Genomic DNA, 52,340 nt, shown 5'->3' with positions numbered 1-52,340 from the left:
TCCCCTCTACGTGATGGTTTCTGAGACAGGTGAAGGAACCCAAAATATGTACATGACAAAAAGTGTAAGAAGGGTGAGTATTTCACACTTTAAAAGCCTCTTCTCATTCTGTGAATATATAAACTAGCAGGACATGTGTCAAGTGAATCACAAAACATGCATTACAGCTCAGAGATCAGAGGGGTAAATCTCAGAGAAAGGTCATGATATAGAATCGTATATACATTGTAGCACACATCTACTAGTCCAAGGCCACTAATTCCAGTATTAAAGACTATGAAAGACTATCTCTAGTGCACAACAGGAGCAGCTGAGATCTCTGTGAGTCAAGGAAGTTGAACACATTCTTTGAGCCAAGGCAATGTTGAAGGATGCCATGTCAGAAGCAGGCGGAAATTCTGATACAGTTCACAGGTCCACAGCCACATGAGCAAAGACCACTGGTCTGGCTGGCCTGTACTCCTGCAGAACAGGTGACCCTCTCAGTGCCCCTTTATGCTGTCATTTTAGTACATCTAAAATTGCGCGCGCACACACACACACACACACACACACACACACACACACACACACACACACACACCCACACACGACATTCAGCGAGAATGCAACAAGGCAACAGTTTCCAGTGTGTCAATGGGGATCGGAAGCCTCTTGAGGACTTTTTGCGGTCTACAAGTGCCTTCTTCTCAACACCTGAGTTTAACTTTGGAAAGGAACACCAAGTTAACATATGACCCCTTAAGTTTCTTGGGGACAACGTCCCCATTTCTGATCACTTTCCTTTTAGATGTGCAAGCAAAGGAGTTTGGGGGGTGTAGTTCCTACAGGAAAGAGGTCAGAAGGAGGCTTCATGCCATCAAAGTGCAGTTTTCTGGCAGTCCTGGGCTCTCACAAGGAGGGAGGATATGTACAGAGAGCCAGCAACAGTTCTCAACAGGAGGTCCACCACCACGTGTGCACTGAGCAGAGTGGAACTTTTCACGCTCTTCAGCCATTGCCATGAAGGCCTTCGGAGCTCTTCCTCACTGTAGGACGCCGTCTGACGCAGCTCAAGCAGCACTCACTGCTGTTCTGTAGCACAGGAAAAATGGAGACATGAATAACGCTCACGCTCTGCCTTGAAATGGGCCTTACGCCACATCGGAGTTATGAGCATGTTAACTATTATTCCAGGTGAGGAAATGGCTAATTTCTGATTCTGTTCAACTAGCACAGGAAATAACAATGCCAATCATTAAAGAACAAGAAATATTTGATAACTTTAGTTTATAAGAATTTAAAGGAAGGGGGGGTATTAGTAGAAAAATACAGAAGTTTTCCAGTAAAGAGAAGTGAACTTGAAACTAATTGTACTGAAACATGGCTGTCCTTCCTCTCCAGGGAACTTTTATTTTCACACAACACTGTGGCTGGAATGAAACTCGACACGCAATGTGGTGCTGGAGAGCCAGACACTGCAGCGACAGCAGCACCATCACCATGTGGCGGGTGCAGAGGGTGAAGCGCCTGACCTGTCACACTCCCTGCTTGCTGCCAGGCCCACTGGGAGCTGCTGCACCTCTGATGTGTTGCCTGTCACACAAGACACACACAGGAGTGAATTTGCAGGTTAAAATGGAACGATCAGCATGGTAGTGCGAGGACAGGAACCCTAACACAGCATGCGTTAATCGCAGCATTTCCATACAGCATGATGGGGCCACTTCACACTTAAACCTCCCATATTCCTGCAAGACAGGAAGGAAATCAAAGAAAGAGTGCACACTCTCATGCTGTGGGTTTGGATGTAAACTGTGACCACTTACAAGTCCTTTTGCTCCATTTCTCCTCTGTAAAGAAAACTACGAACATTTCAGCAACATGTTCCCAGGTAATTGTGTAAATAGTGAATGACAATCTGATAATTATTTTATTTTACATAAATCGTTTACCCATTATGCCGTTACAGCTCAGCAATGCCATATGGCATCAGTGTTTTTAACATCAAATTTCTCACAGTCTGTTAAAAAAAAAGAAAAAAGGAATGCGCCACACATGCCATCAACAGCTGTTAATATCAACAGCCGTCATTGGTTTAAAATGCAGGAGTTTCTCTCAGTAGTCACACTGATACCATATAACATCAGTAGGATTAAGTGGTAAAAAGATTTTCTTTGGTCCAACATCTTGCTGAATGGAAAGCCTTTCAGAAGTAATGCAGATCATCATTTAGATTAATTTTCTTAAAACACTTGATTTTCTTAAAAACCATTTAATGGTTTAAAATGCCATTCATAAAATTAATGACAGAGAAACACTGAAATGTCCTGAAAAAGTGTTTTGAGAAAAATTTAAAAACAGTTTGGAACTGCTCTGTGCACAAGACCATTTTAATAAATTATTTAATAAACCAATGAAGGACATTTGGAATAGATGGGACATGAATTCAAATCCAACCAGAGTCTAAAGAATGGTTAACTTGGTGTTCCTTTAAAGCAGTCATTCTCAGAAATTGTTCTCTCACCTGGGATGAAATAAATGTTCAGGCACCATTCCTCGTTGGGGCACCATCAAGCCCTGGAAGTGGCCCGCAGCCTGGCCGGGTGCGTACATGGTCATGCGGTTTTGGCTGGGGGGGAAGGAGAGGTGCTGGGGTCGCTGCAGGGCCTCCATCAGGTGTGGGTGGGGATGCTGAGGGGCGAAATGTCCACTGGGGTGCTGAGGTCTGGTGTATGGCCCCCCGGGCATGATGTGGGGTGGTGGGGCTCCACCCTGCTGCATGCTGGGATGCATGGCTCTCGGGTCGTAGGGGAAGTGGTGCAGGGACTGGGCGGAGGTGCGACGACGGTTTGCCGCATTGTGACTGTCCAGATCCAGGAGCTCTTTAGGGCTTTCGGGACGGTCCGAGCCATCCTCTATCCGAGCAAGTTTAGCAGGGCTGCAATTGTCCCGACTCTCGGCAGAGCTGCCCTGTGGTCCATCAGGGAGAGGACTTGGTGACATCAGACTGCTACCGGAGCCCTCTGAGCCCAGAGGAGACATGGTGTTCTCCCTCTGCCGACCATTGATACCAACACCCGCTATGGGTGGGTAGGAGTTGGGCATTGTGGGGTGGCGAAGAGGGTACTGAGGTCTGGGCCACTCTCCAGGTGGAAATCCAGGCCTAACGTTCATCTGTTGCTGTGTATAGTATTGCTGCTGATGTTGGTAAGGACCCTGCATGCTGGGATGGACTTGGTGGTGCTGGGGACCCACCCGGTACTGATAGGTACCACCTTGCTGGTGATATGGAGGGTAAGGAGAAGGATTCTGATGTGGGCTCATAGCCCGAGGTGGCGGGTAAGGCAAGGGGCCCGAGGGTGGCGGCGGTCTGCCCATGTATTGGCCGTAATGCGGAGGTGCTGGAGCACCCATGCTGTACTGAGCCATGGTGCTGTTCTCCAGACCACGAGTGTGGCTGGGCAGAGTCTGTCCATGGGGCGGCGCCATCTCTAGCCTGCCTGGCTGCGTCTGAGAGTCCGGGCTGAAAGGTTGCTCTTTGTAGTGACCGTTGGAATTGGTAGGAGCAATGTTGGCATCTGGGTTGCTGCCCCCAGGTTCCCGAGTAGGTTCACTGGGCCTTTGGTCTCCTCGGTCAGCGGTGGACGGCTGGGCAAGTGGCTGGGACACAGGGTGACTTGGGGGCAGAGAGGTGAGGGTGGCTGGCTGCTGAGCTCCAGGCTGGGCGTCCTGAGACACAGTCTGTGGCATGCCATGGACAGGCCCTGCCTGTGAACCTCGGACTGGTCCATTAGGGGGCATCTGTTGAGGGGTGTTGGGGGGCATGTGTGTGGGTCCATTGTGAGAGTATATATCCTGGTGAACTTGCTGAGGGGGACTTTGTAACACTCGATGAGGAATATTTTGGTGCAAGTGTGAAAGGCTATGTTGGGAGAACTGTGGAAGGGCGGTTGGAGGCATTTGCTTAGAAGGATGACAGGGCATTTCATCTGGGGCTTTCTGAGGAACCTCTACTGAACCATTATAGGAAGAGAGCAGAGAGGGATCCTCAGATTTCTGCAACTGGGACTCTGATTGTGGAGCATTCTGGCAGGTTGGCTGGGGACTGCTGTTGGGCACAGAGAGAATTACTTGTCCATGGTCGTCTCCCTTCAGTTGTGACCGGTCTTTTTTTGGTGTAGAGAGCACACCTGGAGACAGTTCTGCTAAGGTGTTGCTTGGAGGAGGAGGTGGAGATCTCCCCCATTCGGTGGCACTGGGACTCTGCTGGACCCCATTGGGCGGTTCAGAGTGGTCAGAAGGGCCAACGTGAGGTGGACCGCTGGCCACCTCATTTGGAAGTTTAGCAGCCAATTCAAGGTCTGAACCTATAAAATAAACAGAGATGAAACACTGTTGGAAAATGTTGTACAGTTTACGGCATATTTTTTTGTCTTGCTAAGAAGGGATCTTTAGCAAAAAGTGCAATGTTGCTCTAACATTTCTAACGAAAAATAATTGATATGGACCACTTTCATTCACATGCTAGCAGGCTAGCAACATTAGCACTGCTGGAGAAGACTTTCCTACCTTTGGGTGCTCTGTCTGCAGCTTGGCTTGCTGCAACATCTCCTCCAGGCCTGGAGAGCTGACTCTCAGGTGCGGTTGGAGGAGGCTTGTAGGGTTCGACGCTGCGTCGGGACGACGAGGCCGACAGCTGCTGCAGGGCAATCATCTCCGGGCTGTCCATCATGGAGCCCACATGCGGCCTGGAGTCTTGAGGGGTCATGGGAGAACGGTGCCCCATGGGCCCCGGCGAGCTGACCGCAGACATCCGGTAAGGGCCATTAGCATTAGGGTGATACGCAGGGTTATGCGGGGGTTGCATCACACCGTGACCATAGGGGTGCTGATTGGCCATAGGCTGCTCCTGCATCATAGCGCCTCCAGACTGCTGCTGTCCCTGATGGTGCGTGTTGGGCCAAGCATTGTAGGGAGCTGGTGGCGGGCCATAGGGGGTGTAGGAGTTGTGCATGGGGACACCCGGCCTGGGGTAGTTGTTCCCCATGGGGTGCATGGGTTGTCCGTCAGGGTGCTGGCGAGGAGGGTACATGTTGCCTTCGGATGGAGGGGTACACAGGCCTCCAGACTGTAAGGCCATCGGTCTTGGGCCCAATGACGGACCATGAGTAGGTCCGATGTAAGAATGTTGCTGATGTTGTGGTTGAAGGTGCCGAGTTTCAGGACCTATTCGGTATTGTGGACCAAGATGAGGACCATTTACAGGTGGACCCTGCAAGTGATAAAGAGGGAATACAACTATTAAATGATACAGAAACAAGAACAAGGAACCATCAACATAGCATGGGAAGCTCTGTGTACTTCATCTTAAGGACAGAGCAGCTTAACAAAGCAAAATGCACCTGACAGATGCAAGTATTGTGATGAATTCACACTTGGACTACTACTTCTCAAGATTATATTTGGGCTTACTATTTCTTCAAAAGACTTCAGATATGCACTGGGCTGCAGACTTTCCATAAAGTGTTTCCATAAAACTCCTAAGAAAGATCATACCTGCATGTTGTAATGAGGCATAGGCTGAGGGCCATGTTCTCCTGGGCCACCAGGCATGAGAGTTCTCTGGCCTGGGTATGGATATCGATGGTCCATCATCATACGCTGACCATACATGCCTGGTGTTGGAAGACCAGGAGGCCGTTGGAGCTGTTTTATATTAACAACAAAATAAAGTTTATTTCTTTTAAACTCTGATATAGAGATGGATGACATGTACCTTCTGTATTTGATTATTATACAGTATGTAAATCAATAATCATCTACATTTTACTCTAGACATTTTCTCCCCCAGCTAATTTTCACTTCGTTACAGATTGATGATCTTCAGGATCATCTTAAGTGCCTATCCTACTCATCTGTTCATACTGATTACTTACACATCTTCATGTACAAAACTCGGAAATGTTCCCTAAAACAATCTCCTCTATTGCATGACCAGCTTTTATATCCATGTCCACTTTGCTTACATGAGTGATGAGTGACCTCTGTCTGAAACAGCCTGTTTCTTAGGAAACCTTTGGTACTTCACTACAATTTTTAAATCTCACACACAGACACACACACACACACACGACTGGACATTTGAATTGGGTCTTGCCTGTTGAGCAGAGTGGTACATAGCAGCACGTGGGTCATTCCCGGGTCGACACTGGACGTTCTGGGTATGTAATGACCCGTGGAATGCTTGGGGCGGAGGAGCATGCTTGGGCCCATTTTCTTTAGGAGAGCTGCCTCCCTTACTGGGTACTTTGCGTTTTTGCACCTGCTCGGTGGCACGGATCAGGCTCTCGGGCCCAGCGTGCCGGACAATCTTGCTCTTCTTCTTCTCCTTACGGTCGCGGTCGTCTTTGGCGCTCACGTGAAACTCCTCGTCCGTGTCCCCGTCCTCGGAGGGGAAGTGTTTGAGCAGAGCCCTGCTGAAACAGCGCTCCAGGGACTCTGCCATTATTGTGTACTCTGGAGAAACAGCAAAACACACAGACATGACTCATCCATTTAACTTGTCAATGTGAGACAGAACACACACAAAAACAGGCATGCCCCACACACACACACACACACACACACACACACACACACACACACACACACACACACACACACACACACACACACACACACACACACACACACACACACACACACACACACACACACACACACACACACACACACACACACACACACACACACACACACACACACACACACACACCCCTGCTATCAAGAGCTGGTCAGTGGGCCAGGTCACAGAGCCACAGTTGACCCCTGACCCTGCAGTCCCCACCAATGGGGGGAGACCATTTTGACAGATGGATGGCTCCACAGAGGGGGGGCAGAGGGAAGGAATGTCTGTGTAGCACTGCAGGACCTAGCACACTAGAGGACAGCTCAATCACTCTGCATTAATCACTGTCAGCGCCTGAACACACACACTCACACACACACACACACAAACCCCCCCCAGCACCACCACATTTACCACTGTCTTCTCCATTGTACTCCAGGCAGTTTTCAAACATGAGCTTCACATCAGCTACAAACTCATCCTTGGCAACATATTCTCCTTCATTTAGTTTTCTTTCAATGGTGGACAGATCCATTGGAGTCTACAAGAAGAGGTACATGAATTATCAAGGAGAAATTATAGCATAGTATATTTTTCCTAAAACTATGAACATTCAAAAGAGCCATCTCCAATTCATGAAGGTCAACAGTACAGACATGGACGTTTAACAAATTCACAGCTGATGTGTAAATTTACAGACGTTTACATGCTTGAAGTGGAGACGCTGAGGAGACGTTTGAGATGAGCGGAGATAAGCAGGAGCTCACCTGAATGATGTCAAGATAGTTTGGGGCATAGGATTCATCCACAGGCTCCATGAAGGGCCAGGCGTCTTTATGAGCCTTCAACGCCTCCAGCACTGAGACAGGGAAGAGAGGGAGGGAGAGAAAGAGCGGGAGACAGAGGGGAGGTGGGTGGGAATTAGAGAGAGATGGGGGGTAGTAAGGGGAAGAGTGGGGGTAGTTCAGCTTTACAGCAGAGAAACCACTGCAGGTGATGAAGGAGGAAACGTTCCCTGTGCTGACGCCACTGGGCGGCCACAGACACCCACCTTTGTACAGAGCTGCATAATCGTCGTCAATTTCATAACTAAAACAGAAAAGAGAAGTGAAAGTGAGTAGAGAGGAATAACAGCGCCACTTAAGAGAAAAAAACTAGTACACATCTCTTATGTGGAAGAAGTGTGGGCTAGATGTCATGTGCAAGTGTTATTTAATGCAGAATGAATGCATGAATTGAAAACAACATCTAAGGTAATCACATGGTAACATTAGAGATTAACATATGAAGTGTATTCATGTCTCCATTTGTATGGGATTTAGTCACAAAAGCATGTCCCAGGCCATGGCTTAGGCCACACAATGTCAGCATTCCCAACTAGCATTGTGCTAAGAACTGAGCCAGTATAAATGATTGGGAAGGCATTCCAACAAATCCCAGCTGCTGTACCCCCACCACACACACACACACACACACACACACACACACACACACACACACACACCACACACACACACACACACACACACGGCAGCATTTGAAACGTGTGGAGCTGTGATGGCGGGTGTTGATTTCGAGTGAAAGGTGGAGCGGGGGTGGGTGGTGTGTTGGAGCACAGCTCTTACAGCTCCTTGGTGTGGCGTGTGCGGCGGACGGGGGAGTGCGGCTCCAGGTGGAGCAGCTCGGCCGGAAGCTCCTTGCCCTGCGAGAGCAGCCAGGCCCTCTCCTCTCGCTGTTTCCTCCTCCGTGCGCGCTCTGGATGGAGACACACACGCGCGGCCCAGTGAGCACATCCACAAGCCCCTCACACACACACACACACACGCGCACGCGCGCGCGCTCATAATCCCTCCGGCAAGCACGCGCAGGCGGGCGCACGCACTCTCGCACGCACGTACGTCCACGCCAATCCTCAAACAAACAAAAACCCACACGAGTCTCCAAAGCACCTGTTATTTCGCTCGCTCCGCTCTTGCCAAGTGATTAAGAACCAGGGCTCGCGAGAGAAGAGTCAAATGAGTGATTCAATGAGCAGCTTTAGAAGGCAAACCTGATCAAAAGGCTCGGGTGACAAAGGGCTGAGGTGCTTTTCTGTGCTCCTCTGAAAGGCCGTGGCAGGCACGCCCTGCTGGGCGCATTAAAGAGGTTTGGGGAAGGATCGGTCAGAGAGCTCCACAGGACCCAGCCGTCATCCATTATATATTAACGAGGAGAGCGGCCCGTCGGCACAGCACCAATCAGGAGTTCATTAAGCCTCTGACAGACGATAGCAGAGCGGAGCTCGGGGAGTTTTGGGTGTCGGGCGAGGTCGGGGATTTTCCCGCCCGGCTGTACTCTTCGTGAGACCGAGCTAGCCGTGTGCTAGAGGCAGGCGCGTCAACGCCCCTTTGCAGATGGGAGCGCACATGCAGGTGATCCGGGGTGATATCCCAGCATTCCTGGCGTGCGGGGCGGATGCAGGGGTGTTACGTACCCTCGGCCGCTTTGGCCCTCTCCAGCTCCTCACGCTCACGCTCCTCCCGGAGCAGCTGCTCCTCTTCACGTCGCTGCTCAGCAAGGAGAACCTGCCTGTCCAGGTCCTCCTCTCTCTGCTTCAGATCCACCTCATAAACGGCCTTCAGGTTCTCCTGGGACACAAACGACAGACCACACACGTCTCAAGACTTATCTTCTCACAAGACTTAATTAAATACAAAATGCATAGTAACGAGCAGGCATTAGGAGTAGGTGGTTTTGAATAGTTACTTCCTGGTCTTTACTGATGCATTTCTCAGACAGGCGCTGGGAGTTCCATACTGGAGGGTTTGACTGCTTCTTCTGCTGCTCTCGCTCCTGCAGAGAAATATTCCTGTCAGGACATTCATCTCCATCCCTGTCCACTCCACCCCCTCTCTCTCTCCCTCCCCCTCTCTCTCTTTCCCTCCCTCTCCAACTCCCCCTTCTCCCCTCTCCTCTCCCCCTCTCCTTCCCCTTCTCCCCTGCTACCCCTCTCCTCTCCTCCTCTCCTTCCCCTTCTCCCCTGCTACCCCTCTCCTCTCCCCCTCTCCTTCCCCTTCTCCCCTGCTACCCCTCTCCTCTCCCCCTCTCCTTCCCCTTCTCCCCTGCTACCCCTCTCCTCTCCTCCTCTCCTTCCCCTTCTCCCCTGCTACCCCTCTCCTCTCCCCCTCTCCTTCCCCTTCTCCCCTGCTACCCCTCTCCTCTCCTCCTCTCCTTCCCCTTCTCCCCTGCTACCCCTCTCCTCTCCCCCTCTCCTTCCCCTTCTCCCCTGCTACCCCTCTCCTCTCCCCCTCTCCTTCCCCTTCTCCCCTGCTACCCCTCTCCTCTCCCCCTCTCCTTCCCCTTCTCCCCTGCTACCCCTCTCCTCTCCCCCTCCTTCTCCCCTGCTACCCCTCTCCTCTACCCCTCTCCTTCCCCTTCTCCCCTGCTACCCCTCTCCTCTCCCTTCTCCCCTCTCTCTCTCCTTCCCTCCTTCCTTCCTCCCTCCTTCCCACCTTCCCTGCCCCCCTCCCCTTTTCTCCCTTGTGTGTACGTTAAGAGCACTGTCGTGTCAGTGAGGTCACAGGAGTAAAGAAATGTTCTAGCTGATGGGCCCTCTGTTCACCCCAGCAGCAGGTTAATGTACACCAACAAATCCATCACTTTTCTAAATGAAATGCTCTACCCATCACTTAAACAAAGACTTGACTGCTCTCTTTTGAAATTACCTCAGACGTGTGGAGAGTATTTTAAAAAGGCTTAAAAGTTCTCCAATGACAAGCCAGATTTCCTGCATACAGACCCTTATGACTTACAAAACACAGCTGCTCATCCTCAGATTTATTAAAGCAACCACCACATGAAAAATCAAACAAACAAGCAACACAGATCTAGAGCATTTTTGTTTTGGATGCACAATTACTAATGCAGTGCCGTTTATTTTATCCAATGAGCTGCAAGCTTCTTTCATTTGCGATTCAGATCCTCCACTGACTAAAATATGAAGACAAAACTTATTACAAGTGGTAAGTAACCACCCTTTAAGGCCCTGAAGGCTGCCTTGCCTCCCAACTGCTGCTGAGGGCCTGGGTGAAAGAACCGTGCCTAGTCAGTCATGGCGCTCAGAGAGAACACTGCATCCAAGGTCCTGTCTGACACGCACGACGAGGAGCTCAGACACCCCACCCCACCCCACAGATGAGCTCAACCTTCAGCAGACGCTGGGATGGGGAGGGTGGGGGTGTGACGGAGGGGTGTGGGCAGCAAGGCCAGCTGTACCCATGGCAACTGCGGCTCATGGCTGTAGCAACACGGAATGTCATTCAAGCCCCCCCATCGTCATCATCATCATTCTCCTCCTCCTCCTTACAGTCAGTGCATTACCACACAGCTCTTACGGCGGCAGGCCTAGCCGGACCACCTCTAGAGTCGCCACTTAAAGAGGTCAACGACCCCGGCCGCACGCCATCAATCAGCGAGCAGCACTGCACCTCAAGGTGAGAGCCTGCCTCGCGTCACATGCTGGATGGATTAGCGCCGACAGGACTCCCTGCGAGCGGCAGTGCGGGGGCTCCGTGTCAAGGCTGGGAAACGCCGACAGCGCTCCGTCCACCCCGGGTAACTGCGTATATTAGTTCCCCACGCATGGGTACAGACAATAGCCACTCTAGTGCACGATCAACATTTTCACAGCAAGCATGTTCAGGATTTATAATAATGCTTTTCAAGGACCCAAACACTGTGACTAACACATAAATACATGACATTAATATTATCTGTTAAACATGTAAGCCACAAGTTAATGCTAATTCACTTGAATACCAGCTAAAAGTACAAGGCAAAAGGAAATCCTCATAAATGAAGCTTTTTTTCTCTGCATCGTCATTTGCTGTTTGGGAGATGTCTGAAAGCACAATTCCAGTAAGAATCCTAACTGAGCAGCACACAGCCAGTCTACAAGAGCCAGTCTACAACACACTCAACATGCCTGAGCAGCTCAGGGAGCAGTTGCCCCGCCCCTGCACATGAGACCAGGAGACCCTGCGGCCCCTTTCTGGACAAACCAGGCTGGGGCATTGTGAGCGTGTGCAGACCAGTTGCACAGCATGCTCCTGCATCCAGCCAGTAAAATGAAAACTGGTTTTGCACCACGCACTTCTGCATGCACAGAACCTTCATATCTTATCTGATTATAGAAGCTGATCCAGTTTAAGGGTCTACATGTGTGTGTATTTGGTTTTTCTCCAGATGGTGTAAACGTGAGGGACGAGGAGTGGAGTCTGACCCTGTGCTCGATCATGTTGCTGATCTCAGGCAGGAAGTTCTGGGTGATGATGCGGTACAGGTGTCGGTCTTGAGGAGAGCTTTTGTCCTTAATGCTCTCAGCGAGCCTGGCCCACTGCTCCTCAGTGTCACACACCAGAGACCAGGCCCCACGTTCACGCTCTGTCACAACACACACAGTCAGTTCATCATGGCCCTCACATGTTCACACAAACTGTGGGACAGATGGGATATCATAAGAAGTTATCTGATGAGAATTCAGATCATAAAAAAAAAAAAAAAAAAAAAAAGAGGGGGGGGGGTAATGATCAGCTGCATCACAACCAAACATCTGTCGGCAATAATTGCAGATGATAAAAGCGTAAAGGGAATGAATGGGGTAGTATTTAGGATTTACGGTCAGAGTAAGAGGTCAGGAGGGAGAGACGGTAACTCACCTTTACCCAACTGCACAACCTCGTCTACATCTTCCTCCGCATTCATCGCCTCCATCTCACTGGAACAGACCATGGAGTAGATGTTCTGACCTTATACCCTTAACTTGTGCTACAGGACAGAACCACCTTCTCCTCCCTGATTCTTCAGCCACACTAATCAACGCATTGTTCATAATCACAAAACAGCAGATTGAAGTTTCTTGTAGAGAAACTCACTGACTGGTTAATATAGCAGGGCAGTGTTGACATTTTAGCATCAGAACATAAAAATAGCTCACTGGGCTTATATTTATATATGAAAGTGTACTTGAAATAAACCCTTTAACATGGAGAAGAACCAGAGGTCTTACACAAGCATGGTCTCTTCAAGCCTCCTCTTTGGTGGTCTTCCTCTCCGCTTTCTCTCTGGCACTTTCACCGTTTCAGGAGTCTCACTGCTGCAAAACAAATGGAGGACAAAAGGGCGTGTTGTATGAATGTGCAGTGGCGGGAGGTGTGCACCACACCCAGGTTCACATCAGGACGTGGGGAGGCCCGTCCGCACAGCCCCACCTGACCGCCTGCCTTTTCACCGCTTCTTCTTTGTACATCCGAGTACCGTAGAAGTACCAGTAACGGGCGCCGCTTCCATCACGGCCCAGAGGCTCCACTCGCAAGCTGTCTGCGTCCAGCCCCTGAGGAGAACAAGGCGGCGTGTTTAAAAGGAACAGGGCGCATCATTTAAAAGCATCACCACCTTGACACCCACGGCCCACGGTAACAGTATCCCGAGCAACACATTTGTTCTTTGCTTCCACGTTTCATATTTCTGGATTGCAGGCACTCGTTACACTAGTGCTATGCTAGTAAAAGAGAGATAATAAATGGATAAATGCTATTTGGCTATAAAAGCAGCAAGCCATGCAATTTCTTATGGATAACGATGATTTCCCCAATGGTTTCCCCCTAAACAGGATGAGATCACTGCGCCATATTCCTTGAAGAAGTATCTGACATGGTGCCCCTTTAAATCACACGTTTGTTTGCATGAGAGTCCTACCTTGAGCAGGTCAAAAACATCGGCGGCATCCAAGCGGTAGTCGCAGAGTCTGTGGAGAAGCTCCACCTGTGTGCGGGCCGCCAGATCCTCGAAGCATCCCTCTTTCAGGGGGTTGGGCTTCCCCTCCTCCAGCTCCCAGCGGTAGCTGATGATGTCTTCCAAGTAACCACTGTAGGCCTGAGACCTGGCAGGACACAGAAGATAGCTTGGTCTAATTTTACACATGCAGTTACATAATATCCAATTACATAACTAATATCTAAACTAATAACATGTTCCTAAGGTCAAAGACAACTGTCTATTCTTTATATATTTTTGTGTGTGTGTTTTCTTTAGAAGAAGAAGAAAATATATTTATATGTGCTAAATATTTATGAATTTTTATATATATGCTAAATATTTATGATTTTTTATTAATTGTATCACTTGAGAAATAAACAACAATGTATGCATATGGCCGAGGTTCCAGGAAGAAGACAGCAGTCTCGTCTTTGGCTCCATTATCATGTTGCTTTTGACTGGGCAAACAAACATTAGTTCTGGGTCATGTCGCCAGGGCGAGCCCAAAAGTGAGAAGAGCTCTAGTTCCTGCCGAGATGCACAGAAACAAGGGGCCAGGCCCGGGGTGACCCCCACCGCAGCACGGGCGAGAAAGGAGGAGAGAATGGGCTTATCTGGAGAGAGCAGAATGCACTCGCATACAGCTGCAGGCCCCCCACCATCCCCTCTAACACACCATCTCTCCCTCCCTCTCTCCCTCCCTCTCTCCCTCCCTCTCTCTCTCCCTCTCTCTCTCCCTCTCTCTCTCTCTCTCCCCCCCCCCCTCCCTCCCTCTCTCTCTCTCTCCCCCCCCCCCCCCTCCCTCCCCCCTTGCTCTGCCGGGAAGCCGAGCGTGTGGATATAAAGGGCAGCTCTCTGAAAGGCCTGGCCCAGCGGTAGCCCCCAGGACGCCTGCGGCTGTCCGTTCCAGTAGCCCCCCCCCCCCCCCCCCCCCCCCAAGCAGGATCGCTCCCACACGCAGCGCACGCTCACCCCCAATGACTAAGGCTTCTCCCGCTGTACCAACCCTGCCTCTCCTCTGGGGAGCCTCCGTGAGGGGTCGGGCCGTTTCTCCAGGCAATGACTCAGCCGCTACCGAACACACCCATGTCGGGATGTCGGGAAGAGAGGCCACACCCCACCCCCCTCAGACCTCCACCTCCCTCGGGGAGAAGGCCACAGCGAAGCGGTCAGAGCGTTGGAACATCATCAACACGGCTAACAAGTGCGGGGAGTGAGTCATGGCCAGATGGTGGGTGAGACCAACTCACTCTGCAAGCACCGACACATTCTTGAAGTGCAATGATGTGTGCTGTGAAACGGTCTGCGCACCACCAACCCATCTAACGTCTAAGATGGAGGCAGGGACGACGCACGAGGCCAGCACGAAGAGAGCGACTTACGTGATGTCCTTTCGCTGGTAACATCCCTGCAGCAGACAGCACACGAGATCGGAGAGGAAGTCCCGGTCCTGGTTGAGGAGGGCACGCTCCAGTTCCTGGCACACAGAGAGGGCGTCGGGCAGGAAAAGGGTGGTCAGCATGCCAGCTTCACTTTTACAAGCTTACGAGAAAATAATCAACTTTAACAGCGGAGCTGGCCTTTAAGAGCGGCCCAGTGATTTCCTACCAAGTGTTTACACTGAGCAGGGCGGCAAGATCTTGGGTTTGAACAACACTGACTGACATTCAGGATTTTTCACATTTCAAAACGCACATCATCCGTGAAACGTAACCTCCCGTAACACAAGTCGTCGCAAGTGATGGAAAGACTAAGACAGCGAGTGCCAAGAGCATCTGACACTGGGCGATCCAGACAGACATCTGGAAGACATACGGACCTGACTGAGCACGAGCACACTGGGTCTTCACCACACAGGTCCAGAAGCACTCAAACCTTTAATGTTACCGTTGGGTTCTGAAGTGTTAGAACACAGCAGTACGGTTTCACCTAGCCCTATAATGACTCAAATGCTAGAGGCCCCCTGTGAAGATGGACTCATGTGTTTGGGACCTCTCAAGAAGGCACCACTACACAGCACTAACATATAACTACTCACACAAGTATCAGCTTAACTACTGATACAACTCATTTATAAAACTGATACGGGAACAAGAGGTTACAGCTACCTAATGGACATTTGATAGTCATCGATTACACTGTACAAGCAGGGATTTTGATTGCTGCAACAACTAGCTGTTCACACTACACACTGAATACAAATATGTTTTCAGAATCATCCATAATGGTTTTTTGTTCCGGTATGTTCAAATGTCAATATTTACAGTACAGGAAAGTGGTAGGAAGGATCGGCGCCATGTTATCAGCCCACTGCCACTGACCGCATCCCTTCAGGTATGCTGAAGGGTTGAGATGTTGGGGGAAAAAATTTAATGACTAGAATAAATAAATACATGAATGCACCTCAGTCAAACTGCCTCAGTAGAGGGTCAAGTTCAGCACTGAGCTCTTGTGTGCTGCACGCTCAGGCTGTATGAAGCAGCAGATAGCAGGAGAGGGAGGAGGCCAGCAGGGTGTGTGTGTGTGTGTGTGTGTGTGTGTGTGTGTGTGTGTGTGTGTGTGTGTGTGTGTGTGCTCTGAGGAGAAGAGAGGAGCTGAGAGGGCAGATATGTAAATGTGTGTGCACCCCCCTAACCCCAACATGTGACCGTTTCATTGAGTTGCCCCTTCAAGAACAGCATAGCAACAACACAGAGCTTTTAGCAGGACTTTTCTTCTGTCTCAACCCCTCAGCTAACGCCTCGGTCCCTCTGGCAACAGAGAGCACTTTTCAACTCTGGTTTAAACCCCCCCTTCAGCCTCCAGAGCAGAGTGACACTCCAAAATTAACTCAAGGGTGAGGAAGACGGCCCTCGATTCACTGCAAGACTCACTCAACCTAAGGATTGCTGCTGGTCTCTACAGAGAAGCAGAAAGAGCAAGGGGTCATCAGAGGTCGACTCGCACGCCTGCGGAGATCCGCGGAAACCAGTGTCAGCAGGATGAGAGAGAGAGAGAGAGAGAGAGAGAGAGAGAGAGAGAGAGAGAGAGAGAGAGAGAGAGAGAGAGAGAGAGAGAGAGAGAGAGATTGAACAACAGGATGAGACACATGTTAGTGCTTAGGGGCGGGGGATGGGCAACCCACACAGCCCTCATTTCAGGTCCCAACAAAGAAAAAAGTTGATCGCCTAACGCTCAGATCGCTGACTCCATTACACTTCCTGGGAGGATTTTAATGAGTAATTTAAAATCTATTGATCATCCTGTTCAGGTGCTCGGCAGAAGCTAGAACGGAGGTGCCAAAGCCTTTATTGAACAGAGCCGCTAAGGTGGGGTTGAGAGGGAGAGGTGACAGGCCTGGCTGTAACAAGGGCTTGCTAAGGCAGCAGGGCTTGGCGTCCTGGGCTAATGCAGTGGCTCCTTCTGTCAAATCAGATTACAGTTTTTTCTCCCACATGTGGAGACGTTACGGCAGCGCTTGCTCTGAGGACTATTCCCTTATACGCTCCATGTCCACTTCAATGGATCTTGTCAGATCATGTTTGTGTCTCACTCCATTTTTATTCCGAAGTGGGTAAAGCTAATCTTGAATTCAGCTCGCTCCCTCAGACGTTCTACTTCTCCGTATAACTGAACAAAATCACTTTATGAACTGAGGTTATGTCCTGATCTGACCCTGAATAGATTGATTCGCTACAAGTCATTCATGGCAGGCTACGCTGGAGAGCGGTCCTGCCTCTCCCGAGCCTGGAGTGCTGGGCCATCCTGCCCCTTCTGCGAGTCCCTCAGATCCTGTGTCACGCTCGTACAACTTCCTGGTCCCCTGACAGCCAGTGGGCTGGAGAAAGCCCATCTATCAGTACAGGCTGCACTTTGATCACACTTCAAACCTGAGTCGGTCTGGGGGGGATTAGCACCAGCGCTCCACGGCTTTGATGTGCCATTCAGTGCCTCAGATGGCAAAAGAAGGGTAATTAATGTGGTGTGTATGCCCTTTCTTTCCAAACAGTGCAGCCCTGCAGGAGAAATCTCACACTCCACCTATGCTGTGAAAACGTGAAAAAAAGTGACAACATCCGGAGTACTGAACCAGGTGGCTCATTGCGAAGTTCCGGCTACACTTCACGAGGTCGGTCAAGACAGCGGACGTTAGTCACGGAAACCCAACAAATGGTTAAAGGACACGGAGCACGGATCAGAGTGGCGATAAAAGTAATCTCAGGGCTTCAAATGCAGTGTTCTTCGCTAGGCTTAGGCCTAGGGCTTCAAATGCACTTCATGCACACATGGATATGTAACACGGGAACAGGTTTGCTGTGTGATGTCTAAATGCGTGTTCCCAGACGGTATGGCAGTTCTCCTACCTGGTCTCGGGAAGCTTTCAGCTCCACTTTTCTGGCAGACTGGCAAAGGGTGTCCGATGTTCTTGCCAAAACCAAATCTACAGGAGGCTGATATCAATCCATCCACCCCATTAATTTGTCTGCACTTAAATGTGGACACATTTGGGAGCTTTGAACTTCCCTGTTCTTAAATGTCATCACCCCCATTTTTCTGGTCTACTGGCAGCACTTTATCCGGAGAGCCAAACGGCAATTTGACCCGATGTGGGCCAAACCCAGACTCTAGTCTAAGACATCAGTAGTTTCAGACCATATCTGGCACCACGCTGCTCCGGCTGACAGGAAACATGCCACATTAGGAAACAAAACCCAACATTTCCTGGAGCATCACGCACCTAATCTGGTATGGTGCCACCACCAGCACATGAACAGTCTAATGGTTACAGAGAGGCATACAGACAACATGCAGGTGTCAAAGCACAGCACTCACCCACATTATGTATTCAGTGTAAATCTATTACATGGACAGAATGTGGAAGAATTTCTTAAGGAAACTATTTGAAAGTTTATTTGAACCGCAAGTTCGCTGACCTGTTAGCTATGGCAGTACTGTATACCTGCACTACTAGTCTACTACTACTACTACTAAGCACTTCATGCCATCTTAACATAATCCACTATTTCCCAGTAGCCTATCAACTACAGAGTGAAACAAATCTTGCAAACAATTTATCAACACTGAAATACGTTAATTGAATTACATAGTTTACCTAAAGTTTCATTGACCTCTAAAACAATAACAAAAACAATATAACAAACAAAAACAGTCTGCTTCATTATAGCTAGGCATCTAAAAGCATCACCATGACATTTACATCATAGCCTCTTTGCCAATGTGACATTGAAGGCAGTTACCATAGAAAAGTATAGGACACTTTTAACGTACGAGCAGGTGAGTTATTGGAGCAACTCACCTTTCAACTTGTTTGCCAAACTGCATTTCAAAGTTTGGCAAACAAGTAAGTGAACTGGAGTGTTTGGAAAACATTGCAATGATTATGCAATGATGCCTCTACTTTGTTGGTATCATTTATGACTGCAAGTCGAATTTATCAAAGTATCATGTTACTTTAATTTATGTTGACAAATGTAACTTTACAACGTGATCTCAAATTGTCTATGGGCACAAAGACTTATGTGGTTTTTAGTTAAGAACTGAATAAAGGGGTTGTGTGTTCCTTTTGTTGTTGGTTTTTTTTTTATGTGATGCCTTAAACCAGGTATCACCAAATGGCGGATCGCGGTCCGGATCCGGACCCGAACGCCGTCCTGTCCGGACCCAATCACATTCCTGATTAACTGGATACGGACCCAAATGCCAAAAAAAAAATTTTTTACGGGAGACTATATTTTAAACCGGAGAATTTATTTTCAGACGAGTGTTACGTTCACCACCCATTTGAGTGTTACGCCCCCCCCCCCCCCGTACATTTTATACTGTAATGTTGTGCCGGCATAAAAAAGCCTAAATGTGTCTTATGAGAACTTGTGCACTTATGCAGACACCTCTTGGTGAGTTCTACAACATGGTAATTATATGGTCATGATATTGTAAGCATAAGCATGGTCAGCAATAAAATCACACTTTCATATCAACACATCTCATCTCAGTATTGACAGTGACTAAGAGAGAAGAAAACAAAATGGTTAACACCTGGGTCACAAACCAAACTATGTGACTCATTACCAGAAAACTCGACAGAACACAATGCTAAATAACCCAACGTAGCCCAGTGAGTCCCCCAGTATACCAACTTCCAAGCACAGAAGCCAACAAAGCTTTTCTTCTTAGCTTATATCAGTAGTCTCAGGCAAAATCAAGACGTTCCTAGTATCAGTCCCTGATGCACGCCAGCGGCTCACCACAGATGGTGGGGGAGCAGTTAACAGCCGTTGCTACTTAAGGGGAGCAACAGGAAGATGGGGGAGGGGTGTGGACATCTCCACAGTGTGAGGGCTCATCTCCCCTGGCAAAAACTCTCCCTCCCCCTCCCTGCCACAAACAACCTTCACAACCCCAGCTCCACACATTCCCCACATGTCAAACAGACCACGGCAAAACACACCCACCCAAGACTAACACGCTTTCCTTCACACTGGTGTTGGCTGTAACATATTTTGCTCAGCACCAACGTTGGCGCAGTGGTGGAAGGGTTATCAGCAGCGGTGAGACTGACGAGAATTTCATGTTTCCAGAGAGACACCGTTAACTCCATTTTAGGGGGTGTCCTGTACATTTCTGGAAGTGCCTTTCTGAAGAGTCTCCCTCAGGGTTTGGTGTGAAAGCGATGAGAACCATACAGTCGTTAAGCCACTGCATCTGCCTTAACAGCTTAACCTTTTCCTCCAGACCACCGATCAATGTTAGATCAGCATGGCTTGAACATTTGTTGTTGTATTTTTGGCACTGGTTTAAGTTTTGGTAGTACAGCATTAGAATTAGTGCTTACACTGCTTAATTCAGAAGGAAATATAAATAATAGTGTTAGTATGGGCAAAGGGTGAGGAGCACCAGACCTGTGTGTGTCAGTGCGGCTGGACCAGCGGGACAGGGGTGGGTGGTCAGACACTTCCTGGGGTTGAACTCACTGCTCCGGTGACTGAGGTTCATTAGCTCTAGGAGCCAGAGACCCTTCAGCCTACACAGCGAGCAAAACTAGTAAACATACCCACTTCCTCTCTGCTGTGATGAATCATGCATAGCTGTCTGCCTGATGGTGTCCCTACCTAAATCTCTTGGAAGATCAACCACGACACAGACCCTACTGGGCACGTACACACATGCTGAAATAACCCTATAGTAGTCTACGGCTTGAACACAAACCACCAATTTACCAGATATAAAGAACACAAAGGACTACACTTAGACCAATTTGCTAAACATGCCAACCCTAGTTACTTGTTCATTTTATTAAATCTGAAGGTTTAATTGGCCTTTCTAACGTTTTCACATACAAAAGGTTTTATAGTCATGGCTTTTGACTCTAAACACACAAGCTCATTGGAGTGTGACTGCTGCACACTGTGTATTCAAAACATAAAACAGACCACACTTACCCAAGCTGACACTCACTCCATATTCCTCATTTACTGCACCATAGCCTATCATAACACACATTACATGCCAATCTGGACAGTATATCGGTCATCAGTATAGCACAAAAGTTTAAATAAAAGTATACAGTTAAGACTTAGGCTAGTTGATAAGTATCTAATGGCAATTTAAATAAAACGAAATACTGTTTGACATGGCATTTGACTGATTTTACTCCACAAACAAGTCACCAAGTTTTTTTTTTTTTTAGAAATAAAATTATATATATACATTTTATATACTATATATATAATCACACACACACACACTTTTATAAAGCTTCATGAGCAACATTATCCTAAACTATAGAGAGTTGGTTCCTCCTACAAGCTTTCAACTAGACTGAAAAGCCAAAGCCAGGTTTGCAAATGTCACCTACTCAATTTCCAGTGGACACTATAATGGACTGTTTGGATGACTGAAGAATGGGTTGGGGTTGACTGGGCTTCAACACAGTCCAATGGCATAATCATGTAGGTCTTTATTTTTAAAAAGCACATGTACACTTCTTTTGGAATAAAGGAAAACCTCCCATAATAATTGCACATCTTTAGTCCTCTTTATATTCATAAAATATCACAAATATTAAAGTGCTACAGACAACTTCTGCCTAAGTTCAAAACTCACACTCAAACTTCAAAACCATATTGCGGTCTAAGGACATTCAGGACAGACAGAAAGCACACCAAGACATTTTACGGGAGGGCTGTTTGATGGCTTAAATGGTGGTTCACCTTTAAGTGTAGCTGAAAAAAAAGCAGGCTTCCCCAAACACAATGGCTACTGGCAAAGTCATGCAGTACTACACTGACTGAGAAACAACAACTTCAAAAGTATGGGTCAGAAAGGTGGGGTTTGAAAAACAGCAAACCAATTCTTTTTTTTCTTTTCTTTTTTTTATTTAAAGAAGGATGATGAAGGAAGAAAACCAGGCAACTCAAACGTCAGAGGCAGCGTGTCTCTCCACAAGCAACTGTTCCCAAGAGCAGATGAGCGATTCTAGCCAAGTCTTTGTTCTAGTATATTCCGTCAGCCTTTCAAAGCACGGTCACCAAGTGCATCAATACAACTGGCCTATCCACCACACACGCGCACTCATGCACGCGCACACGCACACACAGACACGAGGGAGCCTGAGCGCATGAAGGAGGAGGAGGTGAGAAAAGTGTGGGTGTGTGTGTGTGTGTGTGAGAGAGAGAGAGAGAGAGAGAGAGCGCCTCTGGCACGTACTGCACAGAGCCTGCTCCCCCTGCTCCCCAAAAGACCAAACACCCAGACTCTTAAGAGACCGTGGGCTGACACACTCTGTTCTCCACGCCCCCTCCTCCACGGCCCCCATGGCACTCAGCTGTCCGAGCCCGGCGAGAGCTACCATCCAAGAGAACACGCCGCACACAGAACACACTTAACGGCCCAGCTTTGTCCCAGCATGTCCTTGCAGTGTGTTGCCAGAACCGAACGCCGTACTGCCCCCCCCCCCCCCCCCCCCCCCCCCCCGCAAAGCCTGGAGGACCCGGGATGACGGCAAACCCGGCTGCCCTGTGTCTCGGGTTTCTCTGCAGACAGGCCCGTGCTCAGCGGTGCCCCCGAGAGAGGCAGGCCCACGCTGGGGGTTCGGGAGCAGCCGTGCTCTGGAGACACAGACGGGGAGACGTAGGGAGAGGCAACAATAGAAGCGGCTGAAACAAACGCCGCGGAGGACGTGCCCTGCGTACACACCCCCACAACCGGCTCCTCGTGTGAAACCATCTGATGCATGTACTGCCGCCCTAACCTGTCAATCATGTCTGGGGGAGGGGAGTTGGTTATTACAAATGGAGCTGCTGGATGTTGCTGTTGGAAAGACTGAGGAGTGTGAAGTTAGTATAGTTATGAAAGGGCAGGCGAGAGTAGTTCTGCACTAGGTAATGGTTGAGCAGCCTGTTTATTCTGACGTTTGTACATGTTGGTGTGATCGAAGAAGGCAGTCGTGGCAGTGTGTGGTAAATACACAGGATGGTGAACTATATGGCTACAGTTAAGCAAGGGCAAGAACCAACATGGCTACTGCAGAGGATAATGGAGAGGAGGAGTTTAACACACTGTGCTGGCTGTTGTAAACGTGGTTTGCTGATTCATTACTTATCACACCCCCTTTAGACAGACAGACAGACAGACAGACACACACACACACACACACGCGAGATGAAGTGGACGTTACCTGCATGTAGTCCATCCCTCCTGAACAGGAAGTGCTTAAATAAAATCTGTGTTCTGCTCTACGCGTCTATGAAAGCCCAGTACTCAAAGGAAGCAGTTCCAAAAGCCCCACTGTGAAACAAGCGGATGGCGCTGAAAGCGACACACGACCACTTCAAACGCAGCGCTGGAGGACGCGCGTGTTCACCTTTCATAGGGACCAGATGAAACTAGTTCAGAATGAAACTAGTACCGTTTCCCCATGGCTCACATTAAAAGAACCATTTGAGATATTACAACACTACAGCAAGCATACAGTTTTAACAATATCCTTTCCTGCATTCAACTACTTCCAGTAGAAGAGATTATGGAGGGTTGTTGGCAGAGGGCCACTGCCAGAACCCTGCACCAGTGAACAATCGGGCGGATACAGAACATCCTCACTACAGTAAATTTAACAATATTCACTTAATCGGAGTTTGCCAACAGGTTGGGACAGAAAAAGGGGCAGCCGCAAAACAGAAGTGCCAACTAAAAAAGAGCCAATACAGAAGTGTGCAGAGAGCGTGTTATCCCAGTGCTCCCCAATATAACCTATTTAAGAAGGAACAGGAAGGGGGAAAGGAACACCGAATGACTAAAGCTACAAATGTTTTCATAGACGACTCTGCGTTATATTTATTTTAATGGCAGGTACTCTAGGACAGTGGTTCTCAAACTGTGGTGGTACGCAGAGCACCCCGCGGTGGTACGCCAGATGAGCTCGGAAAATAAAAGATGCTTTGAGTTTTTTTTTTTTTTTTTTTTTTTTTACACAACACATTTTTTTAATTAAAACAGAATTATGACAAGTCCTGAAATTCAGAAACTAAAAGGGATGACTCGTATTATTTGCGGAGAAAATGTCGCTAAACAGCTCGATCTGGTGCATCTTTCAAACGACACAGTCACTCGCAGAATTGATGAAATGGCGAACAACGTCAGACAAACATTGACCGAGAGAATTAAAATGAGTAAATGCTTCTCACTGCAGTTAGATGAATCCATAGATGTCGCAGATTTAGCCAACTTGCTCGTTTCCGTGCGATATGAGTATGAGGGCATGTCGCACGAAGACTTTTTGTGCTGTAAACCCCTACCAACACGAAATACAGGAGAACTACATTATAACATATGTGTGTAATGAGCAGGGTTGCCAAATTTCACGCATTGAGCGTGAGACACACGCATTTGACCGTCTTCACACGCCACACATCCGATTTCTCACGCCGACAAAAAAATCTAGTTTATTTACCTCTGATCCACATCTATGATTCAATGAGTTACTAGTTCGCTCTGGCACCAACCACCGCGATATAATACTTATCTTGTGTCCATTTTACATCCTCCCGGTAACAATTTACGTTCGCTAACCCCCCGTCAACAACTTAAACTCGCCAAACAGCTTTTTCTTTTTTTTTTTTTTTTTTTTGGGGGGGGTGGTACGTGGAGGTTTTTCGTTTGACAGTTGGTGGTACTTTGTGTAAAAAGTTTGAGAACCACTGCTCTAGGACATGGTGGTGCTCAGCTGGGCTCAGTGGTGCACACGTGTGCTGGACCAGCAGCAGAACTCCTCAGCCTGGGAGGGCGGGGAAGGCAGCGAGGGATGAGTCCAGACTCGCCACACTTCCTCCTGCCCACCACAAAAAAAAACCCCAGCAGGTCTTCCGCGTCAAACGTCCCACTGATCGTGAGCTCCACCAACAACCTGACTTCTCAGATGGTCTACAGTAAACAAATTATGCACAAAAAAAGGCACAGAGAAACATGGATCCCTTGTTTTCGTCTCAATCCATCTGCTTTTTTGGGGGGGAAGGGGGGGGGGGGTTTGATGTGGTTGCGTGTGTGTGTGTGTGTGTGTGTGTGTGGGTGGGGGGGTCTTGTCCTTGACTCTCGTTCTGCCAGGGCCTACCAGACTAAATCTCCCTTTACAATCAGGATGGGGAGGGTCTGGGAGAAAGGGCGGTGCAGACGAGCTGCAGCACCCAGTCAGGAGCACCTCCACCCTCCGGGGGAAAAAGGGGGCAAAGAAAGAAAGAGCCACCATCTGTGATTTAGTCATGGTGATGCCAGCAGGGAGTAACGTGGAGGAGCAGCAGCAGTGTGTGAGAGGAGCATCATAAATGAGGGGCCTATTCAGCACGCACGCACGCACGCGCACACACACACACACACACACACACACACACACACACACACACACACACACACACACACACAGGGCATAAGGGCTGTCCTCTGTAGTGCAAGGCAGGGAGATGGATGAGACAAAGGGACAAGATGCTGATCAGAGTCAAGTCAGCTACCTCCAGAAATAACAGGAAGGAAGAATACTGTGGCATGAGAAACGACACACCTTAAGAGGTGGTGTACCGCTTAGCAGAGCTGGTTCGGTTCTCAGCTGTGCCACATGGCGTCGAACGGACACGGTGGAGTTGGGAGGTTCGGTTCCTGTTCTGAAAGGAAGTGCTCAGAAAGTTTTCATGGAAAATATATGGGCTGGGGACAAGACCTGTATGGGCAAACCTCACGTGCACCAGAGGAAGCAGTCACGCTTGGAAAACTAGTGCTGGTGACACACCTTATTTCAGAGAATTATACTGCAGACAGTACCTAGTCCTTCCATCAGTTACTACTCTGGTGACTTAGCTACTCAAAAGTTAGCCTCTTGTTTGTTTGTGTCTGTTTCTTTGACAGACGTCTTATAGCAGAGTTTTCACTGGGCTTTTAAAGAATGAACTCATTATTAGTTTGTTGTATACTCAAACACTTGATGTCTAAAAAGCTGACTTATCTGCTACAAATTTAGCACTGTTTTTGTGTCATAAAACTAAAGAGTGCTCAAACAATCTAAAACTCTGAGACAGGTGGTGCTGAGCCCCAGTGATTTGACACACAGTGACCCCAGTGGCCTTAATTAATGCTTCCTCCATAGCCTGTGTGATCACTAATGGACAAGTGTTAATTAGGATTTTTTTGAGAAACCATAATTATCTACTGATCCAGGTGTGTAATTCTTTACTGACAGGTGTAAATGAGCTACAACTGAGCAAGCCGGCAGCCGACGTGGTGCACCCTGGGATTAATCTTATCTGATCTGGCAGGTAGGGGGGCTTTCAGAGGCACATGTGGCTAAATGATGTAGCTTAATTGAGAAAAAGAGGACTTCAACCTTAAAAAAAAACACAAGTGAACACTGCTACCTCCGTTACAAAAGCCAAGAAAAAAATGTTTGCAAAACAGTTAGAGAGAGCATACGTGGGGGGGGGGGGGGGGGGGGGGGGGGGGGTGACAGTGATCCTAACTGACGTCAACAGTAAGCCGAGCCTTGTAGCGCTACATCACTGTACGTGTTATCATCTTTTCACAGTGATAGCAGACTGTCCGTGTAGTATTGTGTGGAGTGCCAAGACACAATTCTTGCAGTCCAAACCACTGATTCTCTCAGATAAGACCAAACACTATAAACATTTAGATGAATGAGGTTGGTCTGTAGCCACGTTTGTGGCCTGTGGAGCAGAGGTGCAGTCTCTGAATCACACTTGACAAAACAGTGGTGAGAGCGAGAAAGTTGTTTCTACACCAGGCTGATTCCAAACTCCAAACTGTTTTTACAAACACAGTCCCTGTGGGCTTTCCAAGGCAGGTTCTCTGATTAAGTTGAATAACACGAGTTCTAAATTAATGCTGTCCAAACAGTATTAATCTCTCACCTCTCCTCCTATTGGATTGGTCTTCTAGTCTGAATTATCTGGCCATGTCATAAATGAATTAATTAGTCAGAAATTAACCCTCCAGATTTAAGACTGAAGAAGCAATATTTTATTCAGTTAAAGTGAGTTTTAGCCCAAGCATCAAGGAAGGGTGGTCTGTGGTCCCCCAAATGGAAATACAGTAATGAAGACATGTGGAAATAGTAATGCGAAAATCTCAAAAGTCATCTGTTAATGTCCCCCAGGCTGTGTTTGTGAGGGGTGTGGAGGGGGTGGTGGTACTGGGCTGGGGTGTGAGTGTATGTGTGCTGGGGGGAGGTGGGCTATCCAGGATGATTCGGGGGTCTCTTTGCGCCTGGCAGTAGGGGGATTTCAGGGCTGGTTTCACAGCCACAGTGCCAGGAAATCAAGCGTGCTCAGCTCAGACAAAGGGCGAGGAGATAGCGGGGCCCTCTTCCTGCTGGGGCTCTCTCTCCTCCAGGCAGGGAGGCACGGAGCAACGGCACAGTGGGACTGGGAAACAATGTGCAAGGAGCCGGTTTGAATGTCTGCCAAGGCAAGCCCAAGCAACCCCCCCCCAAAAAAACTCTATTGTCAACCCACCGGAACCGAACCCCGGGCCTCTGAAGAAAAGGAGCAGGCCAGCAGAGCCACTTCCAACCTGCATCACTGCGTTTGTAATATCCAGCTAGCACGGTCCCGCTATCCACAGACACTGAGGGACGGTCACAGGGTGAGTGTCGGTTTACCTCCTCCCACCAGTCCATTGTGGCCCACAAAGTGCTAAATTCTTCCTGTCCAGAGGAGTTTGTGCAGAGCAGCGCTTAGCTTTACGGAGGGATTTGGAGAGGAATAGAGCATTGCAAAGTGCAGCTTGCCCTGACCTTGGAGCAAGGCTCCACACACACCTAACGAGTTGACACGCTTCCCCCGATGGAAAATTTTAACAAAGACAGATGAAAAGAATGACCACCATCTTTAGAAAGGTATACTACAGGGTCATTAGCATGCCGACAATTAGCAAGTCACAGTGAATTACACTGTATTTAGTGCAGCTGTGTAACAAAGTGAACGGACCTGTGAGTTCTTAAAATCCTTTCTTCAGAATTTAATGTTCAAATAACCTAAAACATGCAAATCAATCAAAAAGTGACAAATATATAATTAAATATAGGATGGCCTTCAACAGACGCAGCAGATAACACAACTTCACTGAGCTTGACAGCATGAAGGTATGGCCTCTATCATTAATCACGTTCTTCAGTACACCTCCTCTGCCCATTACATTTTTACCCAACAGGTCTTTCTGCATCTTTCTGCATTTAATCACTGATTGAGAGATGATCAGTCAATCACTTTCTAGGCTGGACTTCCTCCTATGACAAAGACACAGGATCCTCTTACAACAGGATCTGTGTGCTGTTTACTGAACTGGCCACCTGGTTCTTCAGGCAAGCCATTTAGGAGCTGCACACACGACCTATAAACCAACATGAGTGGAGGGGGGGGGGGGGGGCAGGAGCATGTTTGCACACCACAGTCTTCATCAGCAAGGCCGACAGATCCGCTGTGTGGGCTAGACACCCTTGAGGCTTGGTTTGATTATATGAGAAAATGAAGAGATCTGATGCACCATTTCAGTGTGACATGTTCATTGCAGAGGGTGTTTCTGCACAAACCAGTATGCCACGCAACAAAATGAATCATCTTCAACACTCCACCCAAACCACACAAATGTGCACAAGAATAAATGCAGTGCCCCCAAATTAGCAAAGTTTCATCCGACAACGTCTTCTAGGTGATATTACAGTGACACCATGATTTAAATAATAATAGGCCATCAGACCACAACAGACCAGGCCACCTAAGATCTGTTTGCCTATCAAACAAACCTCAACAATGGTAAGGAACAGTTGTTTCACACACAAGGCTTAGGGTCTGCCAAATAACTGAGATTAAGCATTTTTTTCTGTTAGCAGGGTTAGTCTCTTAACAGTATGTATTGGATGCATAAGGCCTGTTTTGGCTATTTACAGATAGTCCAGAGGTATTCAAATAAAATCCAAATGTTTTATCTTTTATGCCTGCAGACATAAGAAGCTCTGACAAAATCAGTACAGTTTTTAAAACCCGGAACAGTACTCAGCAATACTACTTACTAATGTGTCAGAAAGACTGCACCAAAATAGAGGGAAACCCTCAAATCAACTTTGCCCCAACATTATTTCATGCGCATCTTGAGAATCTTGGGAATGTTTGAATTCTTTCTGAAAACACAACTAATTCACCTTAAATAAATCTGACTCTCAGTTTACATTATCTCACCTTTTATTTTCAAAACTACAACCAGAAAATATGCCAACCCAGGTGGTCAAAAGTGACATGTTCAATCATCTACTTAACTCATTAACACTAAAGGCTAATGTAACAGATACAATTCTAAACAGGCGACCATTATGTCCAGTGCCGTGAAGGGCTCTCAATGCAAACAAATGACCTGAACTTCATCTCTTAATCAAGAGACTGACAATAGATTATTCACAACACGGACTTATCCCGTCTTCGACATGTGTGGCGGGAGGACGCCGAACAGACGGAGTGGAGCGCTATTGTACTCGGTGACCTTGGACACCGTCACAGCCTGTAATTATGACGTAAAGATCAAAGGGAGAACCTCCACGTCGGTACTACATACACCGCTGAGACACACCGACGGTTGTCGACCCACTCCGCACGGGGGTTTTCGAGGTAACGACCCTACAAATAAGACGAAGGACTGAGCCGAAAGGCGTTTTGCGCTCGAAGGCCGATGCGCTGATGATAAATCAGGCGTTTTTTTCGCCTTCACAACGCCTAAATGAGAACAGTTAGACATGTGGCGGGGCGATGCTCGGACATCAGCAACTGCCGCAAAAACAATCACTACAAATTCTCACGGCGTATTGCACGTGTGAGTGGCTCCGTCTGCTTTGGGAAAGAGTGCGATGGTGCATTCTGGCTCCAACTTTCCTGAGCGCGTTCAAAGCGTCACGGCAGTAACAAAGCGACGCCGAGCGCGTTTCGCACCTACGGGAAAGGTGGGGGTCGAGGTGGAGCAGAGGTGGTCGAGTCGTGCTTTGAGACGGACCTCTCTCATTTGTAAGAATCTCAAGACTTCAGGGTCTTTCCATTTCGTACTGTTTACAAAGTAAACCCCCAACGCACAACATTTTTAAAAGACCTGAAGTAAACCCTGGAAATATATACACATAAAACAACGTGTAGGTGTAAAGCACAAACGTTAAGCACTAAATGCCGCATTTGCATTGCTGAACTCCAGCTATAGTTACTTCTACTCCAAGCAATTACATCAACAAAGCAAGCGCCGATTGACCATTTGAAACACCATTAAATCACGCAGACCGGAGCAGCCTGGCTCGCCACTCGGACGGCGGCCGAACAATGACCAACTGGGCTCGCCACACAACAATAAACTCGTCCTGAACTTGGCTTCATTCTTCACACTTGGCACAAAAGGAAAAGATCAGAGAAGGGTTCAGATCACAATACAATTTCAACAAAGTGCGAAGCAGTTCATAATCCGATTGCATTCGCCAGCCATTAAATTATAAACCAACCCTTCATTGAGGATTAACTCTTATAAACAAAGTAAACAAGGGGAAAACAAAACGTTACGGGTTCACCGGCCGAGTTGAGTGAACTCTTGGATCGTACCGAGCGTGTTTGAGTCCACAGATCAACATCGCGGCGGCGTGAGCGGACAAACTTAACCAAGTGGAAACAGGAAAAACACACAGTCACCAGAACCAGATGGCTCCTCGGCTCCGGGTAGCCGAGCCGCTTCTACGACTAATAACAGACTTGACACGCTGTTGTAACGCCAAACACTGGCCACACGAACCAGCTTTCAGAACAACCACGAACGAGGCGGCTGGTTAAAACAGTGTTTAATAGACTGTGTGGATTAGTGCGTGTGTTATGTTAGCAACACCAGCTACGCTGCCCAATAACACACTGAAGTTTGCGAGCTAACCCGACCAGCTAGCTCCGCTACTCGAGAAGTTAGCTACGCGAACGTGTTGTTGTTGTCGCTCACATAGGGGCCGAGGACTTTGGCAATACTTAGGACTTTGTTCTCGTGTGTTTTTTTTCAGGTCGCAAAGCGGCCGGGCGGAGAGGCGGACGAGGCGAAAGGAGCGTTAGGCTGGAGTTAGGACGGTTACCTCGATCTCAAAGTCCGGTAAGTTGAACGCGGTCCTGAAGAGCGAGCAGAAGTGAGCTATGGCGGGCACTTCCCACCAAGACTGGACCTCCTCCACAGAAATTGTACATCCCTGGGACATTTTCGGTTTAAAAAAAAAGAGGGGAGGGGTTTTTTTTTAGGTTCGCCGTGTTTCTCACATTAGACGTCGTTTCGACGAGAGTGTATCCGACTTCCTCTTAACGTTCGAGATCTTTAACTGAACAGTAACATTCGCTGTCCCGCTCGCGCCGTTGCCATCGCAGCCCGCAGCTCTAGCGCTACAATCTGGTTCGGTCGGAGCTTCACGAGAGGAGAACAGATGGGGCGGGCGCTACCATGTTCGCCCGGGGAGGGGTGTACTCCGACCAAAACAAAGTTCACCCAAACAAAATAACGCCTTTAAATAATACGAGACCCGCCGAACAACTGCCCCCTATTTTTGTACCGATGTATTTAAATAGCAGTCTTCGCCAAATTGATTAAAAGCGATCAAATAACACGCATTAATTGTTTCTTTGTTGTCACGTATACCACCTCTACTCGAAAGGTGGATTCCCGTTTAAAGGGCATGCACGAAAATGTTTGAATTTCGTTGAAAGCGCTTTATTTTGCTAATGCGTAACAAGGCTGTACCCATATCAGAAATATTTAGGGTTTTCTTGAAAACAAATAAACTAATGCTATATACAAAAATATATAATTTGTATGTATGTATGTATGATAAGATAACAGAAGTTTATCATATTTTTGTCGAAAGGTTCGTACACAGTACATGCCATTTTAGTTTTCTAGCATCTAATTTCACTGAATACACGCAATAAAACACTAGTACTATAACAAGCAGGGGCAGTACAATCCGAAAGCCTGAAAATAAATGCGAAAAGTGAGTAAATGTTTATCCTGAGAAGTGGTATTATAGGTACTAAAAAGTATTTGATGTTGTTGTTTGATATGATGATCTAGCGCCGCCAGTCGGCCAATACGAGTACACAAATACTAGAGCAACGTGCTGTCTACAGGTTTAGAGAGTAGAGGTTATGTTACGTAATTGTCACATTTTACTGGTGATGAGTGCCGGGCTGGCTGGGGATCTAATGTTTCATTTAGTTACAGTCTAGTTATTGTGTCTATACTTCAATCTTTTAATAACCATTCTCTTGTGTGATTGTGCTTGTGTCCCACGTATCATCAAGGTTGGTTGAAAGGTGGGTGGTTTGGGGGGTGGGGGGGGTGGTAGTTCTTGATGAGCTCTGGTCTCTGGGGGGGCCCACTCCTGTCTCTGCTTCAATGTTGCTAGGAGACAGGATATTGTTGAAATATCTCCCCAACTCCTGTCAAGGTTCCGACAGGTCAGGGTAGATTTCACAGGGCATTCAATCAGCTGTGGATCCCAGGGTGTGATGACCTACCATTATCCTAATAGAGCAGGTTATCCTAAACATGCTTTCAACAACTGTCACACAATACAATGTTTTTCTTGTTTTTTACATTCTTGAAACTAATATAATATAAAATCACACTGCAGCCAACAAAAGCTGTGATATTTTGTACCTGACATTTCTAGAGTGCAGAATCAACTTCAGAAGCCCAAATTACTGATGGATGCACTATTAAATGTGGTCAGCAGGGGGCACTCCCCAGTACCCTATCAGAATAGGTTCCTCAGTGCATCAGTAGAGACAATGTTATAAACACAGATCTGTTCAAAACCATTGTATGTACAAGGCAATGCCATTATTTTTTTAAGGTAATGCCATTATTCTTTACCTGGTAACCAAAATTGTTTTTAAAAAGACATTACAAACATTAAATTTGATTGAACAGAAAGTTTTTTCTTTGTTTTTCACAAGTACTACACAGACAGAATAATACTGACTTATAATACAGGATTATCGTTTTGGCCTAGATCTTCTACCTTCCACCACATTCAGACAATCGAACACTGAAAGCGGTCTGTTGGGGGTTGGTAATCTAACACCAGGTTGTCAAGGGGAAACAACCGTTGACAAACCGAGCAAACTGTCCTCTGCTCTCTCCTATTGGTTAATCAGCTTGGGGTTGGGGGTGTCCTCATTTGTAGCAGATTAACATCCACCCTCTTCTCCACATGGTGACAGCACACGCAGCTCTGAGTCACAGGGAGCACGCTCAGTTAATATCACAGCTAAGCTTACAGATAGCCCACAGCATTTGTCATAGGTTTCATCCCTTCCTATTGAAACTTTGACAACTGATTCAGCCCTTGTAAAAGAACCCAACCGTGAATGAAGATATCAGGCTAATGCAGTTGCTTTGAGGAGAGGCAGTTCCAACTCCAACTATATCAGAAGTCCAGTCTTGCAAGAGTGCTCCAGCTATACTCAAAGAGTGGCCCTGCTATACTCAGAGAGTGCCCAGCTGTTCTCGGAGAGTGCCCCAGCTACACTCTTTCATAGCATGTTCATTATATTATCATGAAACATTTTCTCTTCCTTTAATACATGGTTGCAAGGTTCTCCACTGTTTGAAAGGTGTGAGTTTCAGCTTAGTGAAGAGAGATCGATTATTAGTTATTACTCTGAATTGCTTTCTCATGAGGCTCATAGGGGAATCAATATAGCTAAATCAATAGGCATGAATCAGAGTGTCCTGGGGAATGTAAATAGATATAAAAAATTGTGAATAGGTCAGAGTTCACAGAGTATATAAGTGTAAATGTTTGGTTTTGAGTGCTAATTCAGATGTAATTAGGACACATCCTTTGAGGATGTGTTTCATATGTATTTAAAATTCATTTACATATTTATGAATGGACATTATTCATATTGTGTGAATACATATTATGTATGTATAAAAGTCTGTTGCTATTTGGTGTAAGAATTGTATTTGTTTGTTTAGTACTACGTTATGAGGTTTTTGAGTGTGTGTGTGTGTGTGTGTGCAATGTCATGTCATGTTAGTGTAAAGCTGTGTTCCTGCCTATGTCACTGGGAGTCACCAGAAGGGGGAGGGACTTGGATGTGTGGACACAAAGCTTGTGTTTGTGTAACAGTCCCTGCTCGGCGGCTGGCTTGGTCGGCTCCCTCTCTCCCTCTCTCTCTCTCTCGCTCTCTCTCTCTCTCTCTCTCTCTCTCTCTCTCTCACTCACACACTTGGTTACGGTTGCTGCACACATTGTTGGTGTGAAATAAAGGGGAAGAAGTGGTGTGCTGAATCCAGTCAGATGGGATGCACCAACGGAGGTAAGAACGCAGTGATCCTCTACTGCAACAGGCAGTCGGGCTCAGAGTGCTGCTGAAACGGCCTGGCTTGGTCGGGGAGTGAGCGAGTGTGAGGTGGGGTGCGCCTGTGGGAAGTTGGGGCACGGGAGGGGAGAGGGACCACTGCGTGTGATTTGGCACCAGATGAGTGTGAAAGGAGCAGAGCTGAAAGGAAAGTTGGGCAGGGAGAACTCAGTGGAAAACATGCTTAGAATGTGAGGAGAGGAGAGGAGAAGAGAGGAGAGGAAAGGAGAAGAAAGGAGAGAGGGATAGGAGAGAAGAGAGGAGAGGAAAGGAGAAGAAAGGAGAGAGGGATAGGAGAGAAGAGAGGAGAGGAAAGGAGAAGAAAGGAGAGAGGGATAGGAGAGAAGAGAGGAGAGGAAAGGAGAGAGGGATAGGAGATGAGCGAGGAGGAGATGGTAGGAGAGGAGAGAGAGGAGGAGAGGAGAAGAGATGAGAGAAGAGGAGAGAAGGGGAGAGAGCAAGAGAACAAGTGGAGTGTGGTAGATGTATAGACACAGACCTGTTAGAGGTTTTCAAAGTTAAATAAAAACCAGAGAGGGAATGTTTGATATGGTGAGACAGAGGATTGATAGACCAGGAAAGAATCACTAAGCTGACAGACACGTATAGAGCAGAAGTGTAGACTTTAAAGCAGTGGTGCTGTTTTAGAGGGGTGTACACTGTAGAAGATTGTCTTGTTAAATGCACTTGACCACCACGTACAGAGCTAAAGCAAGACGTGAGGTGATGTTCTGAGGTTGCCATGGTGTATCCTAACTATTTTGCTAACTAATTAGGATTAACTCATTTTTTTCTTGCATTACCTTGACATCTAGTGGCCTGAGATTCTGTACTAACTCTGTTTTAAACATGGCTGCCTCCATGTGGAGGACCTGCTCTATGGAGCATACACTAGTTCATTTGAGGACTACAAAGCAAACTGATTCTTCTTCTCATGTGAAGTGCACTTTATAGTGCAAGTGAAACAACATACCAGCAACAATCACTTTTATAAATACTGTTTGCAACATTATGTTCGAAAAATGACATTTTTTCTTTAATGTAAAACATAGGCAACATGAACTGGCAAGACCTTCATTTGTAAGGTTTCACGTCCCTGCTAAATGAATAGAAAGCTGGAAGATTAGAGAACTTTTGAAACAAGGATTTGATTTTCTACAAATTTCTACAAAGTTGCTTTACTCCTCAGAAATTCAGATTACCAAGGAGGTAGTCTGACATTTCACAAATGATTTTAGAGATGATATTTTCATTCAGTTGTTTTATTTTCTCTTTAGGTATTGAGGAGATTAGCAGAATTTACAGAGGGACTTTTTAAACCACTTGCAGACTGCACCTGAAGTCAGGGAGAAAGTTTGTGTGTGTGTGTGTGTGTTGTTGGGTGGGTGGGTGTTTGTGTGTGTGTGTGTCCACCAGCACAACCTCACACTAGCCATTTGGGCGTGGGCCTGGCAGACTATTCTCTCATTTATAGCTCAGACAATTCAGTGAGAGAGAAAGAGAATAGACACGAAGAAGGTTGTGGGGTCCTAAAGGAGTAGACTGAGTTGTGCTGCACAGGATGCCTGAGCAGAAATTTAGGTATGTATTTCTTTTTTGAATCTATGTAAAGCTATTTTCTTCTTGTTTTTCTAAATGGACAAATTAAAGTCAAATGAACAAGGGAGAATTCTCAGACATGTTAGCATGGAAGTAAATGTTTCTGATTCTATGTGTGTGTATTTGCATGGGTTTGCATGTGATTGTGTGTTTGCATGTGTTTGTGTTTCCTGCCATTTGCAGCCTCCCTGCTAAGCTGATTAATGGGGGTGTGGCAGGGTTAGTAGGTGTGACATGTGTGTTTCCCATTGATCTGGCCAAGACCCGCCTTCAGAACCAGCAGGGTGCTCGTGTCTATACTGGGATGTGAGTACTTGTATCTTTAATTTATTTAAATAAACTTAATAGAAGTAGTTTATGTTTCTAATGCAGATATTGAGTCCTAGTGAACGCTATGGAAACACATTCCAACTCTGGCAGGCATTTGCTATAAAACCAGAGGCTAGAAGAGTCCATGTGGGATTTATTTTATGTCCTAACTGGTTGGAGAATTGTGGTAAACTTTATTGCCACATGGCTTCTGCATCACACAAATAGTGTCAGACCAGTCGTGTGCTTTTACCCTCTGCGACTCAGACAAGTGAGCATACAACGTCCTTTCCTGAGCTTTCTTTTGGTCATTCTGGACAAAGGACCACCAATGCATGGCCACCAATGAGTTGATGTACCACATGTCAGCAGTAAGGGGGAAACAGCTGTAGCAGAGAGCTGGTTCTTTGGCAGCCTTATTTTTTTCTTTGTTTTAAATAATAATTGTATTGAGGACCATGGTTGGGCCGTTCTTTCTAGTAAGACTTCTCAGTGAAAGACAGTTAAAGGGGATGTTTCTTGGCACAGTGACTTGCAGGGATATATCTGACTCTCCGCTTTTATTTTTGTTGTTCTAGAAGGCATTTTACATCCTGTTAATGCAGCACGGGACTTGTGTTTACTGAACAGAAACACAACAGAAAGTAAATTTAGCTTTTTGACTTCTATTTATTTATTTTTTTTACAATAGGGTTCCCACACTATGTGTGTGAACCCTAATAATCTTTATTTGTATAGCACCTTTCATACATACATGCAACTCAAAGTGCTTTACAGTATAAATAAAAGAAACATAAAAAGGAGAAGACAAAAAGAAAATGTTAGAATAAATTAAAGTAAAATAACATAAAATGTAAAAAAGTAAAGTAAACAATATAATAAAAAGTTAAGTAAATAGAACTAATTAAGATAAGTAAATATAAGAAGATAAAAATAAAATATTATTTGCTGCTCAATTACTTGAATCAGATCATGTAAAAACTGAAATTCAGTTACTTCTATCAGAATCTGTTTAATATAAGAACAGTTCTCAAGATTCAGCAGCAACGGTAGTCTAAGAACATCTTAGCAACAGACTTATTTCATAGAGGAGATAATAAGATCACATGATCATGGGATAATCCCATTAATCAGAAACACATTTCTGTTTTGTTGTGAAGGCTGGACTGTTTGACTAAGACGGTTAGAATGGAGGGCTACTTTGGCATGTACCGAGGTATTGTGCTTATGCTTGTTAAACCTATTATGTCTGTGTTATGTCCCCTAAAAGTAAAATACTTAAATAGATGAATACTAGCTACATTGATTAATAAAATTAATAAATGTCAAGGTGTTGTGTCAAAACATTATTGCACAGTTGGAATAATGCTGAAATGCATTGTGCATTAGTGGCGTTGCAATTTCCTGAAAACAAGGTGAACTGAATGTAACACTCTACCTCGTGTCCGCTCACCAACTGTTCCAGGTGCTGCCGTGAATCTCACTCTTGTCACTCCAGAGAAAGCCATCAAGCTTGCAGCCAATGATGTCTTCAGACAGCACCTCTCCCAGAATGGGTGCTTCCTTTTCAAACAGTTCTTAACACTCTCTAATATCCTGTTTTGAACGTAAAGAAAACCTTATCTAGAAGCTTGAACACTCATACAATGAAAAAGACTGATGTATAATTCTAAACAAAAAACCATTTTCATCCAGGACGTTGACAAGCGCTCTGAGCAGGTGTCCCTGTAACGGTGTGTTGGAGTGGTTGTAGTGTAGACTACTTCACGTTTGGTTGTGTGTGGCCCACAGGAAGCTGCCCTTGTGGGGGGAGATCCTGGCAGGCTGTGGGGCTGGGACCTGTCAGGTGGTGGTCACCACTCCCATGGAGATGTTAAAAATTCAGCTGCAGGACGCTGGCAGGTTGGGTGAGTTGTGAGGACGTGAACTTGTTTGGTGTAAACGTGACCAGTAAGTGCACGGCAGCACACAGATCGACATTTTCCCTGTTCTAGTACACCACATCACAGTCAAGGTGAGAAAGCATCATCCTTACTGGGATGATCCTTACCACACATCAGCTGTTTCCTAAATGTTCAGTGGAGTGTGGTGTCATCCAATGCCGTGGTAGCACTGAAGCTCTTCATGCGTCTGTTCCTGCAGTTGCCCAGAGGTCAGCCCCGATTGTTGCCACCCCTCCCTCTCCTGCCCCGGCAGGGTCTCAGGCAGTCCAGCCAGGCCGCACGGTGGCATCTCGGGCATCGGCGGTGGCCATCACCCTGGAGCTGCTGAGAACCAAGGGCTTCAGAGGGCTGTACAAGGGCATCGGGGCTACCCTGCTTAGGTGGGCACACTGTTCCCTTTTCATCACAGCCTATGCTCTCAGAGAGTACAAATACAATCACCTTGAGAACCACCCAGACAAATTCATCCACCCTCACATGCACCCACAGGTACACAGGGTCAATTCATGAAGCAATCCTGTACCCAACTGTTGTAACCTAAAGTACCGTCAACCCCCATCTGTCCTTCACAGTCTCTGATTAACACTAAATTCCTATTAGTGGCAGTTCTACTGAAAGATCAATATTGACAATTCAGGCCAAATAAAAACATTTCCATGACCCACATTAAAGATTTCCACTGATGATTTTCCACTGGCCATGTGAAGTAGACGAATACAAGGCTTAATCCACGTCCAACAAACTTCATTTAATATTAAAATAAAAATATAAAAATGCTTTTGATATCTTACATTATCCATACACTTCCATATGTAATTTGAGTTGAAAAGCTTTGGGATAATCAATCAAAAGTCCTGCCATGATACTCCTTACTCTGCTGTTTTACTGTAGCCTGCTGTATTGTCCATCCCTCCCTCTCTGTCTTTTTTATCTTCTTTTCTCTGCCTTTGTTTTTCTTTCTTTCTTTCTCTCTGCCTTTCTCTTGGTCTCTCTCTCCCCTCATGCCCCCCCCCCCCCCCCCCCCAGGGACGTACCGTTCTCCATGATCTACTTCCCGCTGTTCGCCAAACTCAATGCAGTGGGTCGGAAAGGAGATCTCCATGGCAACCTGCAGGACCGGGCCTCCTTCCTGCAGTCCTTCATGGCTGGCTGTGTTGCCGGTTCAGTGGCAGCTGTGACGGTCACTCCACTGGACGGTGAGACTCAGGCACCGTCTCTCTCTCTCATGTTCGCTCTCTCCCTGACCCTTCCTCTCTCTCTCGCTCTCTCCCACTCTCTTTCTCATTGTTTCCTTCTCTCCCTGTCTCTCTCTCATGGGTTCCCTCTCCCCCTGTCTCTCTCTCATTCCCTGTTTCTCTCTCCCATGGTTTCCCTCTCTCTCTCATGGTTTCTCCTCTCTCTCTCTCTCATGGTTTCCTTCTCTCCCTGTCTCCCTCCCTCATGCTCTCACTCTTGGAGTGTTTAGTCTTCGGGTTCATAGTCCAACAGATTCAACAATCAGCTCTAATTCCTTCTTTAGGACCTGTGTGTTAGCTTGGAACTTCAGGGTAAGATCATTAGCATGTTGGTGAGTGCGTCTGCACTCACAGCCAGGCAGATGTTCAGTGTAGTTTTCTCGGGTTGTTCTACTTCAGGAAAGTTTAAAACTCCTGAGCAGTTGAGCAGCAGAGTGACCAAGCAGAACAGAGCATGAAATGAGCAGCAGAGTCACCAAGTGGACATGAGCCTTGTGTGAACTGTGGGGACATAAAGCACTTTAATGCGGAAACACAGTCCTGTTTGAGGATTGCCAGTATGATACTCACTCATCTACTTTTGTTTTAGTCATAAAGACTCGCCTTCAGACCCTGCAGAAAGGAGAGGGAGAAGATTCATACCGGGGCATTATTGACTGCACACGGTACATTTTTAAAGCACTTTTAAATATGCTTCTCTGTTATCCAGTCTGAGAAGTTGTTAGGAAATTGTAGCATATTGAAGATCTGAAAGGTCATTCTACTTTGTCCTGGCATCTATAGACGTGTTCTGAGTCGAGAGGGACCGCTGGCCTTCATGAAGGGGGCAACGTGTCGGGCACTGGTTATTGCCCCACTCTTTGGCATCGCCCAGGGCGTGTACTTCCTGGGCATCGGGGAACGTGTGATGGGGCTGCTAGGATAAAGATGGAAATGCAGGCAGTGTCTCATTTTTAGAAACAAGTGCACACACACTGGCCATTTCTGCATGTAGAGAGGTGTGCTAATAGTTGATTAGCAAAGATGCTCAAAGGAGACAAGGAAGACAGTGGAGAAGTGGTTAACACTAACATAAACAGTGATGCTGCACACTAATCATGTTTCGCTAGTGTTCTATAAACAGGGTTCTCTTATGCAAAACAGGGTCTAGGTGTCACTAATCAATATTCTGTCTAGATTATTTTTATTTATTTATATTTTTTGCCAATTGTATGTTGGCTTCCGTTATGACAACTGTGAAAACCACCATGAGGAAAGATGTGCTGGGCAGTCAGCTATGCCTCAAGCTTTTCAAAGTGGCAAGGACACACCAGAAGAGTGCAGAACAGCACTCCACTCTGCGCTGTGCATGTGTGCAGGAGACCATACTGGCTCTGTTCCCTTAATCTTCAGCATCTGTGCTTTCCTCTTAGTTTCTCTGTGTTGCTGCAGGCCCACAGATTCCTGACCCCGAGCAGACAGGCCGATCGCACCTGCCCCGGGACATCTGCCAGCCTGAGAAAGCTGCATTTTCAGCTCTCACTGAATGCAGCTCGCTCCCAGCAGCGGTGATTTTAGTGGGTCAGGTTGTTAGATAACGGTCAGTATTGAAATGTGCAGTACAGTAGCCTCTTGGGAGCAAGGTCGGGCAACGCCGGTTTAGTGCTTTCCACATAAGAATGAACTCACAAAGGGCTTTGACGTAGAGATCAGGCATGCTAGAACAGGAACAACAGAACTTTGCATGGATTATCCACACCCTGGTAAAGAACAGGACCATGTACTCCATATATGCTTGTATAATCATTGTTTCTTTGGGTTTAATGCTTCTTTTTTCAAAAATTGCTCTAAACAATCTTTTGTGCACATAAAACAATTAATGCAATGAAGCCTTATTATTTCCACACCCTAAATGGGTGTAGAATGACACATAAAATGAGACATAAGACCTATGACTGTTAGAGAAAGATTATATTATAGATACGATAATACACTGTACTCTTTAGACTTGTGATTACTGTGATAATCCTGTTTGGTGCTCTGCATTTGTTTCATACACAAGCCTTATGTCCACACACAATTTTGCACCGTCTAATTTGAAAGCTGTATTTAAAAGCTCATTGCACCAAATACTGTGCGATCACAACCATAATCAAAATAAAAACATTGTTTTAACATGGGGAAACCCTAATACAGTATCATTGCATATATGTATTTCACAGTGGAGAGCATTATGGACAATAAAAAGTACAGATGTTCAAAACATGAACACACATTAAGTTCTGCAGAGATTTGAAGATAGGAACAAGCGCCCCCTTGTGTCTAATTTAAGGCTAGGCATTCATGACTAATGTGGACACATTTCCAGCTGAAAATTCTGTGCTCTAGAATCCACCTCCTTCTCTCTGTTCTCAAGACCACTGAAAATAACGTCCACGTTTTGTTTTTGGTGGTGGTTTATATTGTAACAAATTATTTTAGCATGACGTTTATCCTTACTGAAATGCTTCCACATAAAAATAAAATATTTATTTGATTTATTCCTCTTTAAAATCACACCAACACAAACAAGCACAAATCAAATCAGTCACATGTGAAGACTACAGAGTGCTACACAAAGACGACCACACTCAAAGACAGGTAAACATTCCGACATCCTTGAGAAAGCTGTGACTGCTGCTGTTAGCAAGCTCGGCCAACAACCTGAAAGGCATTAAGAACCTTATGAGGTTAGAAAAGGCTGTCGGAAAGGAGAGGTATAGTCATCTGCTTGTTTACAGTGCAAATTAAGTACTCAAAATTATGCACAGCAATTTCAAAGACTTTGTTCAACGGGAATGTACGGCAAAAAACATTTCCTACACACACACACACACACACACACACACACTCAAAAACTGGTTCACAAGTGAGAAAAATACCAGAGGGAACAAATACAAGAACACCAGTTGGTCCTTTTGTCAGCTGAAGAATATGTGAAAGAACACCTGCAGGAGAAGTGGACCAATAAGCTTTCACAGCTGAATGCACAGAAATCCACAGAGAGAAAGACAAAGAAGGAGCGTGTGTCAAGGTCCATAAGAGTCCCATACAGGTAAATCCAACACAGTGAATTCTTCTATACTCTTCATACTCCTTTGGTAATAGCATCGGCACTTAATCCATGAACTTGCGGTTTTGATTAGGGCCAAACAGAGCTGCTCGAATTTCAGGCATCATCTGTGATTGAGAAAGAGGTTACATAGAGAAATGCTCGACCCAGCACCAAACTAAAGTAGTCACCACGTTACAGACATACAGCCTGCATGGCTCAAAGACCAAACAATAAGTAAACACTACAAACAAGAAATATTAGATATTATAATACTAGCAACTCCACTATTACTGCTACTCTTCTACTACTTTTTTGCCTATAAAAGTGAGTTTCTTCCAGTCAAGGTCACTATAACAGCATTTACAAGCTATGAAAAAGAAGAAAACTCTCTGTTAACTATAATAGATAGGCTGATGAGTGCTTTATGAGAAATGTTGTGGTCTCGTGTTTGATTAGCAATGCTGGCTCCCCACGCTGCATTTGTCACGCCTGCTTTCTGACTCAGTGCACTCCGTTAGTAACCCCACCCTGGTCAAGCACCCCCTACCTGATGGGACAGCAGGTCCAGTCTGCTCTCCAGCGTGTTGGACACCTTGATCTTGCCATTAGCATTATAGATCTCCACGCCTCCAGAGCTGTTGAATCCAAACATTGTTAGTAACGTGTTCTCAATATTATACAGCCCCTTTTCAACTACAATCAAGACAAAAGCCTTTGGCATTGCTTTGATTCAAAGTAGTAAATGTAAAGGCCAGGCTTTTTATAGCTCACTCACAACGTCCACTCCTAATTACACAGCTCATGAAGTACACGGTGCAGGACAAATTACGCGTCTTACATTTCAGGGGAGAGGAAGCTGTCCTCATCGATACGGACTTCAATCTCACTCTTCACAGACTCTTTGTAGATGGGAATGTTTTTCTTCACCGCATCCTAGATTTGAAGAAGAGGACAGTTCTTCAACTGACTTGCATGTATAATAAATCAATAGCCCAGGGCTTTGAACACATGAGTTTCTGATGGTGTCCAGCGCTGACCTGCACCATTTTCAGATCTTCCTTCCTGCAGCGAATAATCACCTTGGGTTCCAGCAGCTGATAGAAGCCCTGGTAGCAATAAAGAAACGGAGATGCCAATTCAATATTTGATGTTTAATTTTTGTATATACATTTCTCTCTGGGCAAACACAGAACAGGAAACGAAGATTTTGAACCTTAATTATTCATTTAGAAACAAGAATGAAACATGACAGGCTATATACAAGTTCTACTTTAAAGTTTAAAGTCTTACCCAGGGAGAATAACAAAAGCTCTTACCTGTAACACTAAACCCTCCAGCAGGGATGTATACTGTACTGGATCTTTAGCCACGTTAGCCAACCGCTTACGTGCATCATTTAGAAGATCCTACAAAAGCACCAAACACGAGTATTGTTGAAGTGCACCTACTTAAACTTCATATAATAATCCAACAATCTAGTGTCACCCAGAGGAGGATTCTGGTTTCTCTCTCTTCCTCTGAGTTTTTCAGAGTTCTCAGGTTGATCATTACAGAACTAAACCCAAATTTTAATAAAGCTGTTAAGTGAAAATGTCTGCTTTAAACTGCATACAAATATAAATGAAACACAAAAATGAAATTAATACAAAGATAACAATCCCAAAATTAGAAAATACAACTGAAACTCATTATGCAAACCAACTAATAAACAAGAACAATCAATCATACCGCAAGCAGGTCATCTCGTGCCTTAAGGACCTTCAGTCTGGCCTGGTTCATCAGATTGGACATCTGACTGTAGAGATGGAAGTAGATGGAGTTATACACATTTTGGAGATATGCCAAAAGTGCATGCAGGTTGCTCATTGACTCACATTTTCTTCTGTTGCTCAATCTGTTTCTCCTTCTTCTCATAGTACTCCATTATCTTCAGCCTCTGATTTTGCACAAGACGTCCTTTCTCAATATTAAACTCCTCCTCTGCCTGCAGAGCAAAATAAACAATGAAAAAACATCTTTGGAAATATCTATTTGACATAGATACACAGAAAAAAAGCAGACATCGTAGCATCCACAGGTGATGGTGAAGTCCCATTAAATGTACAGTACATATTTTACCTTTGCATCAATTTCTTCTGCCTTCTCATTGGCCTCCTGCTCAATGAAGGCCATCATGTGTTTAATCTAGAGAGAATATAGACAAATCATTTTATTGATCACAGTAGGAAAGTGTGCATAATATGTACATGAATGTGGGTGGTGTGATTATGGAAGGTAAGGTTGAAAAAGCTCTGGAATGCCAAATTCACAAAGGTTGCCTGCAGATTTGACAAAAATTCTGTTAAGGAGGCCATTAAACAAACCTGGAATCTACAAAAAAAAAGTTGGTACATCATTTATACATCATTCGCAATTCATGGGCTCCCGACTTCCTCTTTATCCTACGAGTTGAAGCTCGTGGATAACTCCGAACTACGCAATACTCTCTCGGTTCTCCATTTATGGAGGCAATTGTTTAAATATTTTTCTCTTTCATTCAGTTTGACAGTTTGTTTGTCTTGTCTTTATGCGTGTTCACATGACTACACTTGACAAAGAAGCAGGTTTAAGTCTTTGAAATGAATTCAAATTAGTTATCCTCTAAAAGCTTCCATACAATGAGAAAACAGGACAGTAGCTAGTACTGGTTATTTATCTCGCATAGGTAAAAATGCAAATAATTAAAATAAATAAAATGTAAGTCCTTGTGAGACACTTAATGCTTCCGTAGCTAGTAATTAAGTGTATGTTTGAATCAAAGTTTGAGCATTTAGAATTCAACAAAACAGTGAACGTACTAACATAACTAGCTAGCTAGCCGGTTAACGTTGACTTAGCGTCCCAAAACTTCAACAACTAGCCGGCTGGCTACTTACCTGTTTTTGAACGTCCAAATCACTAAGCGCCATGGCTCTCTTAAAGCGCACACACTACTTGTTGTGGTAAAGTAAAAGTATCAATGAATTAGGAGCTATATAACGCTAGATAACCTATGAGTTGTCAGGTTGTTGAAACTACGCTAGCAATATATATATTTCAGTTAGCTACCGTTAGCTAACTTCCACAACTTTAACAGGGAACTGCGATGACAGGTCACGTGATGCGCACTCGCTTCCGGCTATTGCATAACGAAACGTACTTAAAAAAAATCCCTGTGTAATCCATGTTAGGCGCTCAATAAAACTCAACATTTCAGTTGGATTCCTTGCATGTTACACAATACACTATCAATATTGAGCCCGTTAATAACAAAACCTGGCCTGCTGCATTGCATACCTATTGAACTCAATTCTTGATTAAAACAACTAACTTTTGGATGGGCCGCTCAACAACTGATGGCTTGCTAAGGCATTCACCTTAGCCAACTCTCACCCCTTGAGCGTGAGACACACGCATTTGACCGTCTTCACACGCTCTCATGCCACACTTCTGATTTCTCACACCGAAAAAAAATCTAGTTTATTTACCTCTGATCCATATCTATGATTCAATGAGTTACTAGTTCGCTCTGGCGCCAACCACTGGCGATCGATCGATCGCGATATAATACTTAATTTGTGTCCATTTTACACCGCCCCGGTAACAATTTACGCCCCCCCCCCGTCAACAACTTACGTTTACACTCGCCTCCTCCTCCAGGTTCAAATCTCACTCCAAGTGATCTTTAAAAAGTTGGCAACCCTGTCTTAAATTCTGCTCACCTAATTGTATGGTGTAACATGAGGGTTTGTTTGTATGTTTTGTTCTTGTGTGGTGTTTTCTGTTCTGTTCCGATTCCAGGTTCGTCCCGGATTTTACCACTACCCGCCCCAGTCCAGTCCAGTCTATCCAGCCCTATCCTATAAAAGGAGGGAGAAACAGAGAGAGGGGGGGGGGGGGGGGGGGGAAGGAAAGGGGAACATGTACATGTATTGCTTTTGAGCCTGAAACAGAATTTGTGAATCTCTTGTTGCTGTGAGCATTAATATCTGTTTCTATGTTAGTCTTTATGTATACCTGTTGTGCATCTTGTTGGTAGTGCGTTTTGGAGGTAGGGAGTGGCTGCCATTTTGTTTGTATGTATTTATTGTTCATGTTTGGTAAGTGTAGTTTAGTTCATATGTTGTTTGTTTTCTTTGTAAGTATAGTTTGGTAAAGCTGTTTTGGTTCTGAGTGACGTTTTGTTTGTTATTTTGGCCTTGGCCACTCCCGAAGACATTTACATCTGTCTTATCCAATACTATGTCTGAATACAAGGCTAAATTTTCATCAATTTTTGTCTGGTTGTCCAGTCCCTTTTACATTCAGCTGCTATAAAAACATGCACCTCTATGTTACTGTTCCTCTAGCCTAGACAAGGACGTAACAATGGCAGCTCTGCGAACAAGACCATCATCGTCCTTGCATACATCCAGAACCCTGGCCAGCCTCCACACGTTACGAGGAGCACTTTCCTGGATGATAACAATATCATAACTTGTACATTCCGCCTTGGGGCATGCCATTTCTGCCTGATGCTAATCCCTGCTAGATATTCTTTTCTCCATCTGCACCAAAATTGCTCTGATAAATATTGCACCCGCCTCCATCTTTTCCTTGCATACAAGTCCTCTTTGACAAATCTGCTTGATGGAGGTAGAGGGATGGAAGATTTCATTGTGAGCAGGTGATTTGGTGTCAGTGGTTCCAGGCTTGTGTGATCATTGATGCTATCTGCAGTGAGAGGGCGACTGTTTATAATGGACATGGCCTCATAGAAGAATGTGCTGAGAGAGGTGTCATCTAGTCTCCCAGCGCTCTGTGCTAGGACTGAGCTCAATACACTCCTTGCTGTGCGTATCTGTCACTCCCAGACACCCCCTACATGACTTGCGTCTGGAACACTCATGCAAAAGTCACAGTCGTTCTGCCAGAAACTTTGATACTCTCTCTTCCTCCAATTCTTTCAGAGCTCTTTCTAACTCATTCTTTGCACCAACAGAGTTGAATCCATGATCTGATCTTAATTGTCTCACTGGTCCTCGGATGGCTATGAAACATCTTAAGGCATTGATGAATGCGTCTGTCGTCATGTCCTCCAGTAACTCGATGTGTACCGCACTCGAGCAGAAACCCGTAAAGGGCAGACCATACCGCTTTTGCTCTTTGCATCCCTGCTTGGAGTAAAAAGGACCAAAACATACCACAGAACGAGAATGGCGGTGTAGGTTCAATACGATCTGTTGGAAGATCTGCCATTCTTTGCTGTTCTGTGGGTCTTCGAGCTCTTCTGTAGGTGACACACTGCCTTATGTAACTGGCAACCACTTTACTTCTTGCAATGATCCAGCATCCATTAGCTCTGACTTCATTGAGGGTTTGCCCTCTTCCTTGATGCTGGGTGTTCTCCTGGCAGTATCTGAGGATGAGGGATGTCACTTCACCATCAGTCTGCAAAATTATTGGATGTCGTACATCAAAGGGCGAGGATGCTTTCCTTAATCTTCCTCCTCCTCTAAGTATTGAAGCTCTGGGTCAAGCTGGTAGAGTGGGTAATTTCGGGAGAGCTTTCCAGATCCTTGGTTACCCACTCTGGGAACTTGAGTAACATCTTCTGATCCCTTCCAGAACTGACCTTACCTCCCCAGCAACATATTTTTGCAAGTAGAACAGCTTCTTGGCAGGATTGGGGCAGCGTCAATCTATTACAGCCTTAAAGCTAGCGCTCCACTGTATGAACTTTAATGGGTCGCCAGAGAATATACCAGGTTCTGGAATTGGGAGTCTAGTGAGCACAGCTGAATCACTCAGAGCTTGCAGTAGTGATCTTTCATTTTCTGGAGCTCTTTGATCTCCACTGTGGGAACCTGAAGGATGAGAATCCTTGAAACTGCTGTATGCAGTGCTGCATCTTTGGCCATTTTCTCTTGACTCCTCTTCAGTGTATACTTTAAGCTTAGCTTCCATAATCTCAAGATCCCTTTGTTGTTCAAGTCGTTTTAATTCTGTACGCTGTGCACTGATGAGGTTCTCCCTTTCAAATTCAACCTTTTTTGGGGCTAACTCAGCAGCCATCTCAGCTCTCTTGGCTGCTATGCTCGGCGTCTGAGGCAGGTTTATAACTGCTTGCCACCGATGGTGTGGAAGCTGCAGATCCGTATATGGGTTTGTCATAGTCTTTGTCCAGTAACAAATGCAGCCTTGGCCCTTCGACTTCAGCATCAAAATCCTCTCCTACTTCAGATAGACATACTCTCATCAGTTGTATTAAATCTCCTGTCACCGCAGAGCAGGCATCAATCTTTCGTTTCACTTCCTGAGAAGGAGTTGATTTTTCTCGTAAGTTGTCATATTCCACCTTGGCTATAGCCTCGTGCCTTTCAAGAGATTCTATCATCTCACATAGGTCACGTCACAGCATTCATATTTTAGACTGGATATTTCTAACATGGGTCTTCCAACTCTCGTATGCAGAGTAGAACTCTTCTCTTTTTGAGCTGTTTTCTGCTGTCAACTCTAGCATCTTTGGTGTCAAGCGTCTCGCACGTGAGGATTTCCTTATCTCCTCTTTTAGCGCAGCTGCACCCTGCTGGTTAGACATAGGCCCAGCGTCTGACATCTGTGCGTGCTCTACTCCGTTATACTCAGACTTTGTAATCAGCTTGTTCTGAATTTGTGATTCACTGTGCAATGACATTTTTAATTATGTTTAACCGTTATATCAGAAGGGAATAACAATGCACAAACATTAAAGCATAAGGAATAACATTCTAGCATGACATTTTCTTTCTTTTTTTTATTTTAAATCACTATGAAACCATTGTGGGGCTATCAATTATCTGAGGATGCAATGTTCAAACGGTAGGATCTGACCTTAAGGTGGAAAGATGGAAAGTAGACTACATTTTCACTGTAACTACTTCCTGGTCAATCATTGAATCCACACTTCATAGTGATGTCAATGAAGTTGATTTATTATTCATTATCATCTTATCTTCAAAGTACACCGTGAAAACTGAAATCAAAGTGAAAATATTAATGAATCCGTTTTATTTTCTTCTTCTTCTTCTTCTTTCGGCTATTCCCGTTTAGGGGTCGCCACAGCGGATCAAACTCCTCCATCTGGCCCTGTCCTGAGTGTCCTCTACTGACACACCAGCCACTCTCATATCCTCTACCACTGCATCCATAAACCTCCTCTTAGGTCTACCTCTCCTCCTCTTGCCTGGAAGTTCCATCCTCAAGACCCTCCTACCAATATACCTCTCCTCCCTCCTCTGTACATGTCCAAACCATCTCAATCTCACTTCTCTAACTTTAACTCCAAAACATGCTACATGTGCTGATCCTCTAATAAACTCATTTCTGATCCTATCCTTTCTTGTCACTACAAATGAGAATCTCAACATCTTCATTTCAGACACCTCCATCTCCCTCACCTGTCTCTGTCAGTGCCACTGTCTCCAGTCCATACAACATAGCAGGTCTCACTACTGTCCTATAGATCTTTCCTTTCATTCTAGCCGACACCCTTCTATCACAGATCACCCCAGACACTTTATGCCATCCACCCCACCCTGCCTGCACTCTCTTCTTTACCTCCCTTTCACTTCCTCCATTACTCTGTATTCTCGACCCTAAGTAGGTAAACTCATGAACCTTCACCAAATCAACTCCTTGTAACTGGACCTGTCCACCGTCTGCTCTCTCATTCACACACATGTACTCTGTTTTACTCCTGCTCACTTTCATTCCTCTGCTCTCCAAAGCATATCTCCATCTTTCCAAGCTCACCTCACCTGCTCCCTACTCTCACTACAGATCACAATGTCATCAGCAAACATCATAGTCCAAGGAGACTCCTGCCTAACATTGTTTGTCAGTCTGTCCATGACAATTGCGAACAGGAAGGGACTCAGGGCTGATCCCTGATGTAGTCCTACTCCCACTTTAAACCCGTCTGTCATTCCTACTGCACTACTCACTGCTGTCACAATGTTCTCATACATATCCTGCACCACCTTCACATACTTTTCTGCTACTCCTGACTTCCTCATACAGTACCACAGCTCCTGTCGCGGTACTCTATCATAAGCTCAACTCTAACATAAGTCAACAAACACACAATGTAACTCTTTCTGTCCTTCCCTATACTTCTCCATTAATTGCATTGAAAATGCAATTTTTTCTTTGGCTTGCTCCTGACTCGCCATTTCAGCCTCTTCTCCGTTTGTGTCGCGTGTCTCTCCGTGTCACTGGCGTGCTTCGGCGCGCGTGTAAAAACACTGGCTCTGATTCGCTTACTGACTTGTTAAGTTAAACAGGTGTTACACCGAGAACTGTGATCTGTTACTCCTCACTAGCCTGGGCAGCGGTCCGCTCGGATTACTGTTAGTATATCAATATATAGTAACGCACCGCTTTTAATGACCAGTAACGCCAACGGCGTTGTAACGACAGGAAAAGTAATTAATTATATTATCCCGTTACTGACAAAATGACGTCGTTACCTAACGCCGTTATTTTTAACGGCGTTATTCCCAACACTGCTCAAAGCAAACATAACATCTGTGGTGCACTTAGCTGACATGAAACCATACATACTCCTCTAAGCCTAGCTTCCACTACTCTTTCCCAGATTTTCAGGCTGTGACTGATCAACTTTATTCCCCTGTAATTACTACAGCTCGGAATGTCACCCTTATTCTTGAAAATCGGCACCATTATGCTTCGTCTCTACTCCTCAGGCATCTTCTGGCCTTCCAAGATTCTGTTAAATAACCCAGTCAAAAACTCCACTGCTGTCTCTCCCAAACATCATCCGGTCCAACTGCCTTACAACACTTCATTCTCCGAATTGCAGCCCTTACTTCCTCCTTGCTCACCTGGGGCACTTCCTGATTCACAACCTCTACCTCTTCTAACCTTCTTTCCCTTTCATTCAACAATTCCTCAAAATACTCCTTCCACCTTCCCAAGACACTGTCCTCACCAGACAACACACTACCACCTTTATCCTTTATCATTCTAACCTGCTGCACATCCTGCCCATCACGGTTTCTCTGTCTGGCCAATCTGTACAGATCCTTTTCCCCTTCTTTAGTGTCCAACTTCTCATACAGCTTGCTATATGCCTTCTCTTTAGCTTCTACCACTGCTCTCTTTGCCTTGCGACACATCTTCTTGTACCTCTGTCTACTTTCTTCTTATCGCTGAAAATCCCAATTCTTTTTAGCCAACCGCTTTCCTCTCAAACTTTCCTGAACTTCCTCATTCCACTACCACGACTCCTTGTCTATCTTCCCCTGTCCTGAGGTCACACCAAGTACCTTCCTAGCCACACCCCTCACTGCATTTGAAGTCTCATCCCAGGTATCCAGAACTCCATTACCATTACCCAGGACCTGCCTCACCTCATCCCTGAATTTGACACCACAGTCCTTGTTGGGGAGATATAAGGATAGCTAATTCGTTTAGGTGTTAGGCGTCATCCAACATGGGGCATCGGTCAGAATGCCAGGTAGAGGAATGATGAGGAGACGATGGGCTTGGTTAATGAATTGTATTCTGACTCAATATTGAAACCGGTAGCATTAACATCCACACTGATTCATATCCACAGCTTTATACCCATAGACAGAGCCGTATAGAGAGAGAGTCGCGACAACGGAAGTTCAAAACGCTTGATGGTCACGTGATTCACGGAGGCTTCAGATAGTTCCAGGAAGTTCAATTTGAGCACATAAACACAGAGACAGAACTGCGATTTGAGGAATATTGTGAACATATAACGACCAACTTTAGGCTAATTTTAGAGCACATTGCTGTTTAATGCTTTGATAGTTTTATAATTGTTATATATTACGT

At 45.9% G+C, this 52,340-nt stretch overlaps 3 protein-coding genes across 8 annotated transcripts; 1 reads left to right on the top strand and 2 right to left on the bottom strand.

The window, feature by feature from the left end:
* Positions 1 to 964: 964 nt before the first annotated feature.
* Positions 965 to 31,335, bottom strand: cecr2 (CECR2 histone acetyl-lysine reader). 2 transcript variants are annotated; one of them, XM_077022132.1, is made up of 19 exons: positions 31,035 to 31,335; positions 14,788 to 14,882; positions 13,346 to 13,529; positions 12,859 to 12,980; positions 12,657 to 12,743; positions 12,307 to 12,365; positions 11,871 to 12,031; positions 9,356 to 9,442; positions 9,084 to 9,237; positions 8,236 to 8,365; positions 7,662 to 7,699; positions 7,378 to 7,469; positions 7,025 to 7,151; positions 6,140 to 6,498; positions 5,539 to 5,688; positions 4,552 to 5,254; positions 2,507 to 4,349; positions 1,515 to 1,575; positions 965 to 1,074 (listed from the first exon to the last, which is right to left on the bottom strand). In XM_077022132.1, exons 1-18 carry the CDS (start codon positions 31,152 to 31,154, stop codon positions 1,518 to 1,520), a joined length of 4,569 nt encoding a protein of 1,522 aa, XP_076878247.1. In that variant the 5' UTR covers positions 31,155 to 31,335; the 3' UTR covers positions 965 to 1,074; positions 1,515 to 1,517. The 2 variants fall into 2 exon arrangements, with proteins under 2 accessions (XP_076878247.1, XP_076878248.1); XM_077022133.1 differs by having other exon boundaries at positions 31,213 to 31,229.
* A 984-nt stretch (positions 31,336 to 32,319) lies between these two features.
* slc25a18 (solute carrier family 25 member 18) lies at positions 32,320 to 42,220 on the top strand. Of its 5 annotated transcripts, none has more exons than XM_077022127.1 (10): positions 32,320 to 34,275; positions 35,595 to 35,898; positions 36,100 to 36,222; positions 37,386 to 37,441; positions 37,691 to 37,781; positions 38,017 to 38,132; positions 38,422 to 38,548; positions 39,195 to 39,364; positions 39,993 to 40,068; positions 40,187 to 42,220. In XM_077022127.1, exons 2-10 carry the CDS (start codon positions 35,879 to 35,881, stop codon positions 40,326 to 40,328), a joined length of 921 nt encoding a protein of 306 aa, XP_076878242.1. In that variant the 5' UTR covers positions 32,320 to 34,275; positions 35,595 to 35,878; the 3' UTR covers positions 40,329 to 42,220. The 5 variants fall into 5 exon arrangements, with proteins under 5 accessions (XP_076878242.1, XP_076878243.1, XP_076878241.1 ...); XM_077022126.1 differs by having other exon boundaries at positions 32,321 to 34,275; positions 35,773 to 35,898; positions 38,368 to 38,548; XM_077022125.1 differs by having other exon boundaries at positions 32,321 to 34,275; positions 38,368 to 38,548.
* atp6v1e1a (ATPase H+ transporting V1 subunit E1a) lies at positions 41,173 to 45,628 on the bottom strand. The gene is made up of 9 exons (XM_077022131.1): positions 45,392 to 45,628; positions 44,595 to 44,660; positions 44,351 to 44,460; positions 44,205 to 44,271; positions 43,793 to 43,882; positions 43,514 to 43,582; positions 43,315 to 43,409; positions 43,024 to 43,111; positions 41,173 to 42,601 (listed from the first exon to the last, which is right to left on the bottom strand). The coding sequence occupies exons 1-9, from the start codon at positions 45,422 to 45,424 to the stop codon at positions 42,539 to 42,541; spliced, it is 681 nt and encodes a 226-aa protein (XP_076878246.1). The 5' UTR covers positions 45,425 to 45,628; the 3' UTR covers positions 41,173 to 42,538.
* Between the last annotated feature and the right edge of the window lie 6,712 nt (positions 45,629 to 52,340).

The sequence above is a fragment of the Brachyhypopomus gauderio genome, chromosome 11 (genome assembly GCF_052324685.1).
Source record: "Brachyhypopomus gauderio isolate BG-103 chromosome 11, BGAUD_0.2, whole genome shotgun sequence".
In the NCBI taxonomy this organism is placed as follows: domain Eukaryota; kingdom Metazoa; phylum Chordata; class Actinopteri; order Gymnotiformes; family Hypopomidae; genus Brachyhypopomus; species Brachyhypopomus gauderio.
The sequence above is the reverse complement of the archived record's forward strand: the minus strand, read 5'-3'. Positions and strand labels throughout refer to the sequence as shown.

Coding starts and splice junctions, on each gene's coding strand:
- slc25a18 (XM_077022126.1), top strand. CDS start 35,879: ATGCCTGAGCAGAAATTTAG. Junction 36,223..37,385: donor GCTCGTGTCTATACTGGGAT/GTGAGTACTTGT, acceptor TTTGTTGTGAAG/GCTGGACTGTTTGACTAAGA. Junction 40,069..40,186: donor GGCATTATTGACTGCACACG/GTACATTTTTAA, acceptor TGGCATCTATAG/ACGTGTTCTGAGTCGAGAGG.
- atp6v1e1a (XM_077022131.1), bottom strand. CDS start 45,424: ATGGCGCTTAGTGATTTGGACGTTCAAAAACAG. Junction 43,883..44,204: donor CACGAGATGACCTGCTTGCG/GTATGATTGATT, acceptor GTGCTTTTGTAG/GATCTTCTAAATGATGCACG. Junction 43,583..43,792: donor TGGAGGGTTTAGTGTTACAG/GTAAGAGCTTTT, acceptor TATTGCTACCAG/GGCTTCTATCAGCTGCTGGA.
- cecr2 (XM_077022132.1), bottom strand. CDS start 31,154: ATGTCCCAGGGATGTACAATTTCTGTGGAGGAGGTCCAGTCTTGGTGG. Junction 9,443..11,870: donor GCAACATGATCGAGCACAGG/GTCAGACTCCAC, acceptor ATTTCTCTGCAG/GAGCGAGAGCAGCAGAAGAA. Junction 7,470..7,661: donor TTATGCAGCTCTGTACAAAG/GTGGGTGTCTGT, acceptor TCCCTGTCTCAG/TGCTGGAGGCGTTGAAGGCT.